Below are 60,948 nucleotides of genomic sequence, written 5' to 3'. Positions count from 1 at the left end.
TGAAGGATTTACTTGCAGCTTGAAAAACGAAACTACAACGACTGACACTGAAGTTTCTGTTTTCAGCCTTTTGTTTTAACATCAGATAACATCACAGCCGGCAGAATGAAGAACCTGACAAACACGACTCCGAGAGATTTAAAGTAAAATTTAAAAAACACTATTGTTGTGAGTGAAATCTCACCGCCCACTTCTTTACTGTTTCCAACATGACAAACATTCATTATAGTGAGCAATAAATTAGGATTTCAGACACTTACATGGCTGTAATTTATATATTTATCAAAGGTAAAAGGCAGAGGATAAAATGCTTTTAAAAAAGGAATTTGTTTTGTTGTATCAAGTAACTTAACAATGAGAGAAAGTAAATGTTGTTGCAAATAAAGGATGATTAAGGAGACAGCTTATTTATTATTAATGCTGCCATGCAGGAGCTAATTCAAGCTAACGGGGCTACGAGATGAAAGAGTAGCTTACAGAGTCTTTGCGTCTTGGTGACCTTGTTGTTTAAGATGCTGACCGTGTTATTACAGTGACCCCGAGCCTGACTGCACGTCAATCCGCATATCACCTCTCCCTGGCCCCTGACTGACAGATTGTCACAGTTTTCGTAAGTTATTTGACAGTTTGGCATTGGATGTGGTGACAAGCTCTTCTATCAAGGCCGGATTATCAGCTGAGAAAATTGGGCAACTGCCACCGGGCCCCAGAGCTCCAGATTCACTGTGTGAATATATTTTTGAAATGAATGCAACACTTAATCAGCTGGCATGATGAGGGCCCTGGTGGGCTTCAGTAGTTTAGATGTGGTGGAAGGTACTGTAAATATTACTATTCAAGAAATGTATAATTTTCAATTACTTGAGTATTTGCATTTTCTGCTACATATATTTATTCAACTAAATTTAGCAGGAAATATTTCACATTTTTACTATGTTTAATTCACAGCTAGTTACCCTATTTTTTTTTTAAATGCATCAGTAGAAAATAAAATATTATATGTAACAGTAAAACACTGACAAGGATATGAGTACTTTTACTTTTAATACTGCAATTACATTTTGCTGATAATGCTTTAACTTTTTGGATTATTGCCACTTCTCTTCTTGGAAACTACCAGTTATCTTCCCCATATTTCCAGAAGAAAAAACACCTAAAATAACATATCCAAAGTGAAACAGGAATAACTCAAAATGAAAAAAGTCAGAAGCTAAGGAATAGAAATTTCTTATAAATGTACCTATTTATGTTACCATTACAGAGTAAATGGAGCTGCAATAAAGGAAAATATGAGATTTTTACCCTCAAATGGTAGAGAATCTATATTTTAAATGCTGATAACATCAAAATCATCCTGCAGCTTATGATGCGACTGAATAACTTCTAGTGGTCTACAACTGTAACTGTAAATGTGGTGAAAAAAATAAATAAAATAAAACCATTATTGTACAACTGTGTCCATGTTTACTGTTTACATGTTGATATTCACTGGGAGTTTTTCTTCAAAACACTATTTATTTCAATACAACCATGTTACAAATAACACACATCTCCCAAAACATGGAAATATTGATAAATACTATGAATATTGATCAATATTACTATAAAGGAAGAACTGCCATGCTTTACAGGCTGATAACTTGAAGAATGAACACATATAAAATGCACAAACTTAAGCACTTAACCTTCCAGTCTAACGGGCCAATCAAAACTCTCATGCTCCGACTGAAAGCTCAACTTCATGATCTTTTATTTTGGTTTACATCCGTCCTGTCCCTCGTGACAGATGCCTTTTCTAGCCAATCAGGACGCGAGCTGGGAGAAGCAGACGAAACCTGCTCACCTGGACCAATGAGAGCGCCAGCTGAGACATCCTTACCTTTTATGGACAACGCCAGCGGTACCGCGAGCGCGAATAAAACCGGTGCGGTTCGGCTCCTGAAACTGCATTCACCGAGCACAGCCGGGCAGAGAGACACTTCAAGACTTCACCCACAGACACCGGAGACTCACCTGCACAGGTAAGAACCAGCAGCGTGTTTTCAAGCTGTTTTATCTCACAAAGCTGACCGACAGCGGAGTTTAAGAAAGTACACGGATTTATTGATCCGGCTGAACTCTTCGGATGTGTGGCAGGCGGGTGTTGACAGGATGGTGGAGCTTTTCTTTTTGCTTTAGAAACGCATCTGTGTCAGAGTTTTACAGCCTTTTGAAAAAGAAACCGGGTCTAACGTGATGCAGGAAACAACATGTGAAGTTGTTACGGTTAGTTTTCAGGGGTTTGATGCAAAGATTGAATATCCCGAAGAATAATCTCTTTCTTATAAGGTATCTAGTCACAAACGGTCGCAGTCCTTGAACGGTTAGTTGAGATAATCGTGTGTGGGGGAAAATATGACAAGACTTCTACAAGTATGACGATGTTAACTCAAGGAGAAAAGAGAATAAATCCGTTATGTTAACAGGGAGGAGCAGCAGAGGTTCTGGTAAATTAACTTAGTAGTTATACAAACTATGTATGTAACAAAATATGCAAAAGAAAATGATTAAAATTAAGGAAGTAATCACATTTTATCTTGTGAAGTCACTTTGTGTGGGCAAGTTAAATGAGGAAATATTCTGTAGTGCGTCAAGAAACTACAGCAAGAACTTTATAAACAAAGACTTAATTGAGTAAAATCTAATGCAAGTTAAGTCTAAAACAAATTCTAACAGACACTTTTATTGTAGTTTCAGTTCACTTATTTAGAGTGTTAAAAAGGATGCCCTGGGGGAAGGGCTGCTCCCCTTCAAACACTTCCTGTTTCAGACCTCAACAAAATAAAACCACCTTCCTCTTAAAGCTTGAGTAACTTGTCTCTCTCAGACAGAAGCTGCTGCTAACTTGACTCATCTCGCACTGTATTTTAAAAAGGGTGCAGTTCAACCATTAAAACGTTGTCTTTTAAATGCATGTTGCACCGCGTAGAGAGATGGTCTGTAGAGCTTCCTAAACAGGAGTGGTTTTTACACTTACCCAGTGTGGGCTGCAGGGGTGAAAACACATAAGATTGTACATAGTAAGACTAGTTTCAGTTCTGACTCAGAGTAAATTAGCATTAAGATAAACAGAACAGGAACATGCAGAGTTCATCTTCACGTCAAACTCATCAGGGAGCTTCAGCGCTGATGAGCTTCTGTAACAACAAGGCTGTCTTCACACTGAAAGGTGTCATCACTTCAAAGGAAGTGTTGCACAACGTCTGAGATGGGAGGTTACAGAAAGTTGCACAGCCTCACATCCTGTTTCTGACACTTTTCTTTAAATTTCTAACATTTACAGTTTTATATTTGTTTGTTTCAATTATGATTAAATATTGTACTTTGGTATGCAGATTTATAATTGCAAAACATTAATGACAGAAACAACACAAATGGCAAGTACTACAAGGAAGAAGGGCGACTCTACTCAGGATTTGTTATGGGAGAGAAATAATCTAAATGTGTTCTTTCAGAAATGGAAGACGAGGTCTCTGCTCTCGTTGTTGACAACGGCTCCGGCATGTGCAAGGCCGGTTTTGCCGGAGACGACGCCCCCCGCGCCGTCTTCCCGTCCATCGTCGGCCGCCCCAGACACCAGGTACAGACACCATGCATGAACCTCACCTGTGCATCTCCAACACCGACAGATGCAGTGTAACATGTGACTGTAAAGGTGTGTTTCTGTATGTGTGCAGGGTGTGATGGTGGGAATGGGACAGAAGGACAGCTACGTGGGAGACGAGGCCCAGAGCAAGAGAGGCATCCTGACCCTGAAGTACCCCATCGAGCACGGCATCGTGACCAACTGGGACGACATGGAGAAGGTGAAGACGTCACTCAGCACATTATGACATGGTTGCACACCAGGCGCTTAATAAGCATGCATTTTAATCAGAAAGCAGCCTGAGAACTGTGACTCAAACTGTTAATGTTTAATAACAAATTGCCAAGAACTTGTCAAGAGTTAGCAGTACTATACTAGTATTACGGTATTTACATTTAATCATGAAATGGCAGACAAATCTACGTGTGTAAGTATAAATGCTGAACCAACCATGGAAAGTTCTTGACGATTTGTTACTACACTTTAAGCTACCAGCAGTACGTAAGTACATGTTAATCTATAACTGCTACTACTCAATGTATTTGGAAGTTGAATTGATCAAAGTAGTTGCAGCTGTCCAACGGATGGAGTGGAATATAGAGCCCAGTAAATTGCAGTGGAGAAATGCAGTATAGCATTTACTGGAAATGCCTACACTTAGAAATTCTACCTACTTTCCACTACTGAAAATATCCAAATTAAAAGCTTGACCCCAACATGTATTTTTGCTAATTAGTTGAACTAACAGCTGTCCTTTGCTGCAGATTTGGCATCACACCTTCTACAACGAACTCCGTGTTGCTCCTGAGGAGCATCCAGTCCTGCTGACCGAGGCTCCTCTCAACCCCAAGGCCAACAGGGAGAAGATGACGCAGGTGGGTGTTTGGAACAAATGCTCAGAATCTACACGTTTGTTTTGACAATGATCTTACTGCAGTGAGTTTAAGGAATAGAAGAAAGAAGACTCAGTCCACTGCAGAAAGGCATACTGCCCTACTTTAACTGATCAGCCTCTCTGGACTGAGACATTAACATCTGTACTTTATGTACGCTAATTTCTGTAGTCAGAATTCTAACTTGTAATACAGCTCCTTTTATGAAAAAGGGAAGGGCGAGTAGAAACGAGCTGCAGGGTTTTAGTTGGTAGGTCTTCAGATGTTATGGATTCCACAGTGACGCTCATCTTTCTCTTTGTTCCAGATCATGTTTGAGACCTTCAACTGTCCTGCCATGTATGTGGGCATCCAGGCCGTCCTGTCACTGTACGCCTCCGGTCGTACCACAGGTGAGAAGTCAGACATGACCACAAATCTCTGAGCTGTTGCACTGAATTTGCCACAAATTGGCTTTTGACAGACTTTCTGCTTTGAAGGGGGAAAAAAAAAAATTATTTCCTTAGTTGTCTAGTCATGTTGCCCCATGTAGTGGCTCTTAAGACATTTCAATAATGGCCATGATGTTGAACCACGGTCAGAATGACCACCAAGTTTTTCTTTTTTGTAATTGGGGCCCAAGCACGAACCGTGCTAGCCTCTCGGGCGCGTTCAACCTACGTGCACAAAATTTTCTGAGGACATGGATCCTATCAAGACGCACAAAAAAGCCAAGAACCCATACCCTAAACTCAACAGGAAGTCGGCCATTTTGAATTTTACGGCAATTTTTGGATGACTTGCACCCTCTGTACTTTAACGAACTCCTCCTAGGGATTTAGTCCGACCAACTTCAAATTTCTGCTGTGACTTCTAAAGGCATTGACGATAAGTGCTTTCTGAGTTTTCGTCAATGGGTGTGTCCGTGGTGTCAAAGATCAACTCTTTGTCTTGACACAGGAAGTTGTAACTTCAGTGTACATGCTCACATCTGAACAAAACTGCCCCACCCCAAACACATCTACAAGCCAATATTAATTTCTAGTAATAGCGCCAAGTGCTATGTAGCGCCACAAAGGGGACACAGGAAGTGACATAACACCTTTCATGCAGCGTCCGACGCATGTAGCAGATTCACAGCCGCACTGGCAGAGCTCACACCCCGATGCGCTGAACGTGCGAGGGCCCGCCCAATGCTGCTTGCAGATTTCATTTTAATTAATAAAATTTTATTTTGTCTTGCAGGTATTGTGATGGACTCCGGTGACGGTGTCAGCCACACTGTGCCCATCTACGAGGGTTACGCTCTGCCTCACGCCATCCTCCGTCTGGACCTGGCTGGCAGAGATCTGACTGACTATCTGATGAAGATCCTCACTGAGAGAGGCTACAGCTTCACCACCACCGGTACGAGTTTACCTAAAATAAACAGTATAGGCCCAACTTAAGACAAACTCCTGAACGGCTGTAATATTTCTGAATATTTAACTTTGTCATATTGTAACGCAATCATTTCAACCCTCACCAGCTGAGCGTGAGATCGTGCGTGACATTAAGGAGAAGCTCTGCTACGTGGCTCTGGACTTCGAGCAGGAGATGCAGACGGCAGCTTCCTCTTCCACCCTGGAGAAGAGCTACGAGCTTCCTGACGGACAGGTCATCACCATCGGCAACGAGAGGTTCCGCTGCCCCGAGACTCTCTTCCAGCCTTCATTCATCGGTGGGTAATGAGCGTTAACGGTATCACTAAAGCAAATCTTTTGAAACAAACACTGACTGGGGCTGTGCGAACTTGACACTTTACCACAATTTCTACATGGATATATTATATTGCCAGAATGCGGTCTGGACTTGGCTGCCGCCTTGTCTCTCTCTGCTATTGAATTATTTTTATTTTTGTCAGGGTGATTTTTAAGTAACTTTTATTCTAGTTTATTGTAATTTGAATTCATACAAAATGTATTCATGAGATAAACTTTGTTTTAGGCTGTGCAGTTAAGGTTATTTTGATCAAATCTCTTGTACAGAGTTTCTGAGTCTATTTTCTGCAGTCTTCAGGGCATCATCATGGTTCTTCAGAGCAGTTTCTGGTCTTGTGTGCTAGAAAAGAACATTACAGTTGAATCAAACACTAAAACTTGTTTCATCCGTGTGTTCAGGAATGGAGTCAGCTGGCATCCACGAGACGACCTACAACAGCATCATGAAGTGCGACGTGGACATCCGTAAGGACCTGTACGCCAACACTGTGCTGTCCGGCGGCACCACATGTACCCCGGCATCGCTGACCGCATGCAGAAGGAGATCACCGCCCTGGCCCCACCCACCATGAAAATCAAGGTACAGCTAAATTATTATTATTTTTTTTTTTTTTCATTTGGGATAAATTGAATCCCATTTTTCTGGAAATGGTTTAGTAGAACCATAATAAAACCTATTTGTCTCCTGACTGTCTTTATAGTTGTAGTGCCCCCAGTGGACAAGCTTGTCTTTGATCTTTTTGTAGGGAGTTTGATCTGTAAACCTTCAGAACTGACACTTCTGAATATACAGTTTAATGCTACATTATCAGTTGCTTAAACTTCTCTATTTGGAATATTTTTTTTGCATTTGGACACATGGTACCATGATGCATTGCACAAAGCTGCCTAAAATCAAAATGGATTGGATATTTGCAACAGCTGACATTAGTTTTGCTTCATTTCCTGTTAGTATTAAAATCAACTGCAAAACATTGCTGCAGAATTCAGATGTAGTATGAATTTGGGTTTGAAATAATTGCAGTTCTTGATCTTTTGTTTTTGGTCACACCTCCCTTTTCTTTCCTCACCTCCAGATCATCGCTCCCCCTGAGAGGAAGTACTCCGTCTGGATCGGCGGCTCCATCCTGGCCTCCCTCTCCACTTTCCAGCAGATGTGGATCAGCAAGCAGGAGTATGATGAGTCCGGCCCCTCCATCGTCCACCGCAAGTGCTTCTAGAAAGCCCCACATTGTCGTCCTCCTCCTCCTGCCCCAGTGGGGACGTTAAAATGCTTTTCAACTGTTCATCCAACTAGAAATGTGTCTGGTTGTTGTGTGAACAGACTAAAAGATGTGAGATGCCACACACAAGATTATTCAAATGACCCCAGCAACTTGCTGAACAAAAGCGATGCTTAGATGTTGCTTGGATCGAAACAACATGCAAATAAGTTATACAAAGTGTGATAATTCATAAAGACAAGGGCTTTATATGTTTTTTGATAGAGAGTTGGACCAATCAGTTCGTGTGCATCCTCACTCAGTGAGTGGGATGCTGGCATTGTGCTGAGGGTTAAGCTCCCTGCATGTGTTGCTCAGAATGCAAAGTCAGTTTACCCAAATCACAACAGATTGACTCACTTCTCTGTAGTGTTATTGATCCATGCAGACAGATTCTGTTACGTTCTTAGCTGTGTCCAAGATTTCTGCCTCTGTGCCATTTTAAAATGGAGGTGAAAGGAATTTTTCTGTGCTGCTCAAAGACCTGGATTGTCTTTCAAAATGTCAAGATTATTTTAAAATAACCAAATGAAGCCCCTCTTGGATGACAAACGATTCAAAATCTCAAAATGGGTGCTCTAGACACACGGGTAGGCAATGTCCACAAGGGGGAACAAATTCCCCCCCAAAATTTGATGCTGTTTGGTCAAATGTTAGATCTAATTCTCTTAACTTCCCTTTTTCTGTATATTTACTTCTCTTTGTTTAAAGACAATCTACCACCTGAGCTGGTGCGTTGGAACTACAGTTCCACGCTGTAGTTTACATGGTCGTGCTAGGACCTGGAATATTGATCAGTCCGCATGAGTTCACGTTATGCAGGTCATGAGGACTTTTCACTAAATTACAGATCCTACACCAGAAATAACGTTGTCTTGACTACATATTTTGCATCTGTGACAGTGTTTTGTACAGCTTTAAGAGCTATTATTGTGAATTCTTGTTAAAAGCTTGTACCACAAATAAATTCCATTAACCTCCTCTTGTGGCATATCTGTACACAACCTGTTATTCCATAACAGAATACTGTTCAGTAAAATCTGGTTTAGTTTAGTGAATATAAGTAACACTGAAGAAACAAGTCAAAGTTTTCTTTTAGTGTTGAACAAATGTGCAATTGTTGGAGTGGAAACTGTCTTGGAGGTTATGGTTAACTTGATTAAACCCTGTACACTCACTGCCTGTGAGGTTGCTTTAAAAAAGGTAGTAAACATACGGACAAATGTACACACTAAATGCATAAAGTATACAAAGCACCAACAGCTCTCATGTATTCTTTTTGAGTCATGGAGCAACCTTATAGGGGTTATATATTGGTTTTTTTGAAAGCTGCATCCCCGTTCGGTGTTTCTGCCTCTGTGGGAACTAACTTCATGTTGTGGAGAAGGAAATGCAAACATTACATTAAAAGTAAAATCCAACATCAGAAAATATTCAATCTATGCCTAGAGGCAACGAGCACTAAGCAATCACAGGCGGAGTTTCAAAAGCTCTGGCAGTAAAAAAATACGCGCTCTATTCAACAGTCTAAAACTGCAATGACGTAAAATATTAAGAGTATTTAATACAAAAATATGCGGCCAATCTTTTTTTTTTTTTTGCTATGACAGTAAAACCACTGTGATGTACGTTGCCCAGTAAGTGTTTGACAGTGGGACAACACAACCCGCTCTCCACTAACTGTAATGTTACTTGGCTAAGCACAGGACAATGTATATGCAGTGATGGTTTTTCAGTGAGGTTTATTGCTGTGATCGTTTAATGTGAGGTTATTGTGTTGCTGTAGTTCTCTGCCAACGCTTAAATGTTAGTAATTTTATGCTTCACATAGACCGTCATTGCGTGCTGACTCCTTTTAACTTTGCACCGTTACACAGATCACATGCATATATTTTTATTCGGCCTTAAACACAACCACACGCAATCCTTCAACCTACTATATATTGATGGTAATATTGGTTAGCATTATTAATTTTATTATTAATCAGAGTTCCAAATTGATAGTTTAGCATATTTTAATGAGACTAAATTAGGTAATTGGATCTAAATTTATATTTAGAGTGGGCCCTGAGGTGAATTTAACTTTAAGTTATATTACATTTTTTATTATTAAATATTAGTAAAAGTAATTATATTATTTAATGTAGATACACACATATACAACAAATAAAATAACTTTGCGGACTATACCCAGTTCTTGAATGCAGGGCTGATTATATGATGCTCCCCAAAAATTATGTGTAAGAATTCTTTGTCTGTTTCAAAAACACACATAATCGCCTCTGACATTAGCATATTGATCTGTAGATAGCATACGAAACATACATGCAATTAAATATACATTAAACCTATATTAAAATAGAAGTAAAATTAAAATAACTTATAACACAGTAGCCACAGTAAACAGTGCAGATGGAGGTAGAAATTGTTCTTTTGTCTATAGTCCTCCCTGCCATGACTAGGAGCTGTTGTACAGTCCGATGGGGACGAAAGAGTTTTTAAGTCTGTTGGTGGAGCTGGGCTGGGACAGCAGTCTGCCACTGAACACACTCCTCTGCCCGATGCAGGTGTTGTGCAGAGGGTGGCGGGCGTTGTCCAGTATGGACAGCAGTTTGTCCAGGGTCTTCTTTCTGCCACTGTCACTAGAGAGTCCAGGTCTGAGCCCACCACTGAGCCAGCTCTCCTCACCAGTCTGTCCAGTCGACCGGCGTCTATCTTCTTGCTGCTTCCTCCCCAGCAAACTACAGCATAGAAGAGGACGCTGGCCACCACAAACTGGTAGAACATCTGCAGCAGTTTTTGCAGATGTTGAAGGACCCCAGCCTTCTCAGGAAGTACAGACGGCTCTGTCCTTTCCTGTGGAGAGTGTCCATATTTGCTGTCCAGTCCAGCTTGTCATCCAGCTGCAGCCCCAGATATTTGTAAGTCCTGACCACCTCCACATCGACCCCCTCGATGGACACAGGTTGGAGATGTGGTTTCTTCCTTCTCAAGTCCACCACCATCTCCTTGGTCTTGGAGGGTTCAGCTGCAGATGGTTGGTCCTGCACCAAGTCTTCTACCAGGCTCCTGTACTCCTCCTCCTGTCCATGCTTGATGCAGCCAACTATCGCAGTATCGTCTGAGTATTTCTGCATGTGGCAGAGCCCGGAGTTATACTGGAAGTCAGATGTGTACAAGGTGAAGAGGACGGGAGAGAGCACGGTCCCCTGTGGTGCTCCGGTGCTGCTGACCGCCGTGTCTGACATGTGACCCTTCAGTCTGACGTACTGTGGTCTCTCTGTGAGGTAGTCCGTAATCCATGTCACCAAGCGTGGGTCCACCCTCATCTCTGTCAGCTTGTCTCTCAGCAGGAGAGGCCGGATGGTGTCGAAGGAGCTGGAGAAATCAAAAAACGGCATTCTCACAGCGCCGCTCACCTTGAGGAGGCCCTGTGGAGCAGATAGAGGATGGCATCCTCCATGCCCACCTTCTCCTGGTATCCAAACTGCAGTGGATCTTGTGCATGGTGAACCTGGGGTCTGAGGACATGTAGCAGCAGCCGTTCAAAGGTCTTCATGATGTGTGATGTCACTGCCACTGGTCTGAAGTCACCCGGCTCCCTGGGGTGTTTTTTCTTGGGAACCGGGATGAGACATGAAGTCTTCCAGAGCACTGGGACCCTCCCCAGCTGCAGGCTCAGGTTGATCTTATTATTATACTTGTCAGCTGAAAGTAAAGAGCTTTGCCTAAGAGGACAGCTCTATTTTCACCTGTTTAAATGTATCAATATTAGTTATTTAAGCTGATAGCAGTAGGAATACTAGAAGAAACTGTACAGCCATCAGGAGGTTTTAGCATCAACATTCTTTGACATATTCAAGAAACTTGAAAGGTGCAATTCCATGTACTTTGAAAATACAAAAAAACCTTATATAATATATATATATATAATTTATAATCACAGGGAAACACTTTTTCTCTATTAAAACATATCTTGAAGGGTTTCTTTGCCTTCACCTTTGGTTACACAGCGTGGTTCAAACTAACTTCAGTTGTTGATGGTAGAGCTCCACCTGCTGGACACAACAGTGAAACACAAATAGGGAAACCAACCATCAACTGAAAGGTCATGATTGTGATCATACAGGTAGTGACAAAAACAGAGACACCTTATGAATGATTTTAGCAATTTTTTTTTTTGTAGTCGAAGTATCTGACATGTAGTAATATTCGGAATTGCATTACTGGTAATCAATCAATCGAACTTTATGTATATAGCTCAAGTCATTTGTCAAATGCACCTCCAAATGTTGAACATAAAGACTATTATACTACATACATGGGCTACTCAAGTACAAGTCCTGAATGCAAAACTTTAGTCAAGTAAAATAGGTAAGTATTATCAAAAAAATACTTTCTTATACATTATACAGGTCAATCTATAGCAATGTGTCATTCATGATCTTGAAATTTAATCTGTAACCTAAGTAGTAACTATCACTGGCTGATAAATAAAGTAAAATTAAAAAGAGTTAAATACCTCTCTAAGTTCAAGGTCTTCAAAATTGAACTGTAAATTGTACCATTGAACATTTTGTCAAGGATGATGATGTTTAAATCTTTAATCATAAGACAGATGTCAGTTGCTATAAGAGTCCGATGATAAAGAAAAACTTATAGCAGCCTGTTGACTCAGTTTGTGTGTTGGTTTGACCTCTACGAGGCTTCAGGACTGAGGAGAAGCTCACAAAAAGATACAGGAAACAGAATCCTGGTAAGTTAAGTTTTATATTTAGTTCAGTTTATTTTCAGGAACAACAGTGTACTTTTAACTGATTGTGGATTTGAAAATGTAACAAGAAAAACAAAGAAAAAACTCCAGAAAAAAGAAATCAAATCAAACAAACACGTACAAAGACAAATATTCTTACTGTAAAAATCAGTCAATACGGAACAAAAAAACAAAAACAAAAAATCAATTATTCGACTTTCAAGCACATATTGAAAAATTGTAAATAAATTACTCACACTTTTGATCTTCACATTCATTCACATTGCTGAATGAGAACACTGATGACTCAAGCAGACAGAGATGAGTTAAGAAAGATCCACATTTAAATCCCCATCGCCAAGATATCAAATCAAATCAGGATATATATGATTAAAAACAAACAACACAGAAGGATTCTGTAGGGTAAATTGAAATATGTATATGTAATAATATACTATTTTTAAGTACACCAAACTATGGTGTATCTAATATATTTAACATAAAAATATGAAAACTCTGGGGGAAAATGTCTAAAAAAGAAATATATAGCCTACACATATATGTGCACATATATTTACATTTAAAAAAATATATATATGTAGTTGTGGTTCATTGATTTGCCCAGATATCTGAAGAGGAAGACTTGGCAGAAGAATGTCAAGAAAACGGAACATTGTGTGGTTACTAAATGTATAGATCATTGGTTTGTCACCTATGTTTCAGCAGGTTTTCTGTTAATGTTAAAAACTTTCTGCACATTCAGAATCTGTCCCATGTTCTCTGAGAATAAGATACATCTTATTTTAAAGAGAATTAAGTCTGCTGCAAGTCAACATTATCAGTTATACATTTGTTTTTCACTGCCTGGCGTGATATTTTATGAAAAATGAAAAAGTGATATGGCCCGTGAGTGGCTCGTTATATTTGTGATTTGCAGAGAAAACAGGGTGAATGACATCTAAACATTTCATTTCACTTCCATCACAAACATCATGTTCTTTCTCATATTCAAAAGAAAAGAAAGATCATCTCTAATGAGCGAGCAGAGCTTCAGCTGAAGACTTTCTTTACTAAGCTGCTGTCTGTTATTGTAGCCACAAGGGCATCACATTGTGTTGAAAAGTGTTGGGGACATAAGGACTCAGATTAGGGATGGGACGATACACTGAGCTCCCCAGACGTGATAATGCACAATATTGGGTTCATGAGAACAAGACGAGAAGATAATTTAACACTATTTTGAAGAAATATTTATTGTTGAAATACATGAGGACCTTTGAGCATTAAACACTTAATTTGGCTATTCAAAGTATGCCAAATTAGGTGACAATTCAAAATATAAAAATATAATGGAATATTATCCAGTAATCAGCAGTTTGTTTGAACAATGCACGTTTTTTTCTTCTTCATTTATATTGCATCAAAACTTTTATTGTGCAAATCAAACTTTCTCAAAGCATTTTCATCTGTTATGTAACATTTCTTTTTGCAAGAAATTTTTCATTATGTTTTTTTACAAATGTGAGGGGGACGTGTCCAGCGTCCCCAGCGTCCCCCGAGTAAATTATTCCTATGGGTGGCCATGGTATACATCACATCGCTGAAAAAACACACTGTAAAATATCACAATGAAATCTCTGCTTCTTTAAAAGTTCAGTTATTGAAACCAAATGAAACCTGTCGACGAGGCGTTTACATGAAACACTTCCTCATAAAATGGAACAGCTTGATGCGTCGACTTGATTAATAAGTTCCTGTAACAGGTCACTTATTTGGTTTTCATGTGCTTCCTGTAGAATTTTCTGTTCCTCCTCATTTTTCACAATCTTCATTTCTTGTTCCTGTTTTTCCAATAAGCAATTAATTTTTTTCAGATTTTCCCTCTTTTTGGTCACACATTTCACTAAGTCATTGATTTCTTGTTGATGTTTCTCCATCCTTTTACTTTCTTTGTGAGCTGAAAGTGCCTTTAAGAAGTCATATTGATCATCTTTCTCTTTCATTTCTTCCTCATGCTGTTTCTTCTGAGCTGCAAACTCCTTTCTGTATTTCTCTTTGAATTCATTAAACTCTTCAGCTTTCTGTCTGGCCTCCTCTTCATAAGTCTTCTTCAGATTATCCATTTTCTTCTTATAGTTCTCCTCAATGTCTTTTTTCTCTTTTTCCTCTTGTTCCTTCCTGATTCTGTCCTCTTCCTTTCTTTTCTTTTCATCATTTTCTCTTTCCTGTTCAAATTGTTCTTGATTCTTTCTAAGTCTTGTTTGTTCCTTCTGTCGTCTCTTTTCGTCCTGTTTTCGTTTTTTCCACCATTCTCTTTTTGTGTTTTCTCCCAGTTCTCTCGTTCTTTTCTCATCTCTTCTCTGCTCTCCTTCAGCTTTCTGTCAATGGTTTCCTTTGTTTCTGACTCTGATCTTATATTTTGCTCCAAAGCTTCAACTTTTTGTTCCCACTCCTGTCGTTGAATTTCTTCCTGTTGTTTTCTCTTCCTTTTTTCTTCGTCTCTCATTTCCTGTTCTCTCTTTCTCTCCTCACGTTCCTTCTTTATCTTCTCCTCCTTTTCTTCAAGTTCTTTTTGTCTCAGTTTTCGCTCATTTTCAATTTCTGCTCTCTGTTCTTCCATTCTTCTTTGCACCTCTTGCATTTCCTCCTCATGTTTTCCTTGAAGTTTCCTCCCTCTCTCTCTTCATCTCTTCTTCCTTCTCCTTCAGGATTCTCTCCATTTCTTTCTTTATAGCTGCCTCGGCCTCTTGCAGCATCTCATTGGTGTAAAAGCTTCCCATGTTTTCCTTCACCATGGTGTCAATCTTGGTTATCAGCTCACTGACTTGTGCGTGGTTTTGTTTCTGACGGTTATTAAACACATGGTATCTTCCTCCACAGTCAGAGATCAGCTTCTTAAAAGAATCATCACATTCTTTTCTAATATATTCTTCAACTGACAAATTGATCTCCTCCAATGAATCTCCTCCAGTTAAAAGAATGATGGTGAACTTTTCAGCATTCTTCCCAAAGCCTTCCTTGATGCGTTTTAATGCCTCCTTCTCCTCTGGTGTAAATCTGCCAATGTGTAACACCAACAGGAAGACATGTGGTCCTGGAGCCAGAAGACTGATGCATTTCACCATCTCCTCATAAACCTCTTTATGGGACAAACTATTGTCAAACAGACCAGGAGTGTCGACCACAACGACCGGACGACCGTCCACTTCACTCTGTGCTTTCTGACAAAGTTTGGTGACTGATGTTTGACTTGGTTTGGCTGTAAACTTGTCTCTTCCTAGAATGGTGTTTCCTGAAGAGCTCTTGCCAGTTCCAGTCTTCCCTATCAGCACAATCCTGAGACTCTCTGGGCTCTGCTCCTCATCACTGGCTGTAAAATATAAATACCTGGTTATTTTAAATGCTGACAGTTGGAACAGAATAGACTGCAAGGTATAATGTCAAACAGATAGTTTAGGACACAGAAAAATAATGTTATTATGGTTGACTTTTATTTATGTTGTACTTACATCTGACCATGCTGTTTTTTTTCAAGTCCTTAAGCTCTTTCTCTTGCTGTATGACTTTCTATTTGGGCAAATGCAAATGTTTCTGCTGTGTAGCAGGATGGTTTTTCCTTGTAGAGTGTCAGTCTATTTTTTCCCACCATGTCCAACAGCTCTGGGATCTGCTGCTTGTCCTTGATGTTGAGAACAACATATCTTCCTCCACAGCTCTGACGGAGCTCCTGGATGTCTCTGTTCTGACTTACAAAGTTAACAAAAGCTGGAGCTGCAGGATCTGACTCCACAGTGAACAGAATCATGGTGAAGTCATCGACTCGAGAGCTGAATGTGTTCTGGATGGTCTTTAACTCTCCCTTGTCTTCATCAGTGAGGGGACCCACAGGTAGGACCAGGATGAAGACATGGACGCCCTCAGGATCACAGAGGGAGATACACCTGAGTGATTCCTCCATCACTGCCTCCTGAGGTTTTCCATACAAGGCAGGCAGCTCCACCAGGGAAACCCAACGTCCACACACCTCTCCCTGATGTTTAACACACTCTGATGAGTTGGAGACTGAATGAAACTCTGTCTGACCTAAAATGGCCTTGGCTGCTGAAGTCTTCCCTGCTCCTCTCCTCCCACACAGAACCAGGTTTAAAGCTGGTTTGATGTGTTCAGACTTTGGTCTGATGGTCTCTTCAGTGAAGGTGAGGAAGGTTCCTTCGTTTTTATACACAATGTTCTCAATCTTCTCCATTAACAGTCCGTGGTTTTCTTCAAACATGTTGTAATATCTTCCTCCACAGTCTTCAAGGAGCTGGCTGACAGAGACACTTGTTTCATCATGGGTCATGATGACCATTGAGTGTTTAAAAGCATCTTGACCAAACAAACTCAGGATGAACTTCAGTGTTTGTCTGTTCTCCTCAGTGAAATCAGAAGGCTTCACTAACAGCAGCAGAACATTTGGTCCAGGAGGACAAAGAGTCTCACAGCTTCTCATCACTTCTCTGAAAGCTTCCACAGTCAGACTGAAGAAGTCTGGAGTTTTCACTACAGTTAGATCATTTTCTCTCCACTCTCCACAGGTAGACACACATTGTTTTAAATTTTTTTGGAAATGAAACCCTTGTTTTTCTAGTATGAAGTTACCAAGCTTTGTCATTTTGTCCTCACTTTTTCCCACCATTATAATCCGGAGTGAAGATGCTGTAATAAAACAGAGGGGTAAAATGTCAGTTTAGAGTTGGTGCCAACGGGTGAGTGTACCCAAATCCAGATATTAGGACACCTTACTTATCAAAAGCCTCCTTTCCAGCACTCTTGCATATCCTTTTCACGGAAGATTATGCTTCATAATTACATTTACAATTACATGGTATACTTGCAGTCGTCTTTTAAAAGATGAGAACTGCCACTCTGGTATACCTGTGTCCTGTCCATGACCTCCATGACAATGAATAGAGGTGTCAATAATGGCATTGCAACAACTTCCAGCACCTTCTGCCTCTCAGGTAAATTTCTTCCCCTCGCACCTTACCACTGTGGGGTTTTTTCATTACCTCAGTGACCTGTGCTTAGAAAATGGGCCACACTCCCCCTGAGACCTCCAACTCTGCCATGTCCACAGAAGGTCAGCAGATCCTGTCCTCTACAACAAGAAGCCTGTATATGGCTCTGCCTCCCCTACCTGAGTCATTGGATGGTATAATTGTTTTCACGTGATGTCACATTCCAAGGAAAAGGGTCCCTGGATGGTGGTTGTGCTTTCAGATGCACTAATTGACGAGGAGACGAGTCTGAGCTGTGTTAGGTGAGGGATTCCCAACAAAGTAAACGTAAACATTGCTACAGACGAGCGCTGGCAGAGACCTGGCGGTTTTTAACAGCTCCCTGTCTACTGGTTGTGTCCCTGATTATTTTAAAACGGCTTGCGTGAACCCACTTTTAAAGAAACCTGGTTTAGATCCCTCCTTCCCACATAATTTTAGACCAATTTCAAAACTGCCCTTTTATTGCTAAGATTCTAGAAAGAATTGTGTCCAAACAGCTGCTCACTGTACTAGAAAATAACAAAATATTTGAAAAGTTTCAGTCTGGTTTCAGGAAGTACCACAGCACTGAGACTGCCCTGCTTAAAGTCACCAATGACCTTTTAATGTCTGCTGATGAAGGTATGTGCTCAGTCCTGGTACTCCTGGACCTTAGCGCTGCTTGTGACACCATTGATCACAACATCATGTTAGACAGACTGAGGCACTGGGTGGGGATCTCTGGTACTGCCCTAGAATGGTTTTCATCCTACCGGTCAAATAGGAAGTTTTGCGTGTCTGTAAACAACTATGTCTCTTTGTTCTGTCCAGTTAAATATGGTGTGCCTCAGGGGTCGGTCTTAGGACCCATTTTGTTTTCCTTGTATCTGCTTCCCCTTGGACATATTATCCATAAACATGGCATTTCTTTTCATATTTATGCTGATGACACACAAATGTACTTGCCCGTCAGATCCACAGACCCTGGAATGCTGAGTTCACTTAACAACTGCCTTTGTGAAGTTAAAAAATGGATGTCAAATAATTTCCTCCAGCTGAACTCAGACAAAACAGAAATCCTGGTCAAACAGTATGTTTTAGAATTGACTTTAAAATTCTATTGATTACTTTTAAAGCTCTTCATGGCCTCTCGCCTTGTTATATTTCTGGCCTTTTAGTCCCATACGCACCAGCTCGTACCTTGAGATCCTCGGGCAGAGGTCTGTTGTCTGTTCCAGAGTCTCGACTGAAAACTAAAGGGGACAGAGCTTTTGCTGTCAGGGCCCCGAGGCTCTGGAACAGCCTGCCCGAGGAAATCAGGTCGGCTGAGTCAGTGAACTCTTTTAAGTCCCTTCTTAAAACATACTTTTATACCTTTCCTGATCTTATTTGACTTTATTTTATCCCTTTTATTTGATTCTATTTTACTAATTTTATATTTATCTTAAACGTTTTATCTTGTATTGTTTTTGTATTATTGTCTCTTGGGTATTATTGTCTTTACACTTGTTAAAGCACTTTGTAACTGGTTTTTAAAAAGTGCTCTACAAATAAAGATTATTATTATTATTATTTTAACGGCAGAAATAGGGCAGTGGGTGCTGTATATGGACACTTGCAGTTTGTCTCCATATCTTTATCTTGAGTTGAGAGGTAATCCAAATTAAATTTAACGGCTTTTGCGGCGTCTCTACGAGGGAGGGGTGTGAGCCACTATCTTGGTCTGTTGTTTTGCCCTCCAGGTCACCACGTATGTCACGTGACTGAAAACCATGAATTGAACCTCTCTGAGGTTAACTAAAAGTACGTCTCTGTGCCCTCTCTGAACTCCTCCCACACTAGAGTTTTTGCTTCCACAGTAACAGAAGCCATAGTCCGTCTGACCTCCTGATAACTGTCTGCTGCTTCAGGAGTTCTCAGATTATTTAGACTGACTGTCTTCACTGCGGGCATCTAACAGCAGACTCTTAGCTTGCTGTCTCGACAGGCACCAGTAACCCTCAGGCCCAAATATTTTGCTACTGCTAAAGCACGGCCCCTTCTTATGATCATTTGACAGCTCTGCTCCTCTCTTTTTGACAAAGTCAATGAAATGTTTGGCTTTAAGAGTTCTTGTATCACATACACCAACGAACCACCTCATGTGCTAGTATGGTGTTCATTACTGGCAATCAATAAGTAGCACAATGGCCAATAAAAAAACACCAATCAGGTTAACATCAGCCAGGCAGTTCCTCTCAATCACCCCTCTCGGGTTTTTGTCCATCATTACCCACCTGATTATTAAGCCGAGACACTACAGGTGAATAGGGTAAAACAATAGATATATTTTTAGTGACATATTAGACTCAAATGTTTTCCAGAGGCAATATCCCCTTTTAATACCGTTAACTTTCGCCATGTTTTTGGGAATAAAATATTATATAATTCAGGCTATGAATGATATGGTATCTCACAAAAGGGAGTTCACCCATCCCATTTTTGTAAATGTTTGATTATATCTTTCAGTGTACAGCTTGTATAACAGTGTAAATTTGCTGTCCCCTCTAAACCGCTGGCAACAAAAGTGAGTACAACCCTAAGTGTAAAAATGTAAACAAAAAAATTGGGCCATTTTCCCTCCCCGGCGTCATGTGACTCGTTAGTGTAACAAGGTCTCAGATGTGAATGGGGAACAGGTGTGTTAAATTTGGTGTTATCACTCTCACACTCCCTCATACCGGTCACTGGTAGTTCAACTTGGCACCTTGTGCTCTCGGTGCTTGAAGTGGACAAAAGTAGGTGCCAGTACTCCCCCCAAAATGTTGCAAAACATTTCTCGTTGCTGTTGTTTAGAACATTTTTAACAAAAGCTTTCAATAATGATAGAGACATTCTGATTCTGACATGTCCCCAGCGTTCCCAGTGTGAATTACACCTACCTAGAGAACGGGAACAGGGGAGCGTCACGTAGCGCCCAGAGAACCTGATATGAAGAAGGCAGAGGAGAGTACCGGAAGCTTGGGAGAAGTCCCGGTATGCAAAAATATCCCAGTTCACCAAAGAGTAAAATGTACCGGAGCGTTCCGCCCCACTTCATGCACTGGTTGCTCTACAACAAGATGGCCTAGACTACAACAAGATTGCCAAGACCCTAAAACTGAGCTGCAGCATGGTGGCCAAGACCTTACAGCAGTTCAACAGGACTGAGTTCCACTCAGAACAGGCCTCGCCATGGTCGACCAAAGAAGTTGAGTGCGCGTGCTCAGCGTCATATCCAGAGGTTGTCTTTGGGAAATAGATGTATGAGTGCTGCCAGCATTGCTGTAGAGGCTGAAGGACTGGGGGGTCAGCCTGTCGGTGCTCAGACCATACGCCGCACACTGCATCAAAACGGTCTGCATGGCTGTCATCGCAGAAGGAACCCTCTTTTAAGATGATGCACAAGAAAGCCCGCAAACAGTTTGCTGAAGACCAGCAGACTAAGGACATGGATTACTGGAACCATATCCTGTGGTCTGATGAGACCAAGATAAACTTATTTCATTCACATGGTGTCAAGCATGTGTGGTGGCATCCAAGTAAGGAGGACAAAGACAAGTGTGTCTTGCCTACAGTCAAGCGTGGTGGTGGGAGTGTCCTGGTCTGAGGCTGCATGAGTGCTGCCGGCAGTGGGGAGCTACAGTTCACTGAGGGAACCATGAATGCCAACATGTACTGTGACAGACTGAAGCAGAGCATGACCCCCTACCTTCGAAGACTGGGCCGCAGGGCAGTATTCCAACAAGATAACGACCCCAACCACAACTTCAAGACAACCACTACCTTGCTAAAGAAGCTGAGGGTAAAGGTGATGGACTGGCCAAGCATGTCTCCAGACCTAAACCCTATTTGTGATGTATTATTTTGAGGGGACAGCAAATTTACAAGTTATACAAGCTGTGCACTCACTACTTTACATTATAGCACAGTGTAATTTCTTCAGTGTTGTCACAGGAAAAGATACAATCAAATATTTACAAAAATGTGAGGGGTGTACTAATTTTTGTGTGATACTGTATTTACAAACTACTGTTCTGTATCAAAAAAGTCTCACACACAGTCCAGGTTCATACAGTGAAACTGTTGACCTCCTGATCAATCCTGAGCTCCATCAGAGCGTCTAAACATGGATTATAGAAGCTGAAAGTTTAATTCTGTTTCCTCTGTTGTCCTGTCAAGTGTATTACTGAATAGTGACATTACTGCATGCATGGAAACGTTTTAATGACTGACAGTAGCCTCTCTAATTATTCTAGTTAAAGAAAACACTCATAGATCAGCACAATAAAGAAATAACCTGGAAAGATGCAGGGACTGGTAGAGGTGGTTTAAAATATCTGTGCAGATGCAATTTTGCAACCTGTACGCCTCCAGGAGTCTGAGGCATGCAAGGAAGATTGTTGCCAACCCCCCCCCCACCCCAGACAACTCATTTAGACTCTCCCCACAGTTTCTTCCCATCTGCAGCTGGCTTAATAAACAAGGCCCGGAATCCCCACTGTAACTGACTCTCATGCACCCCCACACCTCCTACTCCCCACAGTATACACTGTAAATGTTTACACATTACAAATCAGATTTTCTATGCACATGTTAATTACTAAATGCCATATAGAAGTTGTTATAGTCGAATGACATATAAGTCTATGCACATTTTGTCAATTTCAAATTTATATATTATGTCTATTGTCACTACTTTGCATGAGCTGTTTTCTTTTAAAATCCATGTTAGAAAGTTCTTCACAAAGGCGGAAAAATAAAACACTATCAGATTTTAATGAAATAAAAAGATAAAAACATAAAAACCTGTTGGTGTTCATTGATATCATATTGGGTAGTTGTTAATTGCCATTAATTGAAACATGACCTACATCGTCATGGCCATGGCTACATGGTCAATGGGTCTTTGATGTAGAGACTGGAGTTTAGGTATAGATATGATATGCCATAACTGGGTCTACTGCTGTGCTCTCTTAAAGATAAATGGGTCAATGAACTGTTAAAACTCCATCCTGTGTCCTCTTCCCGCCTAGAGTTTTCTGACTGAAACCAGTTCCCCCAATTTTTTGGGTGGTCCGTCAAGCCAGTTCTGCTGTGCTTTCCCAGGTTTAGGATGGATCATTTCAGCCATTACACTACTCGTTATGGAAACTTTTATTATATTTCCATTACTGTTATGTTATGAGTGAGGCATTATGGCTCACTGCATGCTACGCATTCCTAATTCACTTATATTACTTACATTGGCTGCTTGTGCTTTCCACTGGTGATGAAGTGTGTGATGTAGACATAGATCTTATCCCTTTTAAAAGACAAAACAGTCAATATTAATTAGTTAGAGTAGATCAGCTTTTTCCTAGATCTCTAACTGCATGGTAATCATATGTAAGTGTACTCACAGTTGCCGAAATAGTCTTTTGTTTTATACAATTTGCTTGGCAGGATCCCTTTCAGTCCTATAAAAAAGATAAGAGCATCAACCTTAATGTTCAAACTTCATCATAAATGAGACCAAAAAAGAAGAGAGGTTAGACTTCTACTTTGCTTTGTGATCAATAATTCATAAACAAAAAATACCACACTCTGCTTTATGGGGTGGTGGCGCATAGATAAGATGCTTGCCTTTGGTGTGGGAGACCTGGGTTGAATTCCCACTGTGAGACATCCATCAATGTGTCCCTGAGCAAGACACTGAACCCCTAGCTGCTCCAGAGGCGTGCAACCTCTGACATGTATAGCAATTGTAAGTCGTATTGGATAAAAGCGTCAGCTAAATGAATAAATGCTTTGCAAAAATTAAAAAGCCTATAATAAATGGACGTAGCACCCTTTTGACTTATTGATCACAAAGTTGGTCTTGCGATATGTCCTGTTTTTCTGCATTTGTGAAATAGCACTCCTCAGCCAATAAACTGGGATTTGCTCTCTCTATAGTTAATGACTTGTTCCTTTACTGTACCTTTAATACTATCCAAGTTGAAATGGACTCCTGCTTGTTCCAGGCTTTGATGACCACCAGGCAAAACAGATGTTGCGTCTTTGAAAACATCACAGCTCACATGATCTCCATTGTTCTCCTTCACTATTTTGTCCATGAGAGTTAACAACTGTTGATGTTCAAGGTTCTTGTAGCACAACAACCTGGATCTACATTTTCTGATAATGCTTCCCACCAGTGGATGTTGTAGATATTTCCCCAAGTAATCTGAGCTCTCCTCTCTCGGTGTTGATATCAGAACCAGTGAATGATCAAATGATCGATCGCTGAGGTTTTCAAGGATTGATTGTAGCCTCAGTTTGTGTTCCTCAGTGAAGTCTTCAGGCTGTAGAACCAGCAGGAACACATGAGGTCCAGGATCAGAGAGTCTCACACAGTTTGTCACATGTTCTGTCAGTTTCTCTTCAGAGATGTTGGGATGCAGCAGATCTGGGGTGTTGATGAGAACTATTTTTTTCTTCTTCAACTGTCCTCTTTCTGTCAGACAGCGGTCTGGTTCTTCCTCAGTGTTGAACTTAGTCTCTCCCAGTATGAAGTTCCCCACTGAACTCCTCTCAGACCAGCTGTTCCCCAGCAGAACAACCCTCAGCTCAGACACTGAGAAGTAAAAACATGTGATCATAGAATTATTGTATTAATAAGACAGCAATTTGAATGGCATTTTACACGCTTGGAATGATCACCAATGAAACACTGTAAATTCAAATCTAATTAAACAAAATAATAATAATAATTCTGACTCAGTTAAGTTTGACTCACTGCTAGGCGGCAGAAATTGATAGCTCCCTCTGCGCTTCAGGGGTTGACCTTCATCTGAAATTATAAGGATACAGAAATATAGACATAATTCAGTAAGTTATTAATATTCATGTAATATCTAATAGACATGATTGGAACATTAACAAGGAAATGTTTAATCTTACATTAAAGGCGTAAGATTTAGTGTATATATACAGAAAATACACTTTTTCATTTATAAAATGAAGGTAATTTAACTTAGCCAAAGATGGGTTTCTACAGCTATCATGTGCATTTCACGAACCAGCCAGCTGGCCGCATCCTGCGGTTTCACCAGGGGACATACTGGGGAGCTCTCGATTCTGAACTCTACTGATGCATCTTCGCAGCCGGCACATCCCTCTCCTGTGAGTTATGCCGAGCCCCCTCCCACCCTGCCACAGCATGCACAGTGGCAAAGTTCTGGCATCTCGCTCACACCTTACTTCCTCTCGCAACTACCCAGCGTTTAACCATTCGGGAGCGGGGCCACGCCTCAACCACACCTCTAATCACCCTTATCCTTTCATCTCGTTATCCCTTCCTTTTCAACCAGTTGCGCACCTCTCTCTTGTCTTATCTAGGTACCCTTCCATCCAAGACGGAACCCCCACTCTGAGTCTCCTACGCCTGGTCTTTGTACCCAGCAAGGCGTATTAGACGGCATCCTTATTCCTCTACCACCCTTCCCCTTTACATCCATTTCACATTCAGAATATTCATTCAACCTTTAAATTACACATTGTTGTGGCGTGGTCCTCACTAATGAAGATCCTTGTCAAAGCATTTCATGGTTCAACTACATTATTTTTTCTTTATTTCTTATTATACTTTATTGCTTTCATGATATATAAAATGATGTTGAAGAATTCTCTTTCAGTTTGACTCACAGTCCGGATGGTTAAAGACAGGGCCGCTGCTGCGCATCTGGGTATTAAAATCATCATCTTCATCATCTATAAAAATACAGAAAAACACAGATCAACCGTACATATTTAAAGTGCTTTCAGACTGATACGTGCATGAGAGAAACAGTGAATGTCTTTACATGAGGTCTGTTTCCCAACACTGAACGTGACATGTCTGGACAAAGTATCAGGTTTCAGTTTGGTTATTTTCAAATATCAATTATTAAGAAATGTCTCTCTTTGTGTGTCTGACAGTGTCTTTCCCCTTAATCACGGTGTGCCCCTGTGAGAGAAAATTCCCTCGAGATATTTCAACATGATTGTACAAAAGGCTTAAGGGGCGTAATGAAGCATTTATCAGATCCTTGATTAGTGCAACCACTGAATGATCAGTGTGAGTGAGAGAGCCGTACCAGTGGGATCCTAGGAGGATGATACAACTTTAGGTGCATTCGATATGACTGTGGCTGACTTTCGCTGACTTGATTGTCTAATATGAGCTGCAGGCGACTGCAGGGGCGGGGAATAAAAACAGCTTTATCAAGATTAACAACTGATCTCACGAGACCAGTCAAAAGGGGGTTCTAACTTTTTGCAGCTGGAGAAAAGCAACTGCGGCTGCCTTACTCTGTGCATGTAGTCACTTTCCTCCCTTTTAATGTCATGTGACATGGTGACATTTTACAGCACCAGCTAAAGTCGCACACAATTTCTAACCAGAATGCCTTATGTTAAGTCCAGCATGCATCCCGTTAAGTATGAAGTCAAACGCACCTTTATTTCACTAGCTTATAAATGTGCTTCCTCCATGTGCTTTTGGCAACAACTGCTTCAGGTGGACTACTACCACCACCTGCTAGGCTGGAGTTGAGCTGACCCTTATTGTATGTAACACGTTACTTATACTTATTAAGTGACTCATGCACCAGCCAGGTTGAGGTCTCAGTTTTAGGCCTTTGTAGAAATCTAGTTTTTATTGGGCTGTTGATGTTTAGACTTGGTTTACAAATAGAACATCCAAGACTTGGTAACAGCTGGCAGCTCAGAGGCAACATTTCTTTCAGATTATAATGAAACATTGTATTGCATTATATATACAGTATATATATAAGTCTGACTGGACTCACCTGATGGTGCAGTCGCCATAATGTGCTCTGCTGTAAACATCAGGCACCAATTCTACTGGAGGGAAGAATAAATAGGTTATCTTACTCTAAACTCTCTTAATCAGTCACAGACTCGTCCACTCAGACAGCCATAATAAAGTAAGTAAATGTCTTTGGACAAAGAGTGAATACTTACTTGTGTTAGTGTTGCTGCTCTGTGTCCTGCTAAAGTCAAAGACTGTCTCACCAACTGTCCTGTAACATGTCAACATCATCACAATAATCAGAGAAGAATAAAACATCAGGATACAGTTTATAGTTCAGTTACGGTTGGGTTGTAGTTGTGCACCCCAGAGAGTGAACTGAAATTTTTCACAGGTTTTAAATTTTTATTCTATTTTCTAATTCCTTAATACCCATCAAATTTTCCAACTATTGAACATTTGCAAAAAAAAAAATAGAATCAATGTTTAGAAAAAGAAAGTCTAGATGGCGATACTACCCCCCAAAAATTGTTCCTCTATAACCACAACTCACATTGACAGGAAACTTGAGCCGAATTGTTCAGGATGGTCTCCTCAATACAGGCATCAAAGCTGACCCAAATGCCCATAGGTGGCGCTGTTATTGCAGATTAAAGACGTAAAAAACAAATCCCTTTGACTTGCATGCATTTTATATCTCCATATCCTCAAGTCTGATTGAAACTACATTTGGGTCGTTTGTTCCCCATGGGCCCCTGATGACACCTGAAAAATGTGGTGCAATTCGGCTTATGGGTGGTGCTATAATCGAAGCTCAAATACCGTCGGAAAATCCCATTAATTTCAATGGGATTTTGAACCAAAGGACATTTTGCCTCATAACTACGCTCCACTACATCACACATTCATAAACCTTAACTAACCAACTTAACCTAAACTTAACAAATAACTGGAATACTTTGGTTTCTGTTTAATTGTATAGCTCTGCAAGCTTTTTCTTTTCGTGCATTCACTGCCATACACGCACACGCACACAGTGTGTGATTGGCGTGAACAAGCAGTGTTGTCTGTAAAACTACTCTAAAAGAAATTGCTTCCAATAAAATAAGTTTTCACATGTTTTAAAGGTGAACTTGGAGACTTTCTTTTAAAAGTCGCCTTAATGTTTGTTTATGTAGCCCAGTTGTGGCGCTCATCATCTGAAATGGCCGAATTAGATACACTAATATCAACCTGAACCGCTCCGCATGTATCAAAGGTCACGTGAAATTGCCTAAACAGACTTTCTGGTTTGTTGTCAACTATTTTTGAACAAAAATAGTTTCCAGCTCAGTTACTGTGATAATAACAAGCTGACACTGATTGATTATTGATTTTCAGTTTTTGTACTCAAGTGAATCTGTCTTTATCTGTTCATCAAGCAGCACATATCATTCATTCAATCATTCTTCTGACCGATCTGTATTTACCTACTTGATCTATTTGATTATTTCTATTGATCTGGTTTTAGTTGTTTACTCACCAGCTTCTTCTGCTAGACAACTTTCAAAGTAACAAGTGAAAGTAAAAAGTAAAGTCAAATAGTAAGGGTGACTCCATGAATATGTTCAGATGGGTGGTATTATGCCACCACCTATAGGATGTTTAGTGACAGTACACCTCATTGTAATGCATAGCGTCAGAGCAGTGCAGAATGGATGGCCCAATCCCAATGTCCCACCTAAACCTCACGGATTGGGCCTAGTTGCCTGTTAACGTGATAGTTTGCCTTGTCATTACCAACACCAAGAATCAATATGCAGTGGTGGAAGAAATATTCCAATCCTTTATTTCAGTAAAAGTAGCCTAATTCCACACTGTGAAAACAACTACCACCAGTAATATTGTGTATTATAAACCTTAAAAGTAGCCTATGTATGTATTATCAGCCAAATCTACTGTAAAAAGTAGTCATTTGTGCAATAAAATGGCCCCTGTAAGTGTATACTATAGCTGATGTTTCTGGATCAATTTTTGAGCTGCATGAGCTCAGAAAACATCCTGTATTAAGATTTGTGAATTTATTTAGCTCATGAAGAACTAGGATTTTTTTTGCTGTCAGACAAATGTACAATATTTTAAGCATAAAATCAAAATAAAAAAGTAAAATACAAGTACCTCTAATTTGTATTTAACTACAGTAAGCCTACTTACTCAAGCCTACTTGAGTAAATGTACTTAGTTATCCTACATTCCACAACTGAATTATTTTTTACTTTTTTTGTTCGTAAACATTTGTAGGCCAGACGTTGGATGTTCATTTTAACTGACATGTGAAGCATAGAAGCACAGAAAGTTCATCTGATAAAAGCAGGACAACTTAAAGTCTTTGAGTCCATATTTCAGTGTGTGATATTAAATTTAAGTTATTCTGAACTGTAAACCACCCTTGTGTGTTCTTTAAAGCTCTGACCATTGGTGTTTGGTGTACTTCTGTCTTTCTTGCAGTGCAGATGCTTTGCTGCTTGCTCTTGCCTCTGCTTGCATTCTTTTGCTTAAACTTTCTTTTTTTCTGCTAGAAATTATGAGCAGCGGCTCTTGGATACTTTTAAATCACTGGGACTGGCAGATAAAGTTGGCTCTTGCCGTACTTTAAACACTTCTATGATCTTAGTGCTACGCGACTGCGGCCTATCAATAGCACTAGCCTGTACTGCAGTGACTGGAGTTATAGTTAATGCTTATTAGCAACAAGATGCCCCCCTTCTCCACAGGTTAGAAGTGAATGTGGAAGTGAATGGACTATGTGGGAATGACATCACTTTACCGTGGACCCAAAACGGTGGACAAGTGCATGCTAACACACGGCTAATTAGCATCAACAAGACTTCCAAGAAGCAGGAGGCCTGTGTACTGGGTAATAAATCTGAAAGTGGGAGTCCCCCCTGGAACGCTCCTTTATTGGCGCTAAATAACTGTTTTGATGTCTTCCAGTCAGGTTTTCGAACACACCACAGCACTGAGACGGCTCTTGTTAAGGTCTTCAATGACATCCACTTAAACACTGACAGTGGCAGAATTTAAGTCTTATTATATGCTGGTATTATTCGACCACAGCATATTACTAAAAAGACTTGAAAACTGGGTTGGGCTTTCTGGCATAGTACTAAACTGGTTTGAATTCTACTTAAAGGACAGGGACTACTTTGTGTTCTTCTCTGTTTATTCTCTTTTCAAAATAATTGTAACTCAATTATTTGCTCAACCCCTCAGCCTGTTTTTATTTTCCATTTAACTGATTGTACACTGCACTCTAACTTTTATTATATTTTAAAGTGTATTTTTTCAATTTCCCTATTGCTTTTAAAATTTTTTATATTTCCCTGTTGCTTTTATGTTTAAAGCACTTTGAACTACCTTGTTGTTGAAATGTGCTATACAAATAAACTTGCCTTGCCTTGCAGCCCCACCTGTTGGACATGGCTCCATGTGCACAAAAAATGTGGAAAATTAAATTAAAAGAAGTTAGATTTCTGCTCCTTTTCTCACCTGTGCACACCTGGATATAATCAGGATAGAAAACAGCCGTCAGATTGTTGCTTTTCAGGAAGTTACAAAAAGGGATGTCCCAGTACTACAGATTCATTTCTTTTCCTTATTTCTTGAAAGAGTATTTTAAGAAGTACAAAATGGGACAAGGTTTGTACATGTGTGTCTTCAGAGGTTATTTGAGTGACTTGAATTTCAGTTCATAGTTTAGTTTTAGAGGATTTACTCTCCATATTCCATGAGCGAATTTTAAAACTGTTCACAATGACGAAGTTGTAAAGTCTTTTAGAGGAACATAAAACTGCATCTTTGTACACACAAGCTCTGCTGATTGAAAAAAAAGATAAAATGCAACTCACAGTTAACATTTTATTCACGATGAAAAGGTGTTTTAGTGTTTTATATATTTCACAATGTTGAACAAAACTGACACAAGACAAATTAACAATCAAAAAGGAGGTAAGTTTTGTTCTTAAGATGCTAAGAACATAAAGTTGGAGTGGAATACGTCATGGAGGCAGCTACATCCAAAGATATGGTTGTAACGATTTACCTTGCTTAAAAAAGTGAGGGGAAAAGCACAGATGCAAAATATAAAGGTAAATATAAAGGTAAGGTGAGACCTGCTGTGAACGGTACTGCCAGCTGACTGTTTAATATGACGAACACCACAGAGATAAACCAAAAATCACTCATATTAACTCACTATAATCCTATAAAAATTGTGCATCAACAACATAAACTCAGTTTGTTACTTTTATCAGAATGTATTAATGTAACTCAAATTATTTCTCATCCAACCTGGATGGCACACAAAGACACAAAGATGCACTCCGACACATCAAACATTTACAATTAATGATTAACCCCCTCAAATAGTTTGCTAACTTAATTTTCCCCTTAAAGGAAAAAAATTACAGTTACCATGTTACCAAAGCTCCTTCTGATACTAATACTATGTGGCAAGATGCCACAGTTCCAGAGGAAACCAACACAATCTCACCACACTCCTCTCAGAAAATATAACTAACCTTAAATAAATAATAAATAACCTTTTAATCCATCGTTTTGTCTTCTTCATCATTTGGTGGATGTACTAGCTAGATGGACACATAGAATACAAAATAATGTGATGATGACAGACCATGAGCTTGCCCTACATGGATGGTTGGATCAGTATTTTACATATATGTTCACATGGTACATATTCATTTTCATTTTTGTTCTTACATAGAAATACTTTTACCAAAACATACACTCCACACATACAGTATATTTTGTATTCCACTTTGATACTGATAATCCAAACCTAGCCAGCTGACACAACTTACATGCTTGGACAAATTATTAAAAATCCAGCTAACACAGGAACAAAGGAGGATGACAATGGAAACGTGAGAAACATAATGTTGTCAGACAGAATAACAACCCAGTAGTCTACTATTGATGGCCACGACTGTCCACAACAATTCTGTTGAAGCGGTTTCAGCCATTCCAGCCCTTCTGTGGCTGGATCCACTGGACCAGTTCCTGTCACCCAACTGTAAAACTGTTCATGTGCAACTCAGAAAAACAAAACATAACAGAAGGAAAATATTAGAAAAGTCAACAGAACAAACAACTTATTCTTCCATCGTCTTTCCTTGTCCCAGGCATCTCGATCTCTCTTATTCTCTTTTCTACACACGTCGAGCTTCCTCTGAGCATTTTCTCTTTGCTCTCTTTCTGATTTAATATTATTTTCTGAAGCTCCCAGTTTTCTTCTCCATTCCTGTTGCAGAGTTTCTTGTAATTTCCATCTCCTTTCTTCTTCCTCCCGTTCTTTCTTTCTCTCCTGACGCTCCTTGTTGATGCATTCATCTTTGTCCTTCAGCTGTTTTGATCTCAGTTGTCTCTCCTGTTCAATTTCTTCACGCTGTTCGTCGACTTTCCTTTTCAATGTTTTCAAATCTTCAGCCGCCATTTTGCTTCCCCATGGCTTCGATCTTGAGCATCAGCTCACTGACTTGTGAGCGATTTGTGTGATCTTTGTTATTGAACACCTGGTATCTCCCTCCACAGTCAGCTATGAGATTTTTAACAAAGCCATCACAGTCTTCGATATCAAATGACTGACCGTCCAGTTCATCTCCTCTGGCGAGGATAACGATGATGAAATCTCCAGACTTCTTGCCAAAATATTTCTTGATCAGCTCCACAGAGTCTTTTTCCTCTTGTTTAAAGTTCTCAATCTGCAGAACCAGCAGGAACACATGAGGTCCAGGAGACAACATGCTGAAGCATTTGTAGAGCTCCTGTTGAATTTCATCATCAGACAAAGTTTTATCAAACAATGCGGGGGTGTCGACCACAGCGACAGGCCGTCCATCAATCTCTCCTGTTGCTTTCTCACAGGACTTGGGGACAGTCTTCTGGAGGGATTTAAAATGTTCTTTGCCTAAAATGGTGTTTCCTGTTGCACTCTTCCCACTGCCAGTCTTCCCAACCAGCACCATCCTGAGAGGCTCTGTGCTGTGATCATCTATTCATTTCTCACTTTTCTTTTTAACATCCTGCAGTTCAGCTTTAAGTCTTGTGTTAATGTTCTCCTGCTCTACAGCCTTCTCCATCTGAGCCCTGGTGAACATGTCCTTTGTGAAGCATCTGGATCCTTCAACTCTCATCTTGTCCACCATGTCCAGCAGCTCTGGGATCTGCTGCTCGTCCTTGATGTTGAGAACAACATCTCTTCCTCCACAGCTCTGACGGAGCTCCTGGATGTCCTTGTTTTCCTTTAGAAAGTTAACAACAGCTGGAGCTGCAGGATCTGACTCCACAGTGAACAGAATCATGGTGAAGTCATCGACTCGAGAGCTGAATGTGTTCTGGATGGTCTCTAACTCTCCCTTGTCTTCATCAGTGAGGGGACCCACAGGTAGGACCAGGATGAAGACATGGACGCCCTCAGGATCACAGAGGGAGATACACCTGAATGATTCCTCCATCACTGCCTCCTGAGGTTTTCCATACAAGGCAGGCAGCTCCACCAGGGAAACCCAACGTCCACACACCTCTCCCTGATGTTTAACACACTCTGATTTGCCAGCAGATGAACCAATCTTTCTTTGTCCCAGAATTGCCTTGGCCGATGAAGATTTCAATGCTCCTCTTCTCCCACACAACACCAGATTCATTTCTGCCTCTTCATTTAAAGTCAGATGTCGTCCCCTGTTGTCACTGGCTATATTTTCCAATTTCTGCATCGTCTGGCGATGGTTTAGAATATTTTTTGTCTTTTGTTTGCAGTCTTGGATGAGTTTTTTAATACAGTAATTCTCTTCCACCTCATTATGAGTCACTATGACCATTGAGTGTTTAAAAGCATCTTGACCAAACAAACTCAGGATGAACTTTTTTGTTTTTGTCTGTCCTCCTCAGTGAAATCGGAAGGCCTCACTAACAGCAGCAGAACATTTGGTCCAGGAGGACAAAGAGTCTCACAGATCTTCACCTCTCTTCTTTGCTTCTCCACAGTCAGACTGAACATGTCTGGAGTTTTCACTACTGTGAACAGTTTTCCTTTCCACTCTCCACAGGCAGCCTGACAATATTTGTTTGCAAATAAATATGGAACATAAAACTCTTTTTTCCCAGTGTTGTTTTTTGGTCATCACCTTTTCCCAGCAACACTATCCTGAGTTTGTGTGCTATAACAAATAAGATTCGGAAATTACCTTCTAAACTTGCAATGACAATATTTTCATCACACTCTATTCATTTACCATGTTTCATTACATATTCTTTTAGAAGGATTAATGGTGATTAGAGATATGTTTGCCTTCCATGGTTAAATATGACTTTTCACGCTACAATTTGTTTTCTTACTTTTTTAACTTTACTAAGTTGGCTACAGTTTGCTCTGGATAGATTCTGATGACTCATATCTGTTCAAAGGTGGGAACTAACATTAGATTTAGTGACTGTTCACAATTTCTTGTACTCTTTCTTCTACTCGCACTTTTCTACTGTTATCAACTTTGAATATCGGATTGCACTGTTACGAATAGAAACAATTAACCACTACTACTACAAGAACTACTGCAACTACTACAATTAACTTCACAAAGTTCTATAAAATATCTTTAGAAAATACTCTCTCCTGTCTCTAACAGGTACCAGCTTTATCCTCCTACTACTACTACTTTGAAACATCCCTGACAAAATGGCAACTGGTTGGATCAGCCTGGACCCTCACCAGTTTGCTTTTAGAAGATACTGATCAGCAAACTCAGCACTCTGGGTTTAAATACAACACTCTGCGACTGGATATTAGACTTCCTCACAAACGGACCCCAGTCAATTCGGATTGACAGACATACCTCCTCCACTCTAGTGCTCAACACCGGAGCCCCCCAGGGCTGTGTGCTCAGCCCCATCCTGTTCATGCTGTACACCCACGACTGCATCAACATGAAGAGAACTCTGTTGTGAAGTTGCGGACGACGCCACCATCATCAGCCGGATTTCAAACAACAGTGAGACTTCATATCCATAGGTAATGCACACAGAGCGACCTAGTGCCCAACAGCAGCAAAACTAAGGAACTGATCGTTGATTTCAAGAAAAAGGGCATAAAGACACACACTCCTGTCTACATCAGTGGTGCTGAAGTGGAGCAGGTGAACAGTTTCAGGGTCCTGGGAATCAGCATCACAGAGAACCTTATTTGGTCATCCCACATCTCCACACTGGTGAAGAAAGCTCAGAAATGCCTATATTTCTTGAGGAAGCTTAGAAAGGCCAAATTCCCACACCAAATTCTTGTCAGCTTTTACAGAGGAGCTATAGAAAGCATCCTGACTGGAAACATCACTAACATGGGATGTGCATGGCCCAGAACCAGAGGCTCTGCAGCGGGGGATTAAAACTGCTCAGAAGATCATCGGTACCCATCTCCCGAGCATCAGTGATATCGATAAGGTGAGGTGCCTATGAGAACTGACACTAAAGGACAGTACCCACCCAGCCACAGCCTGTTTACCCTGCTGCCTTCTGGGAAGAGATATAGAAGTTTCTGCTCCCACACCACCAGACTGCAGTGCAGCTTTTCCCCCAAAGCTATTAAACCTTTAAGCTCAAATTCATCCTTAGCACTGCTCCATTTAGTATAGTTTATTTCTGTTTACCATTTTTATAATTGCTTTTATATGTATATTGTCTGCTACTTAGCAAAATCAATTTCAATGCATTACCTGTTTATATAGTGACAAAATCTACCTACCTACCTAATGACCTTAATTTTACCTTCCTTGGATAACTAAGTAGGTTAATAAGTAAGCTTACTTAATATAACCCATTTCACAGAAGTGAAAGTGCTTTAGAAGTGTAAAATAATAAAGCAACATCAACATAAACACAGTAATAAATAATAATTAATTAAAATATCAGTAAGCAACCGAAGACAGTAAAGAGATCAAGCAACACAATGTAAGCATCAAATTACAAAATCAAATCGATAAAACAGAGCCAGTAAGGGACCTTAAAACACACAAATTTACAGCACATGGCAAGACAAAGGCCAGATTAAGTCAGATTATGAGTCTTTGACTTTTTTAAAGGCATCAGAGACTGCAGAACGTAAGTCTTAGTGAAGAGCAAGCAGTGTCTGATCCACCACATCAAATGCAAGATGACCTATTGTTTTTAGCCTATAATGATATGCGGCTGGAGGTAAGAAATGTACTCAGGTGCCTGACCGTGCAGGGCTCTATCAGTGAAAATGAGCACTTTAAACTGAATCCTGAGCCTGACTCGGAGCCGCTGTAACGATGACAGGATGGCTGTAATGTGACTTGTTTTGCTAGACCTGGTTAACAGCCTTGCAGCAGCATTCTGGACCATTTGTAGACAGTCCAGGTACGACTTGCTGACGCAGGTGAAGAGAGAGTTACAGTAGTCTATCCGGGAATAAATGAATGCATGACCTGGATGGACTTTAAAGTAGTTTTATGTTTCTAATTTTGCAGTTGAATTATGAATTGCTAATTGGTGTAATATAGAAACAATATGAATGCAATTGGTTGGATTTAATTTGATAGTGGTTAGTCAACAAATGTCATTAAGGGCATTGTCTGCAGCCTTGGTAACAGATTGAAACAGACTATGTCCCATTGCAGCTTACCCAGGTATTCACTAAATTGTTTCTTCATAGTATCTTGACACAAACAGATCAACTTTGATTTAGCGCATTTACGTACACTGGCATGAAGAGGCAGTTTCAGTCCTGGATGTCAACTCTGCAATAAATATATAAAAAATGTCAAATGCACCAACAACAAACAAATAACATGGTATAATGATTGGTGATAATAAACTCCCAACAAATGTCAGAATGTTTCCTGAATTTACCAGAAGCTTGTTCACCAGCCAAGACACTTTCCTTTTGCGAATTTGGATGAGCGGCGAGTTGAGCAGTTGTTGCATTTTTAAACAGATGACATGCTGTCCATAGTTTTTATCCACAATTTGACCCAAACATGCTAACAAATTTGGAAGTTCAAGGTTCTCCTGCTTCAAGGATCTGTATCTACACATTCTGATCATGTCTTTTAAATGTAGATGTTGCATATAGTTTGGAATGAAACCTGGACTCTCCTCTCTGGGTGTTGATATCAGAACCAGTGAATGATCAAATGATCGATCACTGAAGAGTTTCAGGACTCTGCAGAGCCTCAGTTTGTGTTCCTCAGTGAAGTCTTCAGGCTGTAGAACCAGCAGGAACACATGAGGTCCAGGATCAGAGAGTCTCACACAGGTTATTACATGTTCTGTCAGTTTATCTTCAGAAATGTGGGGATGCAGCAGATCTGGAGTGTTGATAAGAACTATTTTGTTCTCCTTCAACTGTCCAGTGAGTCTCAAATGGAGGTCTGGTTCTTCCTCAGTGCTGAACCCAGCCAAACCCAGGATGAAGTTCCCCACTGAACTCCTCTGAGACCAGCTGTTCCCCAGCAGAACAACCCTCAGCTCAGACACTGAAAGAGGCCAAGAGAAAATATACCCTTAAAGGTATACTAGTTTGTTACAACACCTAAATGTGCCCTTTTAGCTCATTGTTGATGTTTTTAACAGAGATTGCATACTTAGTAAAACTAAACAGATTAACTTCAATCAGCTGATGCCCTAGGAGCATAAACCTTTCAGCATTTATAATGTGACAAATTCAACTGTGATTTATTGCGATTCAAACGAAAGAAAACAAACTGGTCAGATCCACTCAATGTGATTTATCAAACACCTTCTACAGTTTTTTTCATGGCTTACTTCACACATCCTGCACCTTTCACATTGATTGCTCTCATACATTTTATTTTATTATAACATGTTGGATTACAAATTAGATGAAATGCCAAAATGATTGTTGTTAAATTCAAAGTGTCTCACTGTTGGGGGACAGGAAGCTGAAGCAGTTTCTGCGTTTTCCAGGTTTCACATCATCTCTTTCTGCAAAAACAATTAAACAATACCATACAATGAAAACACCTTTATTTGTCATCAAGGTAGTATATTTTACTGTGGTATATTGTTGTTTAGAAACCTGCTCACACTGCTCAAAAAAAGAAAAATCTCCATTGAACCTCTTCATGAAAACGAATGATTGGTAGGTCTATGCTGCCCTCTACTGGACTAAAGGGAAGTACATCACTTTATTTTCTGTGTGCTGATTTGATTTCAATGTGGCATGCGAAACTGGCTTAACAATGAAAAACTATGCAAGCGTATCCCATTCACCAAAGAATCTATTAAGTATAAGAAAAGATGTTCTAATTCATAATTATGTCATCTATTCTCATAATTACTAAGGTGTCTAATTTTATTTTCTTTGGTGAATGCAGTGCACTTTTATTAAAAACATTTAATTAAGTAGTAAAGACAAAAAGCCAAGTAAGATATCTGTGAAGGTTCTCAGTCTTTCAGGTCATAGTTATTTACATTACATTTACATTTATTCATTTAGCTGACAGGTTTATCTAAAGCAACTTACAAATGCTAATCATGTCAGAGGTCGCACACTCCTGGAGCAACTAGGCGTTGCTCAAGGTCACATTAAACTGGAAATAAAATATGTAAAAAGTATTGGTATCGGTATCAGCAATACCAGCCTGGGTATTGCTTGGTATTGGATCATATAGGAATTAAGTGGTATCGCACATCACTAACCTCCAGGACTCAGCGCTATGAAACAACTCATCTTTACAGTCTGTGTAACGTCACAGGAAACTCAACTGTGATAATATATTAGTTTTGTATTTGCAGTTTTCTGCTTCCAAATGGCCAAAAATAATGGTTATTATAATGAAGGATCTTATTAAATGGGAGCTACATGTTAAATGTGATGAATACGCTTGCTTGACTTTATATTAACTTGTCTAATAAATATTGGCCCTTTAGATTTGAGAGGTACAAGCAATCAAGTGGACTGCAGCACTTCCGGTCTGTACAGGACGCCCCAGCTCATGGAGAGGCACCCGGTGCGTCTCACACAGAAATACCTACGCTTTGTCACTCTTTCTCAAATCATTGGTATATGACGCCCTGAGATGAGAACGGGCTTGGATGACTAAGAACGTTTGCGGACGTGTTTCTTCCATATTTATATTGCATTGCATGTTTTCTTATTGTGTAAATAAACCTCTCAAAGCATTTTAATTTGTTAGTTTCTTGGTGCAAGCTATTTATTAGAACATTTTTAACAAATGCTCTTAAAAAGTGCTGGAGACATGTCCCCAGCGCCTCCTGTGTAAATGACATCTATGACCTAACCAAATTGCGTAACGTTTCACAACGTTTGCCACGTGCAGTTTCGCAATGTTAACCACTAGTTTTATTTTTAAAGTGTAACAAGACAATGCATATTTATTACTCCTAACTTGACTACTATAAACGACACACAATCTAAAATAGTTGCTTGCCTTATTTTTGTTCTTGAGATAAAAATGGGTCCAGAAACTGAATCGGGCAGGTAGTTGTTCAAGTGTGCAGTGTGACCATAGTTTAAATCATCATACAGTATTACATTCCTGTTGGTTTACCCATTGTCAGGGTTTGGATTCAGTTTCTGTCTGCTTCCTCTTCTTATGTTGAAATTGTCCGGTGTCTTGTTTTCTTGTGCTACCTCGCTTCCTGTCTGTGTTTCCCTCTGCCTTTCCTGCCGGTCTTTCCTGCCTCAACAATCTGCACCCCTCCTCACACTCACGACATATTTCAAATGATTCAAGCCTTAACACAACAAAGAAAACACAAAAGAGAGGTGCAGATTATTTTAACAGTAACCAGCCATCAACTAAAAGATGACACATGTGATTATACCAGGGGTGGAAAAAATCACAGGAGCTCAAGCTTTGTGAAGCTCATAGTGTTATTATTTTTTTATGTCGATTTAGCTCAGCTGTTACTGTGGTGGCTGTCATTTTTTGAGTTAAGTAAATATCCTTTTTTCAGTGTTTCCACACCATATCAACTTTTTAAACTGAAATATTCGTTTTGTATTTATTTCTGCTCCCAAATTGCCAAAAATCAATTATAATGAAGGATTGTTTTAAATGGGATCTACATTTTTACATCTCATCTTGATCTCACTACTTTTAAGACTAGTAGACGTCAGTCCGTCATTGACAGCAAAGGATTTGCAATCACGTATTAAATATGATGAATTAGCTTACTTGACTTTATATGAACTTGTCTAATAAATGTTGGCCCTTTATATTTGAGAGGCACAACCTGTCAAGAGGACTATGCTACACTATTTCTTGATGTGGATGTAAACAACCTGAAATTATAGCTTAATATAAGCACATTAAAAAAAAGCACTGTATAAACTCTGACTGAACTCACCACAGGAGACTCAACTGGAGACCAGCAAGAAATCTGAATAGCAGGAAAATAAAAATGAGGTTTCCTTCTCTGGATTAAAGAACATGGACATTAAACATGTTAAAGAAAATAGCTTTTTTCAGTGTCTGTGTGTGTGTGTATTAACTGGACTAAAGTGATGTACTTCCCTTTAGTCCAGTAGAGGGCAGCATAGACCTACCAATCATTCGTTTTCATGAAGCGGTTATAGGAATAAATATTTTGCTGTGATTAAATTGCAATAAACGGATCAAAAAGTTGCCGAAATAACTACATCATGATCCCGATTTGTTAAACGTGTAATTTCATGGTTTTTCAAGTCTTTCTGAACTAATCAACTTGAAATCTGAAATCACATAAAGTATTTACACCTCACATTAAACACAGAATGAGAAACCATCTGGATTTATCGTTTCAGATTAAAGTACAGCAAGTTTTCATGCGGACTGTTTGATACCTGTATTCTTCTGCTGAACACATATAGCACATTTTCCTCAAGTCACAGTTTTCTGTCACTATATAACATGAGTGAACCAAAATCTGTCTGAAAATCAGTTGGTGAAGTTTCTGAGATAAAAACAAGCTGTGAATCTGATAGGAACGTCTCGGGTTACGTATGTTGACGACACTATGGGGACGAGAATTCCCACAATTCCACGCCGAAAGCCTCCACCTGCCCCCCCAGCGTGCAGCAACCTGTAGGCACGACTAGGAGGAGAGCGCACGGGTGCCGGGTGCAGAAGGAAGGTCCAGACTGTAAAACCGGATGAAAGTGTGAGGAGTGGCCCAGCCAGCTGCCTCACTCAAATCCTGGAGCGAAACCCCTACGAGGAGGGCCTTAGAGGGCCCTGCTTTCCTCCACCGGGAGGACCTCAGAGCCTAAATACTCAATGAAGTCTCCCGTCCTCCGCCGTCACATGAGGTGGGGGATGAAACGCCTGCAGCACAGTAGACCCTGCCAACCTGGAATCTTAGGGACGGACAGGGGTGCAGGATGGCCCTGACCCTCCCCGGGGAAAACTCCAGGCATTGCGGAGACACCGAAAGTGCCTGGAGATCCCCCACCCTCCTCAGAGAGGTGATAGCGAGGAGAAAGGCCATCTTAAGGGTCAGGTGCTTGGCCTCAGCCGACTCCAGGGGTTCAAAGGTGGCCTCAGCCAGCGCTTCGAGAACCACCGCCTGGAACGAGTCACGGGCTCATCCTCCGGGCTCCACGGAGGAAGCGCACAACCAGTGGAAGCCTCCCCAGAGGCCCATCCCTCAGAGGGGCGTGGAACCACATTAACTGGGCAGGTAACTGGGTCCACCGCCCATTCTCTGCACCAGGTGGCAAACACATTCCACTTCAGGCTGTACATCCTTCTCGTGGACGGGGCTCTGGAGCTGAGCAGCGTCCAGGAAATGGGCCTCTATCTCTTGCTTCTCAACCTTGCTATCATCTTCCCACAAATTCCCTTTCTTCCACCTGAAATCCACCAGACCGCGAGCTCTATTGAGTTAAACACATGCTTGTCCGAGGGGACGCAATATAGCGAGAGAGAGGGAGGGAAAGAGGTGTGGGGCAGTTGCGTTACAGTATGAGAAACTGTAATGAAAATGACAAATAGTTGTAACACTTTTTCGGGAGAAATGTGACCTGTGAGAGGACAAAGAGGTTAGCAAGTAGGAGCTAACCAGAGCTAACCTCTGTGGCTCTGTTTACTTCTGCACGACCGCGTGCTGCTGTGTGTGACGTCGTGTTATTCGTCTGCGCATGCGTGTCAAGTTCAGGCCACGGACAGTTTACATTGGAGTCTGAAATGGGCCACATTTAAACAATAATGTAAACTGTCAAACAAAATAAATCGGATCTGGGAAAAAAATCGGAATTGACTGCAGTCTGAACGTAGCCAAAGAAACCAAGATTAAAAAAGGAAATAACGACATTAACCAGTCACATTTGTAACCATAAAATAACATTTAATTATTGTAAACCAAAAAGGGAAAAGAAAACAAAGAAACCAAGATATTAATCAAAAAACAAAACCATACATGATTCACATTTGTAAGCATCAGAGCTATCATTATAAACCACTTTATTAAACACCAAAAGAGATTTGCACATTTTCAAACTTATATTGTTCTATAATTTTACCACCATTATCTGGACCTATAAATGAACTTCATGGCCCTAAAAGCAGCGAAACACTTGGCCCGTATTTCAGCAGTACAGCGGTTACGAAAGCGTAAGAAAACACTGACAATGTACGGTGGCTCAGCCTGGCCACTGAAACAAACGTGGCAACCAACAGAAGACAGGTTGTCAATGTGATTTACAAGCCGATTAGACAGAGCTTCATTTCCTCACTGAGTGCACAAAGTATTCAGAAATATCTATCGGTTTCTGTTAGTTTGTTTTTACTTTAGCTAAATAATACACTCTCTAGACAATCTCTAGATCCTTTTTGAGACCTGTCTGAGACTTGTGTTAGTTGAATGATTTTTCTGTTGTCTACCACCACACTTGTGTTTTGTGTGAACTGGGTCTCCAGGCTGGTGAAACTGTTCATAAACGTATGTAAATACACTGCATATTTCGGGGGTAGAATGTGTGACACAGAAAAGTAAGTGAGGAAGCTGAACTACCAGTAAGTTTAGAAAACATATGATTACTTACGTTACTTGATTGCAGTTATTGTACTTTCCTATAAAACACGTTAGCATAACATAGCCCTGACTAATCCGAACCCCATTTAGAAAACAAGCATTTTTAAAAGTTGTTTGCTTGTCATCTTTCAAATAGACTTGAAAAACCATGAAATTATACTTTTAACAAATCGGTAATTTATTTCGGCAACATTTTGATCCGTTTATTGCAATTTAATCACAGCAAAATATTTATTTTGGGTTCATACCAGTGTAGTAAACTGGGTTATGTTTGATCACATTGTATGGCAACACGCCTGCGAGTAGTCCAGCGCTCACACTTATGGGCAGAAATTTTATGTTGTATGTGAATGCGCAATTCCGTGTTGTCACTGAGCTCCAAATAATGCGGGGTGATCTTCTCCTTCCACATCTTAAATACACAGCACTCTGAGTCACTCTGAGTTTAGAAGGTCACATAAATCTTTATATCTGAGAAAGTACTATGCTGAGAACTGTTACAATTAAATGTTGCTTCTTTAGAAAAAATGAATAACATCTGAAACTGTTCTGTTGAGACGTTTACGTGAAAGAAATCCTCATGAAATACAACACCTTGATGTGTCGTCTTGTTTCATAAGTTCCTGTAACAGGTCACTTATTTGGTTTTCATGTGTTTCCTGCAGATTTTTCTTTTCCTCCTCATTTTTCACATTCTTCATTTCTTCTTGGTGTGTTTTCAGTAAGCCGTTGATTTGTTTCAGATTTTCTTTCTTTTTGGTCACACATTTTACTAAGTCACAAATTTCACTTTTTCTGTTTTTTCTTTATTTGTTCTTCATTGTGAGCTGAAAGTGCCTTTAAGATGTCATATTGTTTATCTTTATCTTTCATTTCTTTCTCATGCTGTTGTACCTGAGCTGAAAAATCCATGTTGTGTTTCTCTCTGAACTCATTAAACTCTTCAGCTTTCTGTCTGACCTCCTCTTCGTGTGTCTTCTTCAGATTCTCCAGTTTCTCCTTTATATCTCGTTTCTCTTTTCCCTCTTGTTCTCTTCTGATTCTGTCCTCTTCATTTCTTTTGTTTTCATCATTTTCTCTTTCTTGTTCATATTCTTCTTGAAGCTTTCTAAGTCTTGTTTGTTCCTCTTGTCTTCTCTCTTCGTCTTCTTCATATCTTTGGTCCCACCATTCATTTTGTGTTTTCTCCCAGTTCTCTCGTTCTTTTCTCATCTCTTCTCTGCTCTCCTCCAGCTTTCTGTCAGTGGTTTCCTTTGATTCTGACTCTGATCTTATATTTTGCTCCAAAACTTCAACCTTTCGTTTCCACTCCTGTCGTTTAATTTCTTCCTATTGTTTTCTCTTCCTGTCTTCTTCTTCTCTCATTTCCTGTTCTTTCTTTCTCTCCTCACGTTCCTTCTTTATCTTCTCCTCCTTTCCTTTAAGTTGTTTTTCTCTCAGTTTTCTCTCCTTTTCAGTTTCTGCTCTCTGTTCTTCCATTCTTCTTTTCATCTCTTCCATTTCTTCCCCATGTTTTCTTTGAAGTTCCTCCCTCTCTCTCTTCCTCTCTTCTTCCTTCTCCTTCAGGATTCTCTCCATTTCTTTCTTTATAGTCTTTATAGAATCTGCCAATTTCTAACACCAACAGGAAGACATGTGGTCCTGGAGCCAGAAGACTGATGCATTTCACCATCTCCTCATGAACCTCTTCATGGGACAAACTATTGTCAAACAGACCAGGAGTGTCGACCACAACGACCGGACGACCGTCCACTTCACTCTGTGCTTTTAGACAAAGTTTGGTGACTGATGTTTGACCTGCTTCAGCTTTAAACTCTTTTCTTCCTAGAATGGTGTTTCCTGAAGAGCTCTTTCCACTTCCAGTCTTCCCTATCAGCACAATCCTGAGACTCTCTGGGCTCTGCTCCTCATCATCACCTGGGAAAGAAGAAGACCTGGAGTTAACTGTGATGTACAACACAGTTAAGGACACAGGAGAAAGGTGGGCACGCCTTTGTGTGTTCTGGATGGTCTCTAACTCTCCCTTGTCTTCATCAGTGAGGGGACCCACAGGTAGGACCAGGATGAAGACATGGACGCCCTCAGGATCACAGAGGCCTTGGGTGGACAACATGTTTTTTTAGGTGGTACCCCCTTGAATGAGTTCAAGTAATTTCCAAGTAATATTATCCATATTCATATTTATTTTATAAACAAAGTGTAGATTCACTACACACACTACGGTTTTCTTGTTAAATGTGTCACATGTTCCAAGTTGTATCAATTCAGGAAAATTATTATTATTATTATTATATTATTATTATTATTTTCTAATTCTGAGAAAGGAGATGGAACGCCACAGGGCTGTCTGTCCAGTTAAGGCCATAATTCACTGGTCTAGCTGTGATAGCTCTGGGCTAGCCTTCCCCCCTCAAATGGTCAACATCTGTCTTCCATGTTTGACAAAAAAAGAAATTATCCTCAAATTTAAGATGTAAGCCTTTTTTTTGTTTTATATGTAATCATATATAAAACATGTTGGCTATAAGCTGAAGTAAAAACAAGGAAAGTCTTCCTGAAAAAGTGAAGTCAAGTATGAAAGTTAGCTTCTTTACACTGGCTACCGTGATAGGCAGCAAAAAATAAAACAGATAAAAACAAGAAAAACTCTAAATAAAATATGATATTTGAACTAATCTATAAACATATTTTAAATAGTGTGAAATTAATTTAGACCTCAAACTATTTTTCAGCATTTTTATTTCTGCCCAATATTTCTTTGATGTGGAGTTCAACTCGTACGCTACGTTCACAATGCTCGCCTTAATGTTGAATTCCCAGATCTGATTTTTTTGTTTGCCAGATCACATATTGCTTAAACGTGGCCCATATCAGACCCCAATGTGAACTGTCCCCGGCCTGAAAGTGACAAGCATGCCAACAAACATAGCGCAAACTAGGTCTGTACGCCATCTATACAAGACGCCCCAGGCAAATTCACTAAAGGCAATTTCAGATCCTGCAATACACACGGAAAGAATGTCCGCAAAATATTGCAGCATAATCCCACAACCGTGTGTGCTTTGAAATAGCAATCTGGTTTTCAGGGTTACCTGCAAAGTCAGTGGCAGCCCCATCACTCTGACATCTCTCCGTGTGTTGTTGCATGTGTGTATTTCAGATCTGTGTGTATGCTAATACAAAATAATAACACCAGAGTGAGATAAAGTATGTCTTCTTAGAAGCACAAAAAGCAAGAACTGATTATCAAATCAACAAAATCTAAACATGTCTGCAAATCAGGCAGACAAAAGCTCTGATTCTGAAATGCTCCCTGTGGGATATGCAGCCTGAAGACGACAGAATGAAACAGAGAGAGTCAGAAAGAGCTGTGAAGAGGTTAGTAGAAGCAAAATGTTACAAATAAACAACAAGTCAATTCTGAGACACTTGTAGCAAACGTTGTCAGTGGACTTCCGTGATTTGACAACAGTGTTGAAACGTAATGCCTGTTTCGGCATGCCGGCTGTGTTTTTTCACACAGACATCGTTCAGCCTCTGCTACTGGCAACATTACCGACTCAGAGGCGGATCAAATCCTTTCCAGCTCTGTACCTTTCATATAGCGCTGTAAGCCAACACATTGGTTTTGGTCATGTGCCTGTGCTAAATTATGTATTTGCTTTCTGTGGATTTAGTACTTTTTTTTCACCAGTCTATTCATCAGGATTATTGCCTTTTGTTTCTCTGTCGACTTTTGAAATCAATTCCTATACTTTATTTGGAAAGTCTTGTTGTAATTTCCTGGACTTTACCTGCCATCCCCTATTAGTTTTGGACCCTTTGTATTTTGTTAAATAAAAAAGTGACCTGATCCCCACCTCAAGTTCTTTGCTTGGGTCCAAAACCTGTCTTTCCTGCATCAGCACTCTGCACCCCTCCCGACACCTATGACATATTTCAGATGATACAAGCATTAACACAACTGAACAAACACAAAAGAGAGGTGCAGTTCAGTTTACAGTAACAGGAACCATCAACTGAAAGATGACACATGTGATTATATGGGGGGTGGAAAGAATAACAGGATATCAAGCTTTGTGAAGCTCATACGGTTATTATTTTCTGATGCCGATTTAGCTGGCTATAATTTGTAGTGTTGTAGAGTATGAAGGATCTAAATAAATTAAACATGTTGAATTAACGTAAAATCCCCTTAAAAAATTTTGCTAAAAGTCAGCACATAAAACACAAAAACACATTTTCTGATAAAACTGTAACATCTGGACTTACCAGATGTTGCAGTTGTCAAAGTGTCTCTGGTCAAAAAAACACAGGAAACTTAACTGGAGAGTAGCAAGAAATCTAAATAAAAGGCAAAATAAGTAAAAATAAACTTACATTAAGGAGCAACGTTTCCAATTATTTAAGTAACAAAATGTATTCAGTAACCAAACGTCTGATTGTTTGTGTGTGTGTGTGTGTGTGTGTGTGTGTGTGTGTGTGTGTGTGTGTGTGTGTGTGTGGATTAACTGGACTGACTTTTTCTCTTTTCTAAAATGGATGATTTAACTTTGACTTTATTTAATTAGATTTGTATATGTCCATGTTTCTGGTTCTGTTTAACCAGTAAACTCCTAATCCTGTTTTATCCTCTTTACACTGGCTCCCAGTATGTTTTAGAAGAGATTACTTTTGAGGCTCTTCATGGCCTCTTTGCCTGCTGTGTCTCTTATCCCTTAATACCGTACGAGCTGGCACATTTTTTGAGATCCTCAGGCAAAAGTCTGTTGACTGTTCCACAGGCTGAAACTAAAAAGGACGAGTGTTTGTTGACCAAGGAAATCAGGACGGCTGAATCAGAGGTCTTTTTAAAGCCCCTTCTTTTATTTTTCTGAAAGCCTTTCCTTATTATACTAAATTAGAATTTTTAATTCCTTATAATCTGTTGTTTTTTAAAACCTGATGGTTTTATGATGTTTCTGTTTCAGTTTTCTGTCTTAGTGATAAACTTTGTGCTATGGATTGAGAAAAGTGATCTAGAAAGATTATTATTATTATTATTTAAATGTTGATGATCTGAGTTAAAACAGTAAAACATTTTTCAGACTCTCAGTATTGAAAATACTCAGATTAAACACAGAATGAGAAACCATGTGGACTTATCGTTTCACATCAAAGAAAAGCAAATCATCAGTTTGATACCTATACTGTATATTTTTGAAACTGACTGTCAGAGCGTATTCTGTCTGTATGTATGTAATGTGAGTGAACCGAAATCTGTTTTGGCGAAGTTTCTTTGATAATAACAAGCTGTAACTCATATATAAACAGCCAGCACTCACCTGAGGATGGCCGATGATCAATGTTTAAGCCTTGTGCTTTAAAATGATCAATTCTGCTTCTGCACATTACCGACAGACTGCATTTACTGTATTTTTCTTTGTATGAAGTTTAAGTTGAGTTCACTCACCTGCTGAAAGTCTTGCTGTCTTCACACCAAGAGGATTACAGTCAAAGTAAAGAAGGTTCAAGAAAAAAAGCAAGACGTCAGAACAGGATCACATGATCAGATGTTTCTCAATATTTTAGGAAGGAGAAAAGAAATGTGTTTTTACATTTGATTGACTCTCAAAGGGTTAACTGTATTTAATATATTGTAGATGTAACCTCATTACTGGAGTGTTACAAATAATCCAAATTAAATTTCTTAGGTGTAAAAAAAGATTTTTAGTTAAATACCTACCTGTTCTTCCTCATACCTAAAATGATGACAGAAAATCTGAAGAACTCAGACACATTTCCATCAAACCTTGACATACTGGGCCGAGGAAGATTCATATCAAAATCTTGTCTTGTTAAAGTGTTGGAGCATCAAGTCTGTGTGCAGGAGGTGCCTCTTTTTCATACAAATAAAAATCTAAAATATCATTGAAAAAACTACAAATGGTAGTTTTCTTTCAGCCCCTGTAGTTGCACAGAGACATCCAGCAAACTAAAGACAACACAGTAAAAAAACGTTTTTTTACCTAATTATTATTGTTCCAGAGATGAAAGTTGCTCCAAACACTGAAGCAGGAAGGTGCATGTGTGTATATTTTACAATATTGCATTGCTGTTGGTCTGCCTATGACATATTTCAAATAATATAAGCATTAACACAACGAGGGAAACACACAAGAGGTGCAGATTATTTTAATAGGAAACAGCCAACAACTGAAAGATTACACATTGAAATGTGATATTGTATTATGGAAGGAAGGATCTTAATCTTATTAAACAGGAGCTGCATTTTTACTTCTCACCATATCTTACCACTGCTTTGAAGGCACGTAGACTTCAGCCCATCACTGACTGCAAAGAATTTGCAGCCAAATATTGAACAAATTCAAGTAGCTTACTTGACTTTATATGAAGATGTCTAATGAATGTTGATCCTGTACAACTGAGAGGGACAAGCTATCAAGACGTCTACAATTCCTACAGTATTCCCTCATGTTGATGTAACAACCTAAAAATAAAGCTGAAAGTCAACAGTTAGCACATGAAACAAAATGTGATTATTTTCACTTTCAAGTTAGACTTTATACTATAAAGTATGTGCAAAGTGTCCCTGTTATATAAGACATGAAGGCTATGAGCTGTATGGTGTTAAACCTTAAGGAATTTGTTCATTTAATAGTTAATTAGCGTTATATAACTCATATTTTGGGTTCTGTTTAACCAGTGAAGTCTGAACTTTTTAAAACGTCTGTGTCTACAGCATTCATTAGTTTTTCAACAGCACCTTATGTGCATTTTAATTTATGTGCTTAGAGCTGCATATTCATCTTTCCCTAAAGGACATTTAAATTACATTTCATTTCCTGAAAATGGCTGCAAGCTAGCTACAGACAAGTGCATGTGTTATAGTGAGAGAAAGTGTTTCAGTTGAGCCAAGCGAAATGACCAAAAATGTTATCATGTGTCTCTGATCCTTTAGTACTGTACGTGCTAGCACATACTGAGATCCTCACGCAAAAGTCTGTTGTCTGTTCCACAGGATGAAAACTAAAGCTGTTCTTTTTTAAAACCTGATGGTTTTATGATTTTTCTGTTTTCAGTTTTCTATCAGTGAAAAACTTTGTAATATGGATTTTGAAAAGTGATCTAGAAAGATAATTATAATTATTTGAATGTTAATGATCTGAGATAAAACAATAAAGTATTTTTCAAAAATGTTATCATGGAAAGATGGTTAATTGTGGTTTTAAACTTTTCTTCATGGTCAGAACAAACACTTGATGCCAAACAGTGGATCACTTAACAAATCTGAGGTAGAACATTCAAAACAAAGAAAAAGTAAGTGCTGATTCATTCATGATTCAAATGAATTAACTCAAAAATTTATTGAACATTTATTAATCATTTGTTATATTGTTATTGGGGGAAATTATGTATAAATAATTATCATTATTGTTTTTTAGCCCTGCAGTTAATTTTTTAACCATTATTTTTCTGATAGGAAAAAGGAAAGTGACAAAATAAGCTTATTATTTGTGTGATTTGTATTTGTATTTTTCATTTGTTGAGATTCTGTAATTCTTTTCTGGGCCTTTTTTTGTGAAGGTGCTGAGAGCATGTACGTGAGGGAAACTGAATGTTTTGTTTCTCCACAATTAAATAAAAATAGCTGTTGCTGCTGTGATCACACCTGAGACAAGTGTCAAAGAAGCTTTCTACATAAGACAACTCAGAGTCAGACCCATTACATAGATCACGCACACCCTTCCCATCATGTAGGCAAAATGTGAAAGTCACTTTAAATGATAATTATCTAACCATGCCATCTCTGTAAGACAAGATAGCTGGTGCAGCTCCATCTTTGCCTTATCTTACAATTCAAGCAAATGGACTCCAAAGTGGGCATATCATGATAATGTCTCAGTTTATCAAGCCATTGCAAATTGATTCCAAAAGACTAACTGGAACAAAAGGCTTATTGTTGAACCTTTTCCGTCTGATCTACTTGCCTGCCATTCACCGGTCTTGTGCAGAGTCTGCATGTCTGTCGACTCGCCAATAATAGTACCTTGTAGAGCTTCCGTGAGTCCAGAACAGTGTCTGGTCACCTTCTCAGTGGAGAGAGGACTTTTCAGTGGTTCATTTAGTGTTGAAAATTGCTCCCTCAGTTACTTACCCTGTTTATTGTTGCCTTACCTTGTTGGCACGCTCTCTCCTTTTGAGAGAGTAGTTTTGAGTTGGTTTTCCTTTGTCAGTATTGAATAAATACACTTTAGTTTGCACATAACCCTGACTTCCTGTCCTCTTTTGCCCCATTTTTTATTTCAAATATTGTTGCTCCTCCTCCCCCTGGACTTTTCCCCTGGACTTTTCATCCGGAGGAACGTAACAGGTATATATTCACATACTTTTAAAAAGGTATAATAAAAGCTTCTATCGTTTTACATTTTTATTTACAGAGTTATGTGTTGATATTGTATCATAATAGGCTGTAGCCTATATTAAATTATCGTGAGAAAACCGGTAGTTCTATGTAAAATCAGAGAGAATGAAAAACACACCCACAAAGCACAATCTCCTACCCAGGAACAGTGGCCCTAACAATCACAAGGAAAATAATAATGATTCAATAGTAAAACATTGGTGATTTAGCCCACTAACAGGCAAACTGAGCAAAAAAACAAAAGGGTTAATGGCTACAGGCTTAAATGCTACCTGTAAGACAGGGTACCAGCATTTAAGTCAAATTCCACAACCATTGAATTATGTTAATTGTTTTTACAGCAATTATTTTCATATTGCATTAACTATTTTGCATTTACGTTGGTAAATTGGTGACATTTAAAGGTCATATGGAGAGATCCACTCGGCCCTACAGCTCTTATTACAATGTTAATATGTTAACTGTTAGGTGTTTAAAATGTACAGTGTATCTGGTAAGAAGCTAAGCTTAGCTCTCCATAAAGGTGCTAGCTAATGCTAGATAGAATTAACACATCTTTTGTGCATTTCTTTGCTGTGCTTAGTGCTACCATGATCATCATTGCATGGTATAGGACTTTTCATTACCTGAAAATGGCTGCAAGCTAGCTTAAGGCAAGCATTATAGTGAGAGAAAGTGCACATAGTCTTTCAGCTGAGTCACAAGTACAGAGGAATGTCTTTTTTCCTCTGCAGCATGTGCCAAAATAGAGGTGGTGTTTCGAAATACAGATTACATACATAGATACCCTTATCACTGTCTTGCTCAGCCAGTTTTGCAAGTAGGATTAGGTGCTAACATACTTCACCTCTTGAACCAGATGAACAGCTGCAGTAGCACTTGGCAGGCCACACATCATACACAGTATCTTCCTCAGACTCAGATGGGACTTTATATTATGAACTTAAATTAACTTAAATTTTACTCATTAAGTGCCACTTCAGTTATCTCATTGCACTTTAATATTGAGCAGGAATAGACCATACTCTGAGAAAGCAAAGGGAGGCAGCCAACACAATATCCACACAGAAATACAAAAACAATTAAGGTGGTAGTGGTACAGAGAGAAAATGAATAATAGTACTAATTATGATAGCAATATTTAATGACTAACAATTGGACTAATAATAATAATTGTAGCAACTGATCAAGTAGGAATATGGGGCCAGTAGGAAGCCTGCAACCACAGATCCAGATCCCACAGTGCCAGAGCCAGAAACACATGCAGAAATTGTCAGAAGGAGAAAGGAGAGGGAAAGCACAAAACTATGGGAGAGAGGATGCATACAAATGGAGAGGGAGAGGAGGAGAGAAGAGCTCAGTGCATCATGGGTCCCCCGGCAGTCTAGGAATATAGCTATTATTCTATATATATAGATATTTGCTGAATTTCATAAAAAAGGTGTGTATAGGATTAGAATAGTTTACTCCACCTTTAATGCATTGTTTTGGCTAAAATATTATACTCACTCATTCATAAACTATGACTTGCAACCAGAGATCCAGACTCCACAGCTCCAGAGCCAGAAACACCTGCAGAAAGGGAAGAAGTCGAGTTAGTAACATGCAATAATGGGATGAGGTTGCATACAGAGGGAGAGAAAGAAGAGGAGAGAGGAGCTCAGTGCATCATGGGAAATCCCCCGGCAGTCTAGGCCTATAGCAGCATAACTAAGGGATGGTTCAGGACTCACCTGAGCCAGCCCTAACTATAAGCTTTATCAAAGAGGAAAGTCTTAAGCCTACTCTTAAATGTGGAGATGGTGTCTGCCTCCTGAACCCAAACTGGAACCTGGTTCCACAGGAGAGGAGCTTGATAGCTGAACGCTCTGGCTCCTAGTCTACTTTTGGAGACTCTAGGAACCACAGGTGCATTCTGGGAGCGCAGTGCTCTGGTGGGGCAGTAAAGTACTATGACAAAGTGACATAGTAGGATATGGTGATCTCACACTCATGGTGCCACATGAAGTTTCACATGTCCTACAAGACATCACATCTGCCGGAGAGCTCTGTCCGGTATCAGTCCACACAGCCACGTCTCTGTGAAGCACAGAATGGAAGATGAATAAAAATCTCTGTTTTTCCCCACTAGTAGGTGAAGTTCGTCCAGTTTGTTGCACAGTAAGCACACGTTGGAGAGAAATATTGCCGGTAGCGGTGTGCAGGGTCCCTGCCAGCGAAGACGCCTGAGCGACCCGGCTCTTTTCCCTCTCCTGCGGCGCTTCACCGCACCGAACAACAGCAAGAGAGCCCTTCCCCAAAATGTCCATTAATTCCACTGATGACGCAAGAAAAGTGGGAACTTAATCCGCTGGAGTTGTACCCCTGATGTTCATGAGCTTTTCTCTGGTGAAAGAGCTCCAGGAATAGCAGCCAAACACTGAGTTAACGTACAAATTTATGCAGCTTAAATGAAGTAGCACAATTAACATAAACTTAAAAAGTTTGTTAATTGTCCTGCTTAATTTAAGGACTGCACAATCAGAATAAACAAGTTATTCTAACTCACCATCTTGATTGCTTAAACATATTTCTTGAAATGATGCCTCTTTTTCTTGAAACTCTAAACACAAATCCACAACTTCTCACACAATTCCCCAAACATCCTATTTTCAGGTCAAATGAAGCTCTCCACTCAAAACCATTCAATCTTGCTGAAAAACCAGACTTTGCCTTCAGACAAAACATAACACACACACTACAACACATTCTTACACACTGGTGAGATAATTTAAAACAATGCTACAAAAGCTGGTACTACGAAAACAAATGTAAATTATTTCTTACTGTACTGCACAGTACAACACACCAAACAAAAAATGATACTGCCCCGGCATCCTGTCTTTGATCTGGGACAGGCCAGAGTCTCTTGTTCTCCTACTGCTCCTCCTCTCTCCTCTCTCTCCTCCTCTGCCTTACTCCTGCTCTGCCTCCTCATATTCCTCCAATACCATTTCCTCCTCCAACTTCTACTTTTTCTCTTCCTTCACCTCTTACTCCTCTCCATGCTGCATTTCCTCCTCCTCTGATTCTTCCTCTTCCTCCTCCTCCTCCTCCTCCTCCTCCTCCTCCTCCTCTCTGGTGTCCCTTTTTGAATGTCAGTGCTTTCTCAATGACCACATTGTAGGCAATAAGAAATGAAGGGATTTGTGTTTAGAGTTTAGAGAAATGGGTGTGCTTTTTGAAAAATTGAAACAATTTACTTATGTTTTGAAATTTTGATTCAAATGCCTGGTTATAGAGAAAAACTGTAATTTTTCTGAGGCAGTGACTTTGCCTCCTTTTTTAAGTAAAGCCAACTTATTTTCTTTTACCAGCTGACATTATTTGTAAATCAATAACTTTTAATTTTAGTCAAGAGAAACGTTTTAAGGTTTGTGAGAAGCCTTTTTTTCAAAATATTATTACAGCAGATTAGTCAAATATTGAAAGGCATTCTACCTCCATGACCATGATCTAATTAACTGAATAAATACACTTTCAGACAACACCTGATTGGTTGTTATTTTAAAAACAGGTTTTTTCCTGCTTGCCTCTTGTGACAGATGCCTTCTCTAGCTAATCAGGACGCGATCTTATACAATCTGCTCTTGCCAATCAGAGTGCCAGCCCAGAGAACTTTACCTTTTTATAGACAACACCACGAACAAAATCAATTCAGTTTGGCTCCTGATGCTGCATTCACCAAGCACATCTGGGGAAGGGACACCTGCAAGACTTCACATACAGACACACCTGACACCTGCACAGGTGAGCCAGCTGTGCCATTCTGACAGTTTTTTTGTTGTTTTCTCCTAACTATTTCCTAAAGCAAAATTCTACAGTTGAGTTTTGACACAGAACACAGATTTACTGATCAGACTCATCACTTCAGGTGTGTGACGGGCAGGTGATGACAGGATGAGTAAGCTGTTTTGGCTTTAGAAATGCAAAAAAGATTCTTTCAGCCCTTTGAAATTAAGAGAGAGGTTCCAACTGGATGCACAAAACAGCATAATATCCTGTAAAGTTGTTAGAGTTAGTTTTTTGTTTTAATGCAAAGTTTGAACATTCTGTAAGAAGCTAGTATTTGTCTTGCTCTAATAAGATGTTGTTTAATAAGCTGTTAGCACGCAGTTCTTTCTAATGGGGTTATCATCAGCGTGTCTGAGAAAACAGACAAAATCACTGCAAGTTTGAAAATGTTAACTCAAACATTTTCCATCAGCTTAACATGCAGTTTAAAATGATAATAAAATTAAATATACTTTTCAAGTAACAAACCAGAATGAAATGAATCTGTCATGTTAACAGGGAGTAGCATGAGAGACCCACTATCAACACATTCTCACACCCAACTCGTCACATATGGACGTGTGGTGAACACCCCTTGATCTCGCTTTTTAAATAAAATCAAGGTTATTTCAAGAAATGTGTTTATTGTTATTTATAAAGGGTGCAGTAGGCTACAAATATGACAAATTATTAATAAAGATGGTTTATTAAAGAGGAGTGTTTTTTGTTCTGCTGAACCTAGATGAAATATCCTGACCGATGAGTCACACAAGTAAAGTTGATCAGGTTGGATGGCTGAAGTGTCACGCCTGAAAAATGACATGCCATTGTGGGCTGAAGGGGGAGGGATGCATTAAAAGATAGTTTCAGTTTTGTGTTATGAGAAAAATTTACAGATCAGGAACTTGAAGAGTTCATACTCACATTAAACTCAAGTTAAGTGCTGACAAGTTTCTGCAACAACACACCCACATCAAGGTTGAAAGATGCTGCATCACTGGAACGGAAGCGGTGGTGATGGAGCAGTGGATAAGACACATGCCTTTGGTGTGAGAGACCCAGGTTTGAAACCACTGTAAGATACCATTGTGTCCCTGAGCAAGACACTTAATCCCTAGTTGCTCCAGAGGCGTGCGAGCTCTGACATATATAGCAATTGTAAGTTGCTTTGGATAAAAGCGTCAGCTAAATGAATAAATATAAGTGTTTATCATAAAACAGTTAAAACCACTGACAGTTTTAGATATCCTAACTTTTATATGCTGAAATCATATACTTTAGTCTGCTGTTTGTGTAAATAACATTAAATAGTATTGATTTGTTAAGCAACAAGTTTGCTAAAACCAGAATACTATTTCGCACCAACAGTTTGTTAGCAAACTGTTTAGATAGTGGGGTAAACAAAGAACAAATAAAGACAGGACAGTGTTGAATAGCTGATAATGGTATTATTAATGACAGCAACAACATGAATGGCAATAATTACTTTAAAAAATAGTACCACAAGGAAGGACGTGAAGCTATGTTATAGGAGAGAAATAAGCATCATGTCTCTTATTAATCTAAATGTTTCCTTTCAGAAATGGAAGACGAGATCTCTGCCCTCGTTGTTGACAACGGCTCGGGCATGTGCAAGGCCGGTGTTGCCGGAGACGATGTCCCCCGTGCCATCTTCCCGTCCATCGTCGGTTACCCCAGAGACCAGGTTCTGACACTAGCATATGTCATGCATGATGACTCTAAAATCGAAATAAATGCAGTTTAACTGTACTGTACGTTTACTGGACCCAAAAGCACGACAGAGGCAGAAAACTGTCCACAGTTCCAAAAGGTGATTTATTGTGGGAAACACAAACCCAGTTCTCAGAGGGCAAGGGGAATGATCTTGATCCAGACAGGGAAGACTGAGTGGGCCGTGGCTTGGCTGGGAGCGGAGATATGAGGGCAGGTGGTCAGCCAGGTCAAAGAAGTCTGTGAGGCGAGGGAAAAACACACAAAGGTTAGGCTCGGAGAGGGAATACTCAAAAGAGAATGAGAACAAGACAACCTAGACATGTACCACTGAAGTTATACGGACGATCTGGCGAATACTGGTGTGCTTGATATGAGGAGTAGTTGAGGGCCGGTGTTGATCCGCAATCCGTCGGTTCTTGGCAGTAGAGTGAATCAGCGCAGCCCTAGCAGCTTTCCAGATCCTCCAGCAGTCGCAAAGGTGGGAGTGTACCAACGGGACTGCCAGCTCACTGTTGTGGGCTGGCTGATAGTCCAGGAAAGCTTTGAATGGGAATAGAGCACTCATCCAATCCATGGACTGGAGGTCGCAGTGCAGCCTCCAAGTCCTGGCTCGCTCTCTCACACTGCCCATTAGTCTATGGTTGGAAGCCAGATGATAGACTCACAGAAGCACCAATTGCCTGACAGAATGCTTTCCAGACCTGAGATATGAACTGTGGGCCAAGGTCGGAGATGATGTCAGCAGGCATGACGTGCAGGTGGAACACATGTTACTACAAGGTCAGCAGTCTCACGGCCTGTAGGGACCTTAGGAAGAGCAATGAAGTGGACAGCCTTGGAAAAACAATCTACAACTGTGAGAATGACTGTATTGCCGTGTGACGGAGGCAAGCTGGTTACAAAATCAAGGGCAACGTGGGACCAGGGGTGGCCAGGGACAGGCAGGAAATAGAGAGTGGCAGAGATTTGCATGCAAACAAGTGATGGAGAGTTAACAGCATCTTGACTCCCAAATACCCCCAGCCTCATTGGCAAGCCTCCTCTTTTGGCCTGACTAGGCACAGTACAGGCATTCACCTGCTCTCATCCGGCGGTCGTGTTCAAAAGGGGTTACAGCTGCATGGGCTCGTCGAGGTGAGAGGGCTAGAGGCTTGGGATAGGTTGGCCAGTAGGCCTGAAAGACAGCTGACTTGCAACGGGGCAATGGCTGAGCTGAAACTGACAGTTGGCCCTTGTCCCTGTGGCGTCTTCTTAACCGATTGTCCTGCCTAATAGCAAGGAAAACAAGAGTGTTAAAATTAGTGGGTTCTTCATGGGTTGCGAGTTCATCCTTCAGTTGTTTACTCAAAGAATTAACGAACACATAGGGCTTCATAATTCCACCATGAGTCCGCTGCCAACGTTTGAAACTCCACACGGAAGTCGGCCACACTCCTCTGCCCTGTAAGCATAGAAGATGCTTGGCCGCGTTACCTGCGTGTCCCGGTGGTCAAACTCCTCCTCTAGATGGGAACAGAACTCAGGGAAAGAGAGGGAAACAAAGCGATTAGAATATGTTGCCGCCACCCAGGACAGAGTTCAGCCCCTTTGCAGCCCCATTAGATGAGATGCAGATGTGTGGAGCACCTGAGTGCAGGAGCCAGGGAGGAGAGCCACACCCACATACAAACCAAACACACTCAGAGCGGAAACAGAGAGACAGGCAACCAGAAGGTGGGGGATAACAGCTGAGAACAAGAGGGGAAAAGTGGAGAGGTACCGCTGACTAAAACATTAACATGTGACTCTAAAAGTTTGTTTGTGTGTGTGTGCAGACTGTGGGGATGGTGGGAATGGTAGGAAATGACAGCTATGTGGGAGACGAGGCCCAGAGCAAGAGAGGCATCCTGACCCTGAACTACCCCATCGAGCACGGCATTATCACTAACTGGGACGACATGGAGAAGGTGAAGACACATGCTACATGTTAATAACAAATGGTCATAAACTTGGTAAAATGGTAGCAGGAATATTGCATAGAAAAACTTAAATTATTTATTAAAGGGGCCATGTAGTTTTGAGCAGCCTTTTTCAGTGAAGTTTCACATTGCAAACTATGTTTTCAAGGATGCGCAGGAGTGCATGCTTGGAAACGTAGTTCCATACATAAACGAGCACTTGGCATTTGGCAAAACAGACTTAACAGGAGACGTTTCAAAACATCCCTCTGCTGTTTTCTCACAAATCGCACCCTGTGTAGTGCCTCAAAAACAGATAATATGGACTAAAAGAGGATCCATATGAGGATTTGTTAGTACAGTGCGGGTGGCTCTGTCTGAGAGAGAGGGAGGGGAGAGAGAGGCAGAGGGAAAGAGGTGTGTGAGTAGCCATTCCCTGTGATCTAACTATTAATTAACGTTTTTAGTTTGAAGTTAAACTTACAAAGGAAAGTTCTTATTCAAGCTTTTATTTCATGAAAAATTCCACAAAAAATAATTGCTACACCACCACACTGTGGGAATCTCTGGCTTAAATCATAATTTATTTGATAGTAGTATTAATAATGTAAGTAACCAGAGCTGTCAAACGCATGTAGTGAGAGTAAATAGTACATCTCTTTCTACATTTTAGTGGAGTAGGGTTTAGCATTTAATGGAAATACTCAGGTGAAATTACAAGTACCTAAAAAATGTACTTGAGTAAGGTACATAGGTACTTTCCACCACTGAAAATATCAAAATATTTAAAACTTGACACCAACCAGACTTAAATTGTCCTGCATATATTTTTATTTTCGCTACATTTGACATTAGCTTTAAAGTTATTATAATTAGTTAGTTAATAGTTAACTTACAGCTGTCCTGTTGCTGCAGATATGGCGTCACACCTTCGACAACGAGCTCCGTGTTGCTCCTGAGGAGCATCCAGTCCTGCTGACCGAGCCTCCACTCAACCCCACAGCCAACAGGGAGAAGATGACACAGGTGTGTGTTTGGAACAAATCCTTAAAAATGATGGGTTTATTTTGACCAGAAGAAATTCAGTCCAAGTCTTATAGGTTCACTGTGTAAGATTTAGTGGCAATTATCAGTGAAGGTTGCAAATTGCAACCAACTGCTCACTTACAGTCACCCCTCGTCACGCTCTGTCGGCCATGAGCAGCATTAGGCGACAGAGGAGATGGAAAACTATTAAGTTGCAGAAACCTCGAGCAGAACCATGGCTAAGGGTCTGCCTCGACCGGTCGGGCCAAGGGTATGTGTATATGTAGATATGATTGGCTCATTCCAAGGTAATGAAAACATAACGGTTCATTATGTAAGGTCTTTATACTCCACTGAAAACATAGTTGTGGATCTTATATTGCATTTCTGTCAATAGATCCTCCTAAATATTTCACACTGGACCTTTAACACAGCTCCTGTAAAAGACGCGAAGGGGGAAAAAAGCTACAGTTTTTTTTTGGTGTGTCTTCAGATGTCATAGCTTCTGTAGTAACACACGTCTTCTTCTTCTTGGATCCAGATCATGTTTGAGACATTCAGATGTCCTGCCCTGTATGTCGCCACCCAGGCCGTCCTGTCTCTGTACGCTTCCGGTCGTACCACAGGTGAGAAGTCCGTAAACATTTCTGTGAGTTGTAATGTCTACTCAACATTGAATTTCCTTCCTGCCTAAAAATGAGTTGTATTTCTAGAAGAAGTCCAGGACATTGCTTAAGGGCGTCTTCAGAATTGCCCAGCGGGTGAACTGGCACCTCTCCAGCTACCAGTACATACTCAGTTTGACTGGTCCACACTGGAATTGAACCATGACCCTCTGGTTACTAAGCCAAGTCCCCACTGAGCTACTGGCCATGATGTTGAACCATGATCGCAGCAAGTGTTGTTCCTTTTTGTAATCGTGCACTGTTTGTCTTGCAGGTATTGTGATGGACTCCGGTGACGGTGTCAGCCACACTGTGCCCATCTACGAGGGTTACGCTCTGCCTCACGCCATCCTTACTGTGGACCTGGCTGGCAGACATCTGACTGACTATCTGATGAAGATCCTCACTGAGAGAGGCTACAGCTTCACCTCTGGTACGAGTTTGACCTAAAACAAATTGTATAGGCCCAGTTTATAGTCTGGAGCTTCTACTTCCTTTTAAACACGTGTATCCTAAGATATAAAGTTCCTGAATGGCTTTTCAAGTTTCTGAATATCTTATTTTTGTCCATTTTGTAACATTTCAAATCCCTATCTCCAGCTGAGCATGAGATTGTGCGTGACATTAAGGAGAAGCTCTGCTACGTGGCTCTGGACTTCGAGCAGGAGATGCAGACGGCAGCTTCCTCTTCCACCCTGGAGAAGAGTTACGAGCTTCCTGACGGACAGGTCATCACCATCGGCAACGAGAGGTTCCGCTGCCCCGAGACGCTCTTCCAGCCTTCATTCATTGGTGAGTAACGAGTATTAACACAAGCTTCTATACTAAAGAAAATCATTCAAATCAAACACTGACAAGTGCCTTTAAAAGGACTGAACAGAGTTTCTGAGCTCTTCTCAGTCAATAAGTTTTCTCGGCCTCAAAGCAGTTTCTGGTCTTGTGTGCAACAAATTAACTTCACAGTTAAATCAAACACTAAATTCTTTCTTGTTTCATCCGTGTGTTCAGGAATGGAGTCAGCTGGCATCCACGAGACGACCTACAACAGCATCATGAAGTGCGACGTGGACATCCTTAAGGACCTGTACGCCAACACTGTGCTGTCCGGCGGCACCACCATGTGCCACGGCATCGCTGACCGCATGCAGAAGGAGATCACCGCTCTGGCCCCACCCACCATGAAAATCAAGGTACAG

General features: G+C 40.2%; 1 protein-coding gene and 3 pseudogenes across 1 annotated transcript in view; 2 read left to right on the top strand and 2 right to left on the bottom strand.

Annotated features, from left to right (window-relative positions):
- The first annotated feature begins 1,865 nt into the window (after positions 1–1,865).
- LOC119891580 lies at positions 1,866–8,500 on the top strand (annotated as a pseudogene).
- A 3,770-nt stretch (positions 8,501–12,270) lies between these two features.
- LOC119891613 lies at positions 12,271–26,625 on the bottom strand (annotated as a pseudogene).
- A 4,942-nt stretch (positions 26,626–31,567) lies between these two features.
- Positions 31,568–32,788, bottom strand: LOC119892339 (annotated as a pseudogene).
- Positions 32,789–55,970: 23,182 nt separating this feature from the next.
- LOC119891581 (actin, non-muscle 6.2-like) overlaps positions 55,971–60,948 on the top strand; it is a 5,446-nt gene continuing 468 nt past the window's right edge. Inside the window, exons 1-7 of the mRNA XM_038703346.1 lie at positions 55,971–56,095; positions 57,939–58,070; positions 58,977–59,087; positions 59,629–59,713; positions 60,027–60,185; positions 60,353–60,544; positions 60,761–60,942. Coding sequence (XP_038559274.1) covers positions 55,973–56,095; positions 57,939–58,070; positions 58,977–59,087; positions 59,629–59,713; positions 60,027–60,185; positions 60,353–60,544; positions 60,761–60,942 — 984 coding nt within the window. The 5' untranslated portion in view covers positions 55,971–55,972. The remainder of the gene's footprint in view (positions 56,096–57,938; positions 58,071–58,976; positions 59,088–59,628; positions 59,714–60,026; positions 60,186–60,352; positions 60,545–60,760; positions 60,943–60,948) is intronic.

The sequence above is a fragment of the Micropterus salmoides genome, unplaced genomic scaffold (genome assembly GCF_014851395.1).
Source record: "Micropterus salmoides isolate LMB-PRFRI ecotype aquatic unplaced genomic scaffold, ASM1485139v1 Ms_hic_scaffold_7, whole genome shotgun sequence".
In the NCBI taxonomy this organism is placed as follows: Eukaryota; Metazoa; Chordata; class Actinopteri; order Centrarchiformes; family Centrarchidae; genus Micropterus; species Micropterus salmoides.
The sequence above is the reverse complement of the archived record's forward strand: the minus strand, read 5'-3'. Positions and strand labels throughout refer to the sequence as shown.